This window comes from Candoia aspera, chromosome 4 (genome assembly GCF_035149785.1).
Source record: "Candoia aspera isolate rCanAsp1 chromosome 4, rCanAsp1.hap2, whole genome shotgun sequence".
NCBI classification, from domain to species: Eukaryota; Metazoa; Chordata; class Lepidosauria; order Squamata; family Boidae; genus Candoia; species Candoia aspera.
In genome coordinates this window covers 89,361,534-89,423,905 of record NC_086156.1, presented here as the reverse complement: position 1 = coordinate 89,423,905, position 62,372 = coordinate 89,361,534, and the positions used below count along the sequence as shown (strand labels likewise).

The 62,372-nt window shown below is 40.8% G+C and overlaps 6 protein-coding genes and 1 pseudogene across 6 annotated transcripts in view; 3 read left to right on the top strand and 4 right to left on the bottom strand.

The window, feature by feature from the left end:
• The window catches only part of LOC134496434 (olfactory receptor 11A1-like), a 984-nt gene extending 155 nt beyond the window's left edge, over positions 1-829 (top strand). The window contains exon 1 of the mRNA XM_063302160.1: positions 1-829. This exon is cut by the window's left edge and continues 155 nt beyond it. Coding sequence (XP_063158230.1) covers positions 1-829 — 829 coding nt within the window.
• Positions 830-6,124: 5,295 nt separating this feature from the next.
• LOC134496433 (olfactory receptor 10AG1-like) lies at positions 6,125-7,108 on the bottom strand. The gene has a single exon (XM_063302159.1). It carries the CDS (start codon positions 7,106-7,108, stop codon positions 6,125-6,127), a length of 984 nt encoding a protein of 327 aa, XP_063158229.1.
• A 4,757-nt stretch (positions 7,109-11,865) lies between these two features.
• On the bottom strand, positions 11,866-12,834 carry LOC134496432 (olfactory receptor 5AR1-like). The gene has a single exon (XM_063302157.1). The coding sequence runs from the start codon at positions 12,832-12,834 to the stop codon at positions 11,866-11,868; it is 969 nt and encodes a 322-aa protein (XP_063158227.1).
• A 3,367-nt stretch (positions 12,835-16,201) lies between these two features.
• LOC134496431 (olfactory receptor 5AP2-like) lies at positions 16,202-17,158 on the bottom strand. Its single transcript, XM_063302156.1, has one exon. It carries the CDS (start codon positions 17,156-17,158, stop codon positions 16,202-16,204), a length of 957 nt encoding a protein of 318 aa, XP_063158226.1.
• A 5,993-nt stretch (positions 17,159-23,151) lies between these two features.
• Positions 23,152-24,074, bottom strand: LOC134496430 (olfactory receptor 10A7-like; annotated as a pseudogene).
• Positions 24,075-31,553: 7,479 nt separating this feature from the next.
• On the top strand, positions 31,554-32,507 carry LOC134496428 (olfactory receptor 10A7-like). The gene has a single exon (XM_063302155.1). The coding sequence runs from the start codon at positions 31,554-31,556 to the stop codon at positions 32,505-32,507; it is 954 nt and encodes a 317-aa protein (XP_063158225.1).
• Positions 32,508-52,130: 19,623 nt separating this feature from the next.
• LOC134496427 (olfactory receptor 10A7-like) lies at positions 52,131-53,099 on the top strand. The gene has a single exon (XM_063302154.1). The coding sequence runs from the start codon at positions 52,131-52,133 to the stop codon at positions 53,097-53,099; it is 969 nt and encodes a 322-aa protein (XP_063158224.1).
• Positions 53,100-62,372: the final 9,273 nt, after the last annotated feature.

Here is a 62,372-nt window from a genome sequence, read left to right as displayed (position 1 = left end):
TGTGACTGACCAGCATCTTCACACACCCATGTACTTCTTCCTTTGTAACTTGTCATGCTTGGAGATCTGCTACAGCTCAACTCTCAGTCCCGTACTGTTGACTACACTCCTGATGGATGGAAAGGCCATTTCTTTCAGAAACTGTTTCCTGCAATTATTTTTTTTCGGCTATTGTTTGGGGACAGAATGTTATTTGCTATCTGTGATGTCTTATGACAGGTACTTAGCCATATGTCAACCACTGCATTATGCAACAGTTATGAATACCAGGAAATGTATCCAGCTAGCAGCTGTATCCTGGACAAATGGCTTCATAGGCATTTCTGTAATAATGGCTACAATGCTGCAATTAAGATACTGTGGCCCTAATGAAATTGATCATTACTTTTGTGATTCTGTGCCACTTAAAGAACTTTCTTGCAGTGAAACAGGTTTGGTGGAACATGTTAATTTAATCTTGCTATTTATTTATACTATGCCTCCATTTCTAATAACCTTGGCATCCTATATATATATTATAAAGGCCATCCTAAGAATCCCATCCACTGCTGGAAGGCAAAAGGCCTTCTCAACATGTTCTTCTCACCTCATTGTTGTTTCCATTTATTATGGCTCTTTAATGACTGTGTATCTTTTGCCACCATCCTCTTCAATGAACAAAATTTGTTCTCTTTTGTACACAATTCTTCCACCATTGGTTAACCCTCTCATATATAGCCTGAGAAACAAAGATGTGAAGAGGTCTTTGAGAAGGATAAAACATAAGGTAGAAATTTTCAGTATATTCCACAATATGGTGATAGACCTGGTTAATGTTAAAAACAAATGAAAGGAAGGAAGGTTATAGAACTGGGGAGAGGGAAAGAGAGAGACACACAGAGATGCAGAGGGGGGGAGAGAGAGAGAGAGAGGGAGGGAGGAAGAATCCTCTTTTTAGGTGAATAATAATGTGTTTTAGAAAAAAAAATCCACTTTTTTGGGGGATAGGAAATTTTAAGATCTACTCATGCAGGTACACACAACCATGAAAAACTTATCTTAGGACTTACAGTACACTCTTTGAGCATTTTCCACCTCAAAATGTGAGACAAGGCCAACCGTTTTCAGAAACTATAGTCAGAATTGGCTTTGAGGTCTGATGATGGGATTAGAATGTCAGGTTGCTCACCTTGCTCTGGTCTTGCCCTTCATGGAAGAACTGGAAACTTTTAATGAAATTGCATTGCTTATTCTTATTATACCCTGTTAATAACCCTATTTTTTTCAGTATTAGTAACTCTGTTTGTAGAAGAGTGAACTGACAACCCAGACTGAGCAGGCATTTCCCTCTCCTTCCTGGGATCCAGAGCTTTGAGCTGCCTGGGAACAAGGTTCACAACAACCCTACTTTCACTTTATGTGAACAGCGTGTCCCATAGAGCCAGTGTGATCTAGTGGTTAAGGTGCTGGGCTAGAAACCAGGAGCCTGGGAGTTCTAGTCCCATCATGGGCATGAAAGCTGGCTGGGTAACCTTGGGCCAGTCCCTCTCTCAGCCCAACTCACCTAACAGCGTTGCTGTTGTGGGGAAAATAGGAGGAGGAAGGAGTATCAGATATGTTCACCACCTTGAGTTATTTATAAAAATAATAAAGTCGGGATAGAAAATAAATAAATAAATAATTGGATCAGAAATCAGACATGTAGGTAGGTGTGGCAAAAAAAAATGACTTGAGCCAGGAAAATAGTAAAGAAGTGGGGAGAAAACCTTCAATACAAAAGCATGCAGCTCAGTGGCAGGCCCGGATGATGGAAGAAACCACAAACCTTGAAGTTGCAAGACCCACTGAGAGACAGAGATGAAAGATGGGATGGGAAATAAGCCTGACCAGCATCTGCAAAAAAAGCAACTAAAACAAGCCAGATGCAGTACTCCCAAAACCAGCTCCAGGAAGGGGGGACAGTGAGTGTTGAGGAGAGAGAAAAGCCCCATTCAAAAATCTACAGAGGAGTGAAAAAGATTTTCTGATGCAAAACAGGTGAGTATCACCACCAGAGCTGAAGACCTGGGGAAATACAAAAAAGTCAAAGAGCTAAAAAAGATATAGATGAGAAAATACAGGGCTACAAACATAGTGATATGAACATAAACATCGAGATAGACATGTCTAGATTAAATAATAAAGAAATAGCTGAAAATCGATACTAATAGGAAGACTCTAGGGTAAGATGGGCAGGAAGATCTTAAGCATGACAATAGAAACAATCATAGAATTAGCATTAAGATGAGAAGAAATAGGACCTTAATGTTGCATAATAAAACAGCCTTTGTGGGAGAAAAACAAACAAACAAAGTCTTTGTATCAGTGATCTGTACCAAATTAAAAATGTATCACTATTACTAACTGATTGCATTATTATTATTGTTATCATTATTATTGCATATTTATATAACATCTAATTTTAACCATTTTTGAGAATCAGTATTTTTTTTGTATAATTTTATTAAGATTTCTTTAACAAGTAGATAAAATTAATACAAACCAATACAAACTAATATAAACTAATATAAAGTGAGAAAAAGAAGAAAAAAGAGAAAAAAGAAATCAAGGAGAAAGCTAAAATTGCAAGAAAGTGGAAAAAAGAAAAAGAAAAATAGAAAAGAAGAAAAGAGATACAACGGAGTATCTTCTGATCTTTACAGCAGTTATAAGTACAATTATAAATTTACCTCCTGCTGTATGGTTACAACATAACTCTCTTGAGAATCAGTTTCTGATTATGTGTGCAAACACATTCCTGGTCAGAAACAATTGTATCTTTAATGTGTGCTTGAGAAGGGAGATTAGAGTTACTCTGAGACCTGCAATTCCAGATAAATGTCCTCTGAATTTCTAAACAGCTGAGACTAAACTATTAATAAGACATAGGATGGGGCAAATCTTGATAACTGTTATGTGATATTATGTGATATTATGGAATATTGCATTATTGGAAAAATGATTATTTAATATTCAGTAGTAAGAATCAGGCAAAACTGGACCCATGTAGAAATGAATAATGTAAGTTTATTCAGTTTGTAAATCAAAGACTTGCCTAGTTGTTCACTTTGTAAAAGATTCCCCTTTGAGCTTTGTTTAAAACCTTTGTGTTGTGCTATTAAACAAGATTATAATATCTATAGATTTTTGTATACTCCATTAGAATACCAATTGGTATTATAAAGCTGATGTTAATTTATAGTTTCTCTCTGTACCTCACATTTTGATTCTAGTTTTGATGCATTCGATTACTGGCTTTGAACAAATTGTGGGATGTTTGCTAACTGACCTAAGTCAGAATTGATCTCAAGGTAAAAACTTGTTTTTAATTGATTTTCTCATACTGCTGAATTTTCAGTTTTTTAGGTACCTTTATTTCAAATAATATTTCTCAAATAATTACACTGATTGGTAAAGTAAATAAATTTTATGTTGCAACATAACAAATGTTGTATAGCATAAAATACAACAAATATAAAGTAAATAAAGCAATAAAACTGTGTTTGATGCAAATAGGTCAAAACAAAATAAACAAGGAACTGGAGATGCCTATTTTGACTAAACAATGGGAAAATATTTTAACCTTAATACCAAAAACCTTAATAAAAAAAACCAATCCAGGTGTTAGATTGCAGTGTATACAACAACAGCAACAACAACAAAAAGATTTCGAACTTTTTGCATATTGAATATTGCATTTGTACAGAAAAAGTCATTGTGTTGTTGGAAAAGCAATCAGAAGAACACTTTATTAAAACAAGTATTTTTGCAATGTTCTAAAGTTATTGTTAAGTAACTGCATATATTAATCTGACTTTGAGACAAACTTTAATATTCTTGGATGCACACATTATTTTAAACAACATACCAACTACATGAAAACTGACATTTGGACAACAGAAATGGATTCACTGTGCCCTGATTATTGCAAGAGATTAGTTTTTCAACATTGGACAGACAAAGTGATGGTCACAGTTACCCAGTGAATTGAAGACCTAATATTTCTTACAATTTATGAATGAGTTGCCTATAGAAAAAGAAGCCCTTGGGTTATGACAGCAACTGGGACCAGAATGGCTGTCGCCAAGCAACATGTAAAGTGCAATGTCACATGATCACGTGATGTCAGTTTCAGCAGTTCCAGTTGCCGTCATTAAGTAAGAATTGCATGAGTCATTAAATGAGGACCTCACATGACCACAGCTTACAACTTCCTGTCAGCTTCCCCATTGACTTTGCTTGTGGAGCTGGCATGGAACATTGGAAAATGCAGTTACATGACCACAGCTCACTGCAACATTATAATTGCAATCCAGGTTTCTTCAGACATTGATTTGATATTCTTGCTGTCTAGAGATAAAATGAGGATAGCTCCTCTGTATAGGATCAAAATTTAAACCTTTCAAAAAAAAGTATTTGCATAGGATTGTGCAACTATGTTTTATCCATGTGGTAGAGGTTTTGTGCAAGTGGAAAAGAAGTGCGGACAGGATTCACTTAGCAAACAACAGAAAACACTCATAGCCACATACAGTAACAATGATAACATGATTGTAAACAAAGCAGAATCTAAGAGGAACATTTCTTTGCAGTTTTGCATAATGAAATAAGAATTGTTCCTCAATCCATTAGCTTAATGGTTAATTAAACACGGTCTAATCAATCTGATCTAAATTGATTTGCATGGGTTTATTCATAGATCTGTTCTCTCTAATTTCATATTAACCTGCAGGCATTTTCTGGGGTTTGTGTGGAAACATGGCTGCTATTAAACAATTAATAATAATAGAACAAGTCAACATTTATAGCTATTGTAATGGAAAGCTAATTTCTCAAATCAGTAACTTATAAAAGCTATTTAATTTTGATTTGGTCCAATGATGAAGTCCAAAATGTTGCAATGAAAGTGATTTATTTTTATCATTGTTTGGATATATTTCTAGATCCATGAGATCTTGCAAGACAACTTGCAAAAGGAATGATTCACACCCCCCCCCCCTGAAGATTAATCACATTAGTACTGTGCGGTTTCAAGTATAGGGAAGTAAACACCATGCTGTTAATTCATACCCCCTTGGTTAATTGAATGCATAGCTTACAATTCATAAGAAGCGTAAGCTTGCAGTGGCTTCCATATTGCCTAAAAAGCAATCATAAGACAAGGTAGAGAGGGTGTAACATTCCAATCTCACCAGCAAAAAGATGAAATATACAATGCATCATTTTAGAGAAATGGTTTATCTCTTCAGAAAACTAGCCAGCACCCTGGGCAGCATAGTTGAACTATATCAGATCTCTAAACAAAACAGGTGTTTCAAGAAGAAGTACTTGAGGGTGTACAGCTGTTCAGCAGTCAGTATGTCAAGAATGGTGAGCAATTTGGTAGCCATAGTAGAAAGAGAGATGATTAGAAACATCAGGAATAGGAAAAGCTACAGCTCATTAATTTTCCCAAATCCCAGAAAATCCATCTCCCTTATTTCCATCTGACTTCTCCTTATCATATCACAAGTTATATAATTTTAATAACATCAGTAATATTAGTCATATTTAAACTCTACTCATATTTAGAGAAAAGTATATATGTTTGAACATTTTGCTAGCTATGCATTTGGATACATTTGCTTTCCTATTCTTCACCTCTGTCTTCCTTCTCCTTTTCATCTTTGTTTTCAACTCAATAACTGGCTTCCAATTTCATGAAATAAATGGATCTTCAGTGTTCAGTTCATCACTGAACATGGTGACCATAAGTTCTTCTCAGACTCATAGAGTTAGTTTTACAGTTTTATTTATTTCCATCTTTAGCAGGGAGCTAATAAAAATGTACTCAATTGTTTCTGAAAGTAGGTAACTTTGGCTTAACAGTGTGCAGCATTATTATGTTGCCTTAGCCATATAGGGGAATGTTTTCACAAATTTGTTACATTTACTTCACATATTTCTTACAGGTGGTACAATATAGCTTAGGGTTATACTCTCCTTCGTTTCTGCTAATAAAGAAATCACAAAACTCCTAGTAGTTTTAGGTGAGATAGTGTGATGGCCCAAAGTTATCCGTTATGCTTCATAACTTACTGGAGATTTAAATTTAGGACTCTATAGTCTACCACTCTGATCTGTACATAGCACAGCCTGGTGATTTAGAATTGGTCTTCCACAACTTTCCCAGCAGTTTTTTCAAAACTTCCTTGACATCTTTGTTTCTCAAGCTATATATGAGAGGGTTGGCTATGGGGGGCAGAATGGTATATAACAGAGAAAAGATTTTATTTAGAACTTTCATTGTTTCCATTTTTGGTACTAAGTAAACTATAATGATGGCCCCATAGAAAATACAGACCACAATCAGGTGAGAAGAGCAGGTGGAAAAAGCCTTTTGCCGGCCAATGGTGGATGGAATTTTCAGAACAGCAGAAATTATATATACATATGAAATCACTGTTAACAGAAAAGGGGGAAAGCTGAATATAAATGCTAGAGCCAGTGTGACAAAACTTAAAATTGTACTGTGACTACAGGAGAGATTTATTAATGGAAATGCCTCACAATAAAAATGATCAATTTCATTGAGACCACAATAGTGTATTTCTAGCACTAGCATCAAATAGAGAGAGACGAATACAACACCATTGACCCAACAGCTAACAGCTAACTGGACACAACACTTACTGTTCATAAGAGTAGCATAATGAAGAGGCTTGCAAATAGCTAAGAAACGATCATAGGACATTACGGAGAGGAGATAGCATTCTGAGCAAATCAAGAGAGAAAAGAAATACAACTGTGCTATACATCCTTTCACAGAGATGGTCATGTCTCCTGTCCACAAAATAGCTAGCATTTTGGGTAGGATGGCTGAGCTGTATAGGATCTCAAGACAAGACAAATTCCCCAAGAAATAGTACATGGGTGTGTGAAGATGCTGATGAGTCATTACCAGAAGAATGTTGACAGAGTTGGCAGTCAGAGTCAAAATATAGATGGCTAGAAATATCAGAAATAGGAAGGTTTGCAGATGAAGGATTTCTCCAAAAGCCAGAAAGATAAACTCAGTTACATCAGTCTCATTCTTCTTCATTAAGCTCATGGTGCCATTTGTATGTAAAAATGCCATATGTGCTGGGGGGAAAAGATACAGAGAAGCTGATATAAAAATATAGATTTTTAGAAAATATTTATTCTAGAATTAAGAAAGTAGAAGGAGACGTAAACCATCACCCTGTAATAGGGATAAATCCAGAGGTGTTGCTAACTTCTTCAGGTCAAACAGCCCATTATATGCCTTCCCACGGTTTTATTTTTTATTTTTTCCCTTTTCAACAAACTCATCATCCCATTGAATTGAGAAAATCCTGAACAAAGATTGTTGGGGTGGCACATTTTCCTCCATTAAATTTTATTTTCATTAAAGTAGATGACTGTAAACCTGCTTGCCAACTGCAGATTGATGTCATTTTACTTAGAAATCATGATAAAATCTGTTAAAATTGCCATGGATATTTTTTTCTCCTTGCCATAGAAGGAGAGTGCTAGAGTGCTGAAATAAGAAAGCATTACAATGATATAAATGAAGTAAAAGCTTTACTTATATTTGATTCCATTAATTCTAATGGTAATTGACACAGAGATAATAGCTAAAACATGTCTGCATTGTCACTTGTAATTGATAAACTTATTTTTAATCAAATCAATATTGCCTTTAAAATTCAAACACCAATTTAAAAAATGCAGACACATGTCATTTTTATGGTCACAACAACTCCATGCATAGAGGAATCACCAAATAGCTCAGTGCTGGTCCCCATTTTCCTGTCTTCAGTTGATATTTACAGGGTTTTTTGTTTTGTTTTTTCACCCTAGAGTTATATATTATAAAATATACAGTTTAATAGGGTTTTTTGTTTGTTTATTCATTCAGTTGCTTCCAACTGTTTGTGACTTCATGGACCAGCCCATGCCAGAGCTTCCTGTTGGTCATCAGCACCCCCAGCTCCCCCAAGGACAAATCTGTCACCTCTAGAATATCATCTATCCATAGTGAATTATCATATTTTTATTATATTAAAGATTCATTGACAATACATCTTGTGTAAGAAATAGCCATGGATTTTTTTAAAAAAATCTTGATTAAGATAATATGATAATACCTCTATTTTGGTGAATATATTAATTGAAGTATTTCTCAGCCCAGTCAGTATAATCTGTGTTATCCAACCTTTATTCATCTTCATGGATCACATAGCATATTGCTATGCTTAACTGGCTTGGCTTGTATTTAATGCCTGTTGAAATCAAAGCATTATTTTTGTTGTGCTTATTTGATCTCAAGAAAACTTATAACATCTCAGGAGATACAGATAATTTTTAAAAAAGGGAAAAGTTGAGAAGAAGTAGAGTGATAACTAAATGCAGACTAACTGAAACAACTAAAATAGCCTGAACACATATTCAACAGAATATCTGGATGAGATAAGTATTCTCATTCTTTTGATTTTGCTAAGCTAAATGTAAGGGTTTCAGGTATATAATGGTAGAGAAATCAGCTTACAGATCCAGATCCATAAGGTCTCCCTGCCCTAAAAGACACACATATTGATTTATACTAATTATACCGGGTTTCCATTTTGCCAATTAGGAAGATCCTAGTGAATGTTGAAGCCACGTAAGACAAACATTTCACTGGAGAATTTAAATAATTTGGAGCAATTCCAATAGAATGTTAAGCTCTCACTGGAGTGATAACCTTTTTTTTTTTTAATGCTGGATGACTTGGAGAATAAAAAGTAGGAGAACTTTTGTTGAATGGCTAGAGGATCTCTTTGTCCCTTGTGTTTTTCTACATTTTACTTAAAGCTTTTCTGGAGGTTTAGCTATGCTTAAATCCCAGGGAGTCTATGAACAGACATTTAAAAGAAATTTGAGGAGGTCCAGGAGCAAACTGAACTTTCGCCCTGTAATGATTGCCTTGTCTAAAACATAATCAGACTCACAAGGATGATTTCAAGGAATCCTGATTTATTAAACAGTAGAATGCAGTTCACAAGCAAAGCTGAGAATAGCCGAAGCGTGGGCAAATTCAAACTATTATCCCCACCAAACCAACCCCTCCCTCTGAGGTCATCACACAGGTGCTCCTAACAGATCTTGCCGGTCTGCGGGAAATGTCCTTGAAACAGTCTGATAACCCAAACACACATTCCATCGTAATGAGTGCAAGAAGTACAGGCTGGTACAAAGGATCAAAGCAGCACCCTCCCAGACAATAACACATATCAACACCATGGCATGGGAAACAGTTACGATGTTTAGAATAACATTGGAACAGAGACCATGACACACCCAGAGAAGTTGGAAGTATTGTCAAGATTGATGGAGGTTTGTAACCAGCCATGAATGGTGTGCTCTCCCTGAAGGATGAAATTCAGATCCACTGCTGGGAGACTCTTTGAGGATTAGGTGCTCTCTGTGACAGTTCAGCTGTTGTCTTGATTAGGAGTGCCTTTATTATCATTAACCAGATAAAACAAACTTTGTTTTACTTATTTGGAACTACTAACTATGTCCAGATTATATTAGTATAACCCATTCTATATGGGGCTGCCTTTAAAGACAATTCAGAAACTTCAGCTGGTACAGAAGATAGGTGGGACATAGAATTTTAGAGTTGAAAGAGACGTCAGAAGTCATTTCTGTGGTCAATGTTATGACACAGGAGCTAGGCTTGAGTTCCAGCAGCTAATTTATCCAGGTATCTTCCAAGCCAAACCTTTCTCAGCTCCTATAGACTTAAAAAAAAAAAAAAAAAAAGCCTAACCAGGAGAGAGGGGGCCCTAAGGACCAATTCCCCTGCCTTCTGATGAATCCAATTAGAAAAGGAATAATAAATCACCAGATATGAGCAGATGAAAAGAACTTTATTTTTGTCATTAAGAAACAACAATACAGATATGCAGACAGTTTCACACAGATACAGAAATAACTTTATGAAACTCAGTGATCTCAGTAGGATGAGTCTGTTGTTGTCCTGCAAAGAGGTCTGTTCTGAGCTTGCATTTTGTATGTAGCACCCTGGACAGTCTCCTTAAAGATATAGTATATTTTAAAAACATAGTCCACAATTAAACAACCCAACTCTTCTCCCTCCCAAATTCATTTCTCCTATTCTCAACTTCTTTAAACCTTGATCCTTCCTCAGTCAATATAATAGGTGATTTCCTACCTGGTAAATCTGCCAGCCCTCTGCTGTCAGCCAGACAGATTACACTGTCAGCCTCTCTTCCAGATGCCTTTGCAACTCCAACCTGCCTCTCTCCCTTTTTAGCTGCGGGGAGTGGAATTTCAGCTGGGCAAAGGCTGCGAGGAGAAAAGTTCCTGCCTCTCCCTTCCTTCTTTTCTTTTTCCCCATCAAGAAGATAAAAAGGTCAGACAGTTTTTCTGTTGAGGCATGGGCATTCCTTAAAAAAACTCCTATTTCTTGTTGTCCTTTTGGACCTTTAGCATCTGTCCCTTGGTACTCCAAATGGGGATATTCTACTCTCACATGTATGCTCTGCCAAAAATGGACTCCACTGACTGCTCTGGAAAATATATTAACCAAGGCTAATTCAACATATATTACTAAATTTTGTTGGCATTACTACTCAGAAATACGACTCTTTATATTTATCAATACAAGAGTACTCTTACTAGCAAATTACTATTATCTAACAAAAGTATTGTCTAGATTGAAATCTTTGTAGTATCTACACTCTACATGAGCCTTCCCTTGAAGACCAACCAGAAATTACAACTGGTGCAGAATATGGCACACACAGTTCTGGATACCCCAGGTTTTGCCCATGTTATGCCCCTGTTGTGTGAGCAGCATTGACTTCCAGTATCTTTCCAGGTATGATTCCAGATCCTGGTTATCACATTTAAAGCCCTCAGTGGCACAGGGACAGGATATAAGACAGTTCCCCTTTTTGGGGGGAGATGGGCAGTGATAGAAATTTGAATGAATGAATGAATGAACAAATGAACAAATGAATGAACAAACAAACAAACAAACAAATTTGCAGGACTGCCTCAGTCTGTGGTTAGCTCCCCATTCCACTAGGATTACAGAGTGGGCACACTTCAGGGCCCTTCCCTCAAATGTTGCCATTTAATGGGACCTGGGCAGCATGCCTCCTTGGTAGCTGTCCCTGCCCTTTAGAACACCCTTCCCTCTGGATCCAGAAGGCTCTTACCCTCTAGCCTTCCAAAAAGCTTTGAAAACCTGGCTTTTCCCACTAGCATTGGGGCAGCGTGAGGCTCGAGGCAGAAAGGTTTTTTATGGGTGTGGGGGGATGTGCTATGGTTTGGAGTGCTAGGAGTTTCTGTGTTGGCTTCTATGTTTGTTTGTTTTACTGTTTTTATTGTTTTTATTGTTATTTGTGACCCCCCCCCCAGTTATATTGCATAAGATGGGTGGCAATATAAATCAAATAAATAAATAAAACCAAATTACATAGACAGGTTGTATGTTCTCCTCTGCTGAGATCTTCAAGAAGATCTTTGTTGGGATGCTCTAGCTACAAATCCTCTGCATTGATCAGAGTTTGAACTCTGCAATCTACTATCTATAACAAACATCTGCAACCTTTTTCAGGCTAGGGATACACTTGGATTTGGGTGACATATCATGGACTAAACTCTAAAATGAAGGGAAAAAGAAAAAAAAAGTGAACTTGAAATAATTTAAATTAATTCTCCTCAATAAATGCACTCCATAGATTTGATCAACTACCGTATAAGTCAAATCAACAATCACACTTTGATAGCAAGGTCATGTTCAATTATTTTGGAAGCTATAAGGGACTATCAGGTTTTGGATGTCTGATTTACACATTGTCCTTCCCACATCTTTCCTGCAATCTTTCTCAGAGCATCTTTGACATCCCTATTTCTCAGGCTGTATATGAGGGGATTGAGTAAAGGGGGCAGGACTGTATACAAGAGAGAAAAGATCTTATTGAAATCTCTCACTGCCTCAGTCTTTGGTATGAGATATACAATGACAATGGCACCATAAAAAATAGAGACCACTATCAAGTGAGAAGAGCAAGTAGAAAAAGCTTTTTGTCTCCCTGTGGTAGATGGGATTTTCAGGATGGCAGCAATAATGTAGCTATAGGAGACCAAAGTTGAAACAAAAGGAGGGAAAGTGATAATAAATGCCACAGTGAAAGTCACAAGTTTTACCAGAAATGTGCCACTGCAGGAGAGTTTTAGCAATGGGAGAATGTCGCAAAAGAAATGATCAATTTCATTTTGTCTGCAGAACTGCAGTTGTAACATCAAGCCCAAATGCAGAGAGATGACTGCAGTACTACTGAGCCATGAGCCCGCTGCTAACTGTATGCAGACCTTGCTATTCATAACAGTTGCATAATGTAAAGGCTTGCAAACTGCTAAGAAACGATCATAAGACATTACTGAGAGGAGATAACATTCTGTACAAACCAGGAATGATCCAAAATAAAACTGTGTGAAGCATCCTTTTACAGAGATGGTTTTATCTCCAGTCATGAGAGCAGCTAACATCCTGGGAAGAATGGTTGAACTGTACATCATCTCCAAGCAGGCTAAATTTCCCAAGAAGAAGTACATTGGGGTGTGCAGGCATTGATCAATAATAATTAGAAGAATAGTGAGGAAATTGGCCACCATAGTTGAAATGAAGACCACTAAAAACACAAGGAACAGGATGATCTGCAGATGATGGTGCTCCCCAAATCCCAGGAGTATAAACTCAGTAATTTCAGTTTGATTCCTCTGCAGTGCATTCATTGTACCATTTATAAAAGGTACAGAGAGAATATTTGAAAGAGCTGCTATAATACTGCACACATTTCCCAGAAAATACATTAATGATACATATGCGTGCTGATCAGTCACTGTCATGAAAGAGACAAGGTTGCTGGCATTTAGAATTATGGTATAGATCTCTAGAAATATTTGGAACGTAAATATTTGCAGAAGATGAAACTTCCAAAATCCCAAACTGAAGAACTCTGTACTTGTATTTTGCCTCCTGTGCATTACCTTTCTTATAATGTATATTTGAAGTTATGACTCCTGAAAAAAATTTGAACATGAAGTATATAAATTCTGCCATGCATATACAATTTCATATAGAATCTACAGTTTTAGATTAAATGAATCTTTTCAGTGCAATTTTCTCAAAACTGGGAGTGTTCAGGTGTAAATATTTAGTCCGATAATCCTTGGCTTGCATGGAGAACAGCTTGATAGGCATCTAAGTGTGTTCAAGTCTCTTGGGAAAAGCTCATTTAACTTTATATATATATATATATATATATATATATATATATATATATATATAAACTGTAATTATTATTTTAAAATCTCTGAGAAAGAATTGCATATTTAATAAAATACTTTTTTCAGTCTCATATATTTTCACAATTAACTTGTTGCAAATACATTTGAATAAAGTACACATATAAAAACCTACTTTGTTTTAATGCAGGGTATTGATATAGCTATGCATCACAAAGCATGACCAATTTAAATTAAAACACTCAGCTAATATTCACATCATGAGTTGAATCCGGATGTGAATCCCATATCTAGTAATCCAGAAACTGGAACTGGATTCATAAATGTAGACTTTTCCAGTCTCTCTTTCATCCCCTGTCCCCACCTCCACCCCCAATGTATAGAAATATAAAAGGCTTTAGATTTAGATGTAAGGATAACTTTCTCTTCCCCTTCAGCTATCAGAATTTTAGTCTGTTCTAGATTTCCCTTTGTTTTTGTTTTTTTCAACCCCATTCCTTCATTACATAGGAACACTAAAATTCAGTAAAATATGATATTTTCCAGTGTCAGCTCTGTTGATAAGCTAAAGTTTTGTTGAAGAAAGTAAAAACTAGCAAATTACTATTTAGACTTACCAAGCATCAGACTTGCATACTTGTTTCATTCATGTATTCTAAAGATTTAACACATTCAAAATAGAGCAAGGCAGAAGTGGTATGCACATACACATAAATTAATGATTTATCTCTTTTATCCTGCTGGCTTGAATACTTTCACAGCTATACTTTAAAAAAAAAAAAGTATTTCAGATCCCTTTAATGAAAGTTGACCACTAAGAGGATAGAAAGAATAGTTACTACTTAGATTGAAAACATAAATTGTTTTGGGGGAAAGATTAAGATGATAATTACTCAATAGAAAGAAGGGCAGAAGATACAATTGTATGTTTTCTTTCTTTTTTTTTCTTTACTTCCTTTTTTCTCTTTACCTCTCTTTATCTTACTTTCTACCTTTTTTGTTTCTTTTTGTATGCTTTTACTATGTTGAAAATACTAATATATATACACACACACACACACACACCTACATACACACACACACACATACATACCTACATACACACACACACACACACACACACACACTGCATATGTATATAAACATAAATTTTGTGCCAAGAATAAGCAATGAAAATACAGTAGCCATAATCATCCACAAAAAATGTTGTAAAAATTAGCTGTAATTATATGACATTAATGGGTAAGATATAAGGAATATAAAACATCTATACATCAAACAGCAAAATGTGCAACAAAGATATATTTGAGCAGTTTCCCCTGAGTCAAGAATGGATAAATCTGAATTATGTTTGGTGGTGAAATAAACTGTATTACTTTGAGTAATTAAAATTTATCTTGTGCTACATGCATGCCAATAAATATTTTAAGCAGTACAATAAATGATACATTTTTATTTTTACAATCATGAGTAATCTTTGTTTATGCTAGAGATGAAGTAAGCAGAATTAGCCTCAACAAGATCCCTGGGTCCTGACTACATTTCACTCCTTCATGAGGAACAAATCTAGGGACAAATCTAGAAATAAATAATAAATCTGACTAATTTACTTAGATGTATAAATCAAGTCAGAACAAACATTATGACATGGGCTGTAGCTTTCTGCTGTTTTACAGCTAAATCAAAACCATAATCATAACCAGCAAGCTTAATGAAAGGCTAGATTCACTTACTACAACTTATACACCCAACAGTAATTCAACTTCTGTTCTCCTTAGCTTGTATGAGATCAGAGGTTTTATTTAAAAAAAAAATCTCCCTTTGGATGTTATCAGAAAAAACAATGTCTCAGGAGATTTTGAGTGGTGACTGAAGTGGGAATATTCAGCTCTGTTGATAGTTGCAACAGCATCAAAATTACAACTGAAGTAATAGGAAATATTGTGGTACTTGCAGAAATCCTTGGTCAAGATATTTTGTTACTAGCCTATTCTATTTTTAGATTATTGAAAACAACTGGGGAGAAATTGCCTTCCTACTCTTCATATGGGGGTTCTGGAGAGTTCTCATTACAAAAATAGATGCAGAGTAGATGCATAACTTTGATTTATGCAGTCTTTTCTCATGTTCATGTTACTAAGATAGATCTAATACCACTGTTTAGAAAGGCAAAAATATAAATGGAGTTCATAATGGTCTGCTTCAAATGAAATTGCCACTGCTAGGTGTATGGAACAATCCAGATGGTCTCTTTATACCAGAGCCTCCTCTGGACAGACAACTGGAGAACTGACTAGCAAATAATGGAAAGTAACCCTGAACTCTCCAAAGGCATATAGAACCTGCTAAAGAGTATTCTCCCCAGTCCCTTGAGCTTTCAAGGACAGGGTTTGAAAATAATAAAAAAGTAATATTCAGAATATCTATCTATCTATCTATCTATCTATCTATCTATCTATCTATCTATCTATCTATCTATCTATCTAATAAATTTCCATACTGCCAATTTAATTTGACTCATAGATGCTTAGATCTGTTAAATCATTCATAGTACATATAGCAGGGTAAAACAATAAAGTTTCCACAGTATGAATTATATATATTTAAATACATGGCAAACAAACATTAAAATGTTCATGGTAAATGTCAAACATTAAAAATCCATACTACAAAATAACAACCATAATAATATCCAGTGAATAAGCCCACATGCAGCTCTCAGCTGAGAAAGGTTGTACATTTTTTTTTCCTTCCTACCAAGAAAAATAATGTTGAGAGGGGAATTATTTTGTGTAGTTTCATTTCCATAATCATTCATTTATTTTTTGTTCATGTATCTATAAAATGAAAGAAACTACCAAGACTTCAATCTCCAATTCACAAATTGATTTTGCATATTTGCCATCACCTTTTTTATGGCTTCTTTGACATCTTTGTTTCTCAGGCTGTATATGAGGGGGTTAGCTATAGGTGGAAGAACTGTGTAAAGGACAGAAACTAGTTTATTGAGGTTTATGGTTTCAGTTTTGGGTATCAGATATACAATTATTAATGCCCCATAGAAAATAGAGACAACAATCAGATGAGAAGAACATGTAGCAAAAGTCCTTTGTCTCCCAGTAGTGGTTGGAATTTTCAGGATAGTAATAATAATATATGCATAAGATGTCAGTGTCAAAAGAAAAGGGGGGAAAGTAAAGATAAATGAAACTATTATTGTGACATTTTTCACAAGGCTGATCTGATTGCAGGAAAGTTTTACAAGTGGGAGAGAATCACAATAGAAATGATCAATTTCATGTGGACCACAGAATTGTATTTTTAAGACCATACCTAGAAATATAGATGTAAACACCATGCTATTCAACCAAGAGGCAAGAACTAATTGAATACAAAGTCTCATATTCATAAACATTGTATAATGGAGAGGTTTGCAGACAGCTACATATCTATCATATGACATCACAGAGAGGAGATAGCATTCTGTACTAATCAGGAATGCAAAGAAATATAGCTGTGTAATGCATCCTGAAACAGAGATGGTCTTGTCTCCTGTCAGAAGGCTAACTAGAATCCTGGGCAAGATGGTCGAGCTGTAGAAAGTCTCCAAGCAGGACAGATTTCCCAAGAAGAAGTACATTGGGGTATGCAGACTTTGATCATTCACTATCAGAAGAATAGTGATAATGTTGGCAGCCATGGTCATAATATATATTACCAGAAAAATTAGAAACAGAAAGATCTGCAGATGATGGAGTTCTCCAAATCCAAGAAGAATAAATTCTGTGATTTCAGTCTGATTTTTCCACATTATATTCCTTATAAGTCAATGCTGGCTCCTGAAATAATTTTGAAACATGAAATTCCTAAGTGATTTTATATAGTGCTTATATTTCTAGAAGTATCTGTCAAAGTTTTGTTCTAATTTAAAAAAAAAGAACTGGTGCATAAAACTTTATTTGCGACTTTCCTTTCAGAATGGGACATGAGACACTTAGCTGACAATTTCCTACTGTTTCCCAGATAACACATGAGAGATGAAACTTTGGAAACAGCCTGGAAAAAGCATGCTATCAATAAGCATAAATCTATTTCAGAGAAAAGAAATTGAGTTAGAAATTAAAATATATTTTAAATGATTTCAAAGACAGAATCCAATTATTTTTATGCTGCTTTGAAATAATTTCAAATAAATATATAAATAATTTTCATAAGAACTGATAGGAACACATGATATAAATAAAATAAATACAATTCAGGATATAGGATACAAACAGAACAAAAGAAGACTGTTTTTTCTCATAGTGTAGCTTCTTTCTCAAAATGCAATTAGCAGACTCATTAAATTATGAACATACTTAATTTTGGCATAGGATGATCATACAATGATACAGTGCTGCTGGTTTTTTTCCCTTCCTCTTCACAATCTTCACTATTTTTCACACCTGAACATTATTACATTGATTTATATTCAGTTCATCTGAGCATAACCACTTTAAATCTTCACTCACATGAAAGATTTTAAAATACTTTTCAATAATTAAACATTCTTGGTAAATCATTTTTTAAAAAATAGATGTATAGCTGATAATAAAAACATTTTATTTGTGAAGAATATGAGCAAAACAATATGGTACATACCTTTATCATGGCAAAATTATTCGCTGAAATAATGTCAGGAAACAAATTGTCCCAGGAAACAAATTGTGCAGTGTTTTCCTTTTATCCATTTTTCATGAATGTAAAATTACTTGATATGAATCTATCCCTGATTCTTTTGTTTATATCTCATACCATATCAAACAAAAGTTCCCCTTTGGGAAACATTTAACTTCAGTAAAAATAATTGGCATCACAAGAGTCTATTTGTCAAAGAAGTCTATACAATTAGCTGTAGTCAGTGAAAAAAATTGGTAGATGTGGAACTGAATGTTGACATTCCAGAAAATGTCTGAATACAACAGCACCAACTTTCTTTTCCCTCAAAACAGTAATATCAAATACATCATCTCTATTTTTGAATACATAAATCAGTTTCTAAATAATGATCGAAGGGTACTGTCTTCTCACTATTCAATAAAATGGATTGATATTTAATTATACTTAGAATATTATGGGATTCATAATAACCTATGTCTAACAAAAGCTAAGCTGAGTCTGTTGGCCTGGATCCAAAGTTTTCCCTCCACTGTCAGAAGACACTTGTTTGTTTGTTTGTCTGTTTGTTTGTTAAAATAGTATTTCCATTCACTGTAGGAGGAGCAGAATTTAATCCTTTGAAGAGTGGAAGCCCTTTATATTCAGGATTAAAAACTTTGGATCGAGCTGGTACCAAATCTATTAATTGAACTGGATTGTGGACTGGCATTTGCAGTTGCATTTTGAGCATGATTTATCCTCCTTATTTCTTTGGAGCGGTCATTTACAGAAGCTCAGCTGCATCAAAGAAGAGAGAGAGAGAGAGCCTAACAAGATAGACCAGATTAAGAAACCAATGCCATACCCAGTAGACCAGGCCAGGACTACTTTTATTGTAACTGAATTTTGCAATTCTGAATGTGCTTCCCCTTCCCTCACTTTATCTTCATGCAAACTAGGGAGAGGCTTGTCTGAGAAGTTTTAACACATTATTTTCTTGATCCAGGCTCAAGCCCCTTTTCTCTGGCCATTGCCTTGGTAGAGGCTCTTTCTCCTGTCCTTCATGGCCATTCCCTCCGCCTTCTACAGACAAACTTCTACAATTATCCATATATGCAGGCATGCATGTTTGGGTTCTTTTGAAAGGCAGTTACACAGCCTTCAGACAACCAGAAAGAAGTCTTTATCTGTGGTTTCTCTTAAATCTGCCTCTGCTAACGTAGGGAAAAGAGAGGGACTTCTCCTGCAGATCTTAAAAACCATGCAGTGTCATACTGAAGAAAGTGGCCTTTCAAATAAGCTGTTGTCTCAAGTTGTTTACAGTTTTATAGTTCATAACTGGCATTTTAAATTATATTAAAAATGGATCATTAGTCAGTGAAACTTATAACAAGACACGTCATGTTCTTTATGACGATGCCAATTACTAGAATTATTATTATATGGGCCAGGTGAAAGCTCATAATTATTTATTTAACTAGCTAGCTAGCACACAAGAATGGCCATCAGATTGGAAAAAATCAACTTATATCCCCATACCAAAAAAGGGAAACACTAAAGACTGTTCAAACTATCGAACAGTGGCACTCATTTCACATGCCAGTAAGGTAATGCTCAAGATCCTTCAAGGTAGACTTCAGCAGTTCATGGAGTGAGAATTGCCAGATGTACAAGCTGGGTTTACAAAAGGCAGAAGAACTAGGGACCAAATTGCCAATATCCGCTGGGTAATGGAAAAAGCCAGGGAGTTTCAGAAAAACATCTATTTCTGTTTTATTGACTATTCTAAAGCCTTTGACTGTGTGGACCATAACAAATTGTGGCAAGTTCTTAGTGGTATGGGGATACCAAGTCATCTTGTCTGCCTCCTGAAGAATCTGTATAACGACCAAGTAGCAACAGTAAGAACAGACCACGGAACAACAGACTGGTTTAAGATTGGGAAAGGAGTACAGCAGGGCTGTATACTCTCACCCTACCTATTCAACTTGTATGCAGAACACATCATGCGACAAGCTGGCCTTGAGGAATCCAAGGCTGGAGTTAAAATTGCTGGAAGAAACATTAACAATCTCAGATATGCAGATGATACCACTTTGATGGCTGAAAGCAAAGAGGAACTGAGGAGCCTTATGATGAAGGTGAAAGAAGAAAGTGCAAAAGCTGGCTTACAGCTAAACCTAAAAAAAACCAAGATTATGGCAACCAGCTTGATTGATAACTGGCAAATAGAGGGAGAAAATGTAGAAGCAGTGAAAGACTTTGTATTCCTAGGTGCAAAGATTACTGCAGATGCTGACTGCAGTCAGGAAATCAGAAGACGCTTAATCCTTGGGAGAAGAGCAATGACAAATCTCAATAAAATAGTTAAGAGCAGAGACATCACACTGACAACAAAGGCCCACATAGTTAAAGCAATGGTGTTCCCTGTAGTAACATATGGCTGTGAGAGCTGGACCATAAGGAAGGCTGAGCGAAGGAAGATCGATGCTTTTGAACTGTGGTGTTGGAGGAAAATTCTGAGAGTGCCTTGGACTGCCAGAAGATCAAACCAGTCCATCCTCCAGGAAATAAAGCCAGACTGCTCACTTGAGGGAATGATATTCAAGGCAAAACTGAAATACTTTGGCCACATAATGAGAAGACAGGACACCCTGGAGAAGATGCTGATGCTAGGGAGAGTGGAAGGCAAAAGGAAGAGGGGCCGACCAAGGGCAAGATGGATGGATGATATTCTAGAGGTGATGGACTCGTCCCTGGGGGAGCTGGGGATGTTGACGACCAACAGGAAGCTCTGGCGTGGGCTGGTCCATGAAGTCACGAAGAGTCGGAAGCGACTAAACGAATAAACAACAACAACAAGCTAGCTAGCTATTGGGAAAATAAATTGTATAGAATTACTGTCATTATCCATACAGAATATACATAATCGGGCTGTATGTAACATTCAGGGGATCCTTGCAAAGGACCCCTGCATAAAAACATTGAGGCATCTGCATCATCTGAAGTCTTGCTATGCCTGTTTCAAGGGATTCAAGGATCTTCTCTGCCTATATTGTTCTGCTTCAGTATCAGGGCCCATGAAACTATTATCTGTTTATTCTTGTACAGACAATCTGGGAAGGCTCCAAGAGCAAACATACTGAGCCATCCTCAGTATGTGGCTACCTCATACTACCCAAACTGATTTTTTCCCCTTTTGCTATGGATGTTTTAATGCTGTTAGAATATTTGGGAAGATTTTAAGCATTGTTAAACATGATGATTATGGCTGTACACAGAGCAAAGAAATATTCTCTGCAGTGGCCCCTGCCCTTTGGAACATCTTGTCACTGGAGGTGAGGCAGGCCCCATCGCTCCTGACCTTTAGGAAGGCCCTGAAGACTTCGTTCTGCCGTCTCACTTGGGGCGGGAAGGTGGGTAGCGTGTTGCAATATTGCAATGCATTTTATTTGACATTGGAATGCAATTGAAAAGGCTCAGTTTTCACAGCGATGTCATGTCACCCATTTTGCCATGCTGACATCATCATTCTTTCTTTCAAATATAAATATACATACTGTCATGAGCACCGTTGAGCTGAATGCATCAGCACAATGGCACACATGACAATACCACGGAAACAAGAGCAAGGGATTAAAAGATAAGCAAAGCGACGCGCAACAACAGACACAGACCCCGAGGAGAAGGGAACGACCCCGGCCGGAAAATCCAGCCAAAAGAACGCAAAGGGGGAAGAAAGAGCGACAAAGACAGGGCGGATCACGAGGCACGCCTGGAACTGTCAGCAGGAACGCAACGGATATCGCCCAGCTGAAAGTAATCACTGGCCGGAGGAAGAAGACGATTACGAGAGAAGCCCAGGGCACCAGCAGGGCCCCGCGACCCCTCACCTACCGGCAACGAAGCATACAGGACTTGGGGGGATGACACAACCCAAGGTGGGGGGGGCGCTGACCGGCATGGGCTATTTAAACCCCGCACCGGCGTGCTCCCTTCACTCTCAGCTTTTTCCTGCTATGCACTATGCTGAAATAAACCAGAACCTGATCTTCCCTGAATTAGTGTCTGTGTTTTACTCAGTAGTAGGCAGCGCATGACAGCTACACTATGTATGCTAATGTGAGTGAAGCACCTTCAAATCTTTTGTGCAATCCTACAAAATACAGCCCATGTTATTACAACCAAATTTCAGCTAAGCAAACATATTCTTGGCCACCAGCAACCTTGGACATTCAAGTTTAAAAGAGACATAACATTGTGCATTGGAGGTTATGTCCTTAATGATTTATCCACTTTTCAGTTTATCAGAAGCATCTGTATACTTCATGGATTAAGCTTCAATTGAGTTTGTTTTACTCCAGCCCATTATTGATATCAGATACTGATTTTGAATTCTGACATGGTATCAGTATTTATTTATTTATTTGTCTATGGTCAGTGATAACAAAACAGGCACCACCCTGAAATCTACACCATAATATAATGGAATTAAAATTCTTACAATCATGTTTCCTACTGATGGCATCAAAGCTTAGAGTACAGAGTTATTTTTCTGGGGGATCCATGAATATTTTAATAAGCGAAGGACAATGGGAACATCAGAAGCAATTACCGCACAGGCCCATCACTGCTAGGTATTCAGAAGGACCCCATAGTTGATAGCATATTGACAGAATATTGACACATTGCTCCATATAATTCCTCCATCCAATTCCTCCATCTGTAATTGACAGAGATAGTAGGATCTCTGTCTTAGAACAAGCCCTGAATCTTAATGTAATTGGATCTAGATAATCTGCCTTAGGCAAATATTTCTAATTTCAGTGAATTAATGATAATTCCAGGGAACTCCTCCCCCACCCCAACTCTTTGTTATTGCCACAGTTTATCAACCTTTTCTGAATGAGTGGTGGGAAGAGTCAGAGAAAAGATATGTGACTTCCACTATTCCCTGAAGTGTGGAATCAGTTTGGTCTAGTGGGAAGTGTATGAAGTGACAATAGTTGACAGAGGTAGTGGGAATACACAGGTCAGTACTGACTGGGAATAATTGTTAAAAATTATTATATGGTTGAATTATCCACTTGTTTTAGTTTGTTTTCCCATGTATTTTTGCATGCTTAAAGAAGCTACAAGTTTTGAATGTCTAATTTAGAAAGTCTTCTAAAATCTTCCCAGTAATTTCCTCAAGGCTTTCTTGACATCCTTGTTTCTCAGACTATAAACAAAGGGGTTGATTATGGGTGACAAGACAATATACATCAGGGAAAAATATTTGTTAAGATCTGGGATTACTTTAGTCTTTGGCGTAAGGTATACAATGATTAATGACCCATAGAAAACAAAAACAACTATGACATGAGACGAACAGGTAGAAAACGCCTTTTGTCTGCCTATGGCTGATGGGATATTTAAAATAGCAACAGTAATGCACATGTAAGAGATCAGGATCAGAAGAAAAGGGGGAAAAGTGAATCCAAAACTCAGGACTATATTAGCATATTTTACAAAGCTGATATCACTGCATGAGGTTTTAAGCAATGAAACAGTCTCACAGAAGAAATGATCTATTTCATTGTCACCACAAAAACGCAGTTGTAATATCAAAGTCAAATATATAGAAGTAAATAATATGCCATTGATCCAAGAGCAACCAGCTAACTGGATACAGAATTTACATTCATAAGAGTGGCATAATGGAGAGGCTTGCAGATAGCTAAGAAACGATTGTAGGACATTACAGAGAGGAGATAACATTCTGTACTAATAAAAAAAGGTAAGAAGTAAACTTGGGTAAAACATCCTTGAACAGAGATAGTCTTGTTCCCTGTCAAGAGACAAGTCAGCATTTTGGGTACAGTAGTTGAGCTGCAGAATGTTTCTAAGCAGGACAAGTTGACCAGGAAAAAATACATTGGTGTATGAAGATGTTGATCAGACACTATCAGAAGGACAATGAGGACATTGGCAGCCATGGTCAATATGTAGATCACCAGAAATATCAGAAATAGGAAAATCTGCAAATGATGGAGATTTCCAAATCCCAGCAAGATGAACTCAGTGATTTCACTCTGATTCCACTCCATTGAGATGTACATGATATCTTGAAACACAGTTGAAAGAGAAGACTCATAAATACTCTTTGTAACCCATTTTACATTAATGCATTACCTTTGGGAGATAGAATGAAAGGAGGAACATAATGATTTGGATACTAAAAGGATGTTAAAATGCAATTAAATCTTGGCACTCTAAGCACCTTCTCTTGATTTCAAAAAGTTAAGCTAAATTTAAAGTGTGGGTGAGATCATTGGTAAGGTTAGGGTTAGTAGCCCTGTTCAGGAACTCTCCTTAATGTGGGAAGATTGATCATTCATGCTTATACTCATCCATCTTAATCTAAAATCTTCCTAAATTATGTAGGGAGATCTGAAGAAAAGTTATTTGAAGATTTATAGAAATGTACTATAAATAAAATTCTCTACAGGTCTGATTAATCAGCATAAGCAATGGAAATGTAGACAGAGCCTATTACTGCTGGCTGCTCTTAATTTAATATCAATAGCTAGAACTATCAGCAACATGAAGGGTCCAGATAATTTATCAGGAAGGTAAATTAGGTATGTGAGGAAAGTAATTTATACTTTTCAAAATAATGCAAGCAGCAGAACACAATTACCCTTCAGGTTTTTTGCTTCACTGAATGTGTATGAAACAAATTGCACATTGGAGAAGTCTAGGAACAAAAGGATACATAGTACAAGAAATAGATCCAAAAATCGCATATCTTAGAAACAAAAATCATAAAATATGTATGAAATTTTGTGCAAAAATATTTAAAAGGTTTCATAGAAAGTAAGCAAAAAGAAGATATATTTCAAGAAGTTAAAAAAAAATAAAAACTGGAGCAGACTGTCATGTTCCATTGATATCACTTTAATTTAATCTAAATGCAGCCTTAGCCTTCAATTCACTTCCAGTCAAAGGAAATGAAAACAGTCATATCATCAGAGATGTCTTTAGCATTCAGTCAGATGGGAAGTACTTAACTATATATGTCTCACATATATAGTTAAGTATATGTTAAGAAATTATACACATGTGTTCTTCTAACAGTGTTGGAAGTTTTCAAATAACAGTGTAATTGTAGCTTATAATAACCATGAATATTTATAGATTTTCTAAGCAACAGAATATACTGAAAGTCATATAATGAAAGAAAGAAATTCAAGTTCAGTAATCAGATAATACAATGAACAGAAGTTCATAAAAGTAAAAAGAGATACCACATGGCCAAATTCAAATCCCAGTGGCAGTGACTACTGAACATAATTTAGCAGTTTGTTCAATATCTGTATACCTATTGGCATTGGAAACAAGTTAAGAAACAGTCTTCTATGTCCTCCTGGAAGTAATCCATAACCATTCTTCCTCCTGCTTTCTCAATGGACTTCCTAATTTATTGCACATCTCATGTTTTATTTATACAAAGAAGAAGGTTCTCGTTGGTTATTTGTCACCAAGAACAGATGTGACATCTCCAGAAGAACTAATTGTTAGAAATGGAATGTTAAGTGGGACTGAATTCAGAAGAGAATCTGGGAATCATGCAGGTCTATGATAATGAAGCAGAGACACTGCAGGAACTAGCGTATTGGGAATAGTCCAGTCCCTGTCGTGAATCTTCAGGGTTTTTGTTTTGTTTTTTTAATATATTACTGGCTCTTTTATTTATAGACATCCATATATATCAGGTATTCTTCTGGCTATTCCCTTTTGAGGAAGGCAACATTATGGAAAGTGCAGAAAGCTAGTAGGAAGTGGTAAGCAGAGATTGAAGATAGAAGAAAGATAATACAGCTACACATACTTTACACTATCCACATTCTCTGTATCTTTCCATACTTGTCTATACTTGTAAACCATCCTTACCATGACTATACAGCAATTTGTATTAAAGAACTCATCACCTTTTTACCAGCATTTGCATGTCTTCAAAGTACTTGATCTATGTTTCCAATTTTATAAAAAATCTACTGAGGTACACAAACTCATCTCCTTTATTTGTTTTCTTTTTACATATGATTACGCTGTGTCTGAGGATAGAGAAGGGAATGCCAATGTCATGAGTACTGATGGTGAGCAGGACGGGGCCCCTATCCAGGGGGAAAAATGCATGCGTAGGTTAGAGATGTTGAACCTTCCTTCAAAGAAACACAGAGCAGACCTGCCTTGAAATTTGGGGGTTATCTTTGAGGGTTTCCCATGGTCTTTCAGTTTGGCAGGATTTTCTGTCTAGTATAGTAGAACAATAAACACTAGAGACTAAGCTTTAGTCTCAGCATGGTTCTTTGCTCTAAGATAGGACAGTCAAGCCCTTAAGCCTAATGGAAAAGCTTACTGAGTTCTGAGAAAAACACAAAAAACTCAGAATAACTCCACCTTAATTTTGGTAAGTATAACTTGAAGTAGAGAAGTGCTCTGACAGGCTTTTGAGTTTCTGTCATCATACCTTAACAGCAATACAAATCTTCCCTGAAATCCCAGTAGTTAACATTTCTTGACCTGCCTTACCTCAAAGGGCTGACAATAATTTCCAACTGTTCATTCCATTTTCCCTATCAAACACATAACGATTACATAACTTGATCTGCATTTCTTGTTGCATCATACAGTATATCTACCATTCATTACAAATCATTCAGACTCAACCAACAACATGGCATTATCTACATACAAAATTGAATATGCATTGATGTCCAACATCCCTCATACATAACCACAAGCATTCCTTATAACTTTAGCCATAAATAAATTTAAAAAGTAAAAGGACATCATGTTTCCTTGTCTTACTCCCTCTTCACTGTTCAGTGTTCTCTAAGCCTTCCATTCATTTTTGTGCAAGCTTTACTTTCATAATTTATTGTTCTTACCACTGACCAGAAACTGATCTTCAACAAAATATTTCAGAATTCAAATCTATTCACTTTAGCATACAATTTTCCTTCATCAACAAATGAATACTAAACTTTATGACATATGTAATTTTCTTAATAACTGCTCAAGAGCAAAAATGTAGTCTGCAGTTCCTCTGTCCTGCATAAAACCATACTCATTTTCACATTGCTATTGTCACTTCTATCCCTTTCATCCAGAATTCTGTGAAACCCCTTCCCTGGTTCACTTAATAAACTAATCCCCCAGTATTGATGAAATGACTTCCAGATAATATTATATAAAACAATGAATATATAATCCCCCTTTAATTATTGCATTCACTCTTGTCACTTTTCTTTTTATATTAACAGCATCCTTTCAATTGTCAGACACAAATGAAATTTTCACACAGATGTTACATCAGCTCCACAGCCATGAAAAACACACAATAAATATTCTAAATATTTATTTACTAAATGAAATACTATTCAACAATGGACTATCATGGTTTATATTCTCACTCTTCTGCAATGTCTTTCTGCCTTGTAAGTCCCCTCACCACATATTTTTGGGGCAAGATTGAATTTCAGGCCCATTCTTACATGTTTCTACACTTCTTAATTTCTCAACATTTAATTATTCAGCATCATGTATGCAACTGAATTTTTCTGTTGACTCATCCAGCAAATGTGGAGTTAAGTGAGAACCAGGATGTCCAAACCTGGAGTTAAGTGAGAACGTTTATGCATTTTACAGTAAGGAATTTCATGCATCCATACAGCAACAGCCTTTGTCTCTTGTACCCTTTCTCTCCCTCTCTCTCTTGCCCACACACACAGACACACACACACACAGACACACACACACACAGACATAAACACAAAAACCTACTCAAAGTTATGTATGAAAAAGCAGTGATATACACTAGATGCTTTTTAATATTATTATAACAATATTACTTAATGCGTATAATTCAGGTAGCAGCACAAATCTGTCCTTAAATACATACATACATACATACATACATACATACATACATACATACATACATACTGGATCTGATTAGTATTTGAATGGAAGACTAACAAGAACCCACAAGGCTACATACTAGATTGGGAAACAACAACAGCAAAATAATAATTAAATAACTTGGAACAATGCAATGGCAAACCGGTTCCATATTGTTGCCAAGTAAACTGCATATTTGTGCTTAAGCAGTCATCAGGAGTTGAGCTTGACATGAGTGAGTCTTAGCTTTTATACTTCATGAAATACTTCCCCAGTGTTTGCTCATTCTGGGCTTAGAAATCTTGTGTCTTCAGGAAATCATATACCTGTACATTCCAAAAGGCTTTTTTAGCTGTTTCTTTTATGATAATTCAAGAATGCCCTTTAATGGCAGGGCAAACTTGTATCTTCTATTTTTTAACAGTACGTCCCCTAAATATATCGTCATTCCTATAGACAGCTCATCTTCTCCCAGGACTGAGGAATGGGGTGAACATTGTCAGTGTCTTTTACCAGTGACTGCTGATTACTATTAAGTTTTTTTTTTTTGGGGGGGGTATATTTCCCTCCTCCCATATGCTCAATCCTAACACTTCAATCGGGTCATAAAATCTTCTTCACAAGGAGAGACAGAGAGAAAGAGAGAGAGAGAGAGAGAGAGAGGAGAGAGAAATGGATTATGTCTGCATGACCCTAACCCCTCAGTAAATGTAAAATAGTAAATTTCTTGGTAGCCATTCTTTGAGCTGGGACTGAATAAACACTTCAGATTTATCAGTTAAGAGTGAAAGCTAAGGCAAAAAAGGTTGAAATCATTTAAATGTTGCCTGACTCACCTCAGACTCAGAAACAGAAAGGGAAGCAGGAAACCATGTAAAATGCATGTTTCTCCTGAGAAGGTGGGTATCAGAAACATGCATGAAAATGAACACAGGTTTTTGTTCATTTTTAACAACCACATATACAGAGATTTGACTTTTGTCCTATGAATCCTTGGCAGTGTCTTCTATATTAAATGGCTGTATCTTCAGCTGTTTATCTAGGATGCTAAGGACTAGGAAAGATTACAGTATTTCAAAGATTTTGTGGTGTTATTCAAAAAAGCTGCCAGAAGATGAAACATAAAAAGTCCCAATATAGGACAGGGATCAACACCTGAGGTTTAATGTTATCTAACTTAGCTTTTGGTTACTATTAATTCTACAGACTCATCTGGGATAATTCAAAACTAATTTAAATGAATTTATTTTTATTCCACAATTAGTCAGGGTCTCCTGTGATATAAACTGTAGAGATTAGATATTCACCAAAGGCAATCTTTAATAAGGGCATAAAATGAGAGTCAAATCAAGTATGACAGGTATTTTTTCCTCCTAAATAAACCCAAAGATCAATAAAAGATGGATATAGTAAATTATATAGCAAATATATATTGTTTTTTTTAGATTTACAAAGATGCAGCAATTGAATCTCTAGAAAGCTTCTCTTCCTCAATCACCTGCAATGGAGGTATTTCTTTTAATTATCAGTCATACATATCTTACATATACAGTAGATAACCTTAGAACTGTTTACAAATATTGTGGTGGGAATGGAAAGAAAAGAGTCCTAATTCTTCATTTAATCTGCTTTTGCATTCTGCTCAATGATTAAATTTAACCTTGTTATAATTATAATATATAACGACATGTCATTCGTTTTTTCCCCAGTAGTAGATCAGTTCTTCCCAAATACATGGATTAATGAATGATACTGAATGATACTGTTAGTACAATTATGAAATATTATGAATACTTACTCTTACATAACCCAGGATCTCATTAAAATTGACAGCCATTTTAAGCATCACTGATGACTCATCCAATATCTATCTATCTATCTATCTATCTATCTATCTATCTATCTATCTACCTACCTACCTACCTACCTACCTAATATCCCACCCCTAGGTAAAGGTAAAGGTTTCCCTTGACGTAAAGTCCAGTCGAATCCGACTCTAGGGGGCGGTGCTCATCTCCGTTTCTAAGCCTTGGAGCCGGCGTTGTCATAGACACTTCCGGGTCATGTGGCCAGCATGATGACTTTGTATGCTTTGGTGGGATGAAATGCCAGGATAGAAATTGAGGGAGATGAGTTGATTCAAGTGATATGTCTTCTTTGAAACAGAGGAAACATTCACCCAGCTGCATAATGAAGATGATGGCAGCCTGTGTAGAGATCCATCAGTGACATCATTATACTGTACATCTCATGGTGCATAATCTCCATTTTGCTGCATCACTTGGGTAAATTCCCATCTTCTCTTCCAATCCCTGCTATCCATCCAACCTTACACTGTTTTCTTTATGTAATGAAATAGAGTGTACTTCAAAGAATTATTTTCATATTTCTAATGATAAAGTTATGTGGGCTACATGAAGGGGAATATATATGTATGTATGTATGTATGTATGTATGTAAATATATAAAGCTATTTTTTTGAAGTCAACTAAAATTTTTAGATAACTTCAGACTTTCAAGATTCCATTTGTCTAGCTGAAATATCGTAGGACTTACCTCCTTTGTAAAACATTGCAAATTTCATCATTTCCCCCCAACTTAAATGAATTTATCTAAAACCAGAACAGAATTTAAAGGAGCTTAACTCCTATTTCTCTAAAACTGGGCCACCTGCATTCCTTCATGTTTAATTTTCCTGAAAAAATATCCTACAGGTTGTGTATTTTTCTGAAACAAAACAAACAAACAAACAAAAAGAACAACCCCATCCCAACACCCAAAATACCTACCCATAGCTAATCACATATGTCCCATGCTATTCAGAGCACTGAATTGAAGCAGACAAATTCTCATTTAGCCCAAGCTGGAATACAGAATTTGCTAAATTGATAAAATTGGATTCAACCCAAAATTTGTGAATATTTCACTCCCCTGCAATAAAAAAGTAATCTTAGACACTCACTTTTATTGTATGTACATATATATATATATATATATATATATATACACACACAATACACACATACATACATACATACATACATGCATACCCCAAGAAGAAAACAAGGAGAGATTGAGGGAGGATAGAACTGGCGTTGTTTTCCTGGGATGTTTTAAATGAGTATGCATGTATGATTGTTCCATTCTCTTTATATTTATATACTATGTTCCTTAAGCTATGCATAACTCTATGAATTAAGAGCAAACCTTGAATTTCACAGTATCAAATTCCTTAATAAAATAAACATATTTTTTTATAAAAAAAAACATTAGGTCCTAAATATATGGCACCAAACCTAGTTAGCTTGTAATCAGCAGATCATATAACAAAAGCTAATAAGAAATGCAGTTGAATACAAGCTGGCACAAAGATAGGAGTTCCAAGATTCTTCCAAGTATTGGCCACAGTAATGCAAAATCATTCTATAAAACTATCTTAGATATATATCATAAAGGAAAAAAAAAAGACTTATTTTTAAATGTAATACTAACAGATCTTTGGTTGTCAGTACAATGAACCAGTGGTAGCCTTTTATGTTATAATGTCTTTTGATTATAAATATGTGTCTTATGTTTAATCTGTTTTTCAGGACTAGTGATCCCATCGCTATTGATGTATTATGAGAAAGGCAGTACAGGGAAACAGGACTGTCACCATCAGTTATTTCCTCCTCCTGGGATTTGGGGAATTACACGGACTTCAGATCATCGTATTCCTTGTACTCTTAGCTGTCTATATTTTGACTATGATGGCAAATTTTCTCACTGTTCTTCTGATATTGACTGATCTGCATCTCCACACAGCCATGTATTTCTTCCTCGGTAATTTGTCCTGTTTGGAAATGATATACAGTTCTGCTATCCTGCCCAAAATGTTGGCCAGTCTCTTAACAGGGGACAAATCCATCTCTCTCAAAGGATGCATGACACAACTATACTTCTTTGGCTTCTTAGCTAGTACAGAATGTTATCTCCTCTCTGTGATGTCTTATGATCGCTTCCTAGCCATATGCAGGCCCTTGCATTATACAGCTTCAATGAATAGCAGGCTTTGCATCCAGTTAGCAGCTGGCTCTTGGATCAGTAGCATGGCATTAACTTCTATATATTCAGTCTTGATGTTGAGACTTTCGTTTTGTGGTCCTAATGAAATTGATCATTTCTTTTGTGAGTCACTGCCATTAATAAGACTCTCATGCAGTGACACAACCCTTGTGAAGTATGTCAGTGTATTTATGGCTTTTATATTAACTTTCCCCCCTTTTATTTTGACCGTAATATCTTACATATATATCAGTAATACCGTTTTGAGAATTCCATCCAGTACTGGGAGGCAAAAGGCCTTTTCCACCTGCTCTTCTCACTTGATTGTCGTCTCTCTTTTTTATGGGACACTAATCATCACATATTTGATGCCAGAAAGCAAAGGCAAGAAAAACCCCAGTAAAATATTTTCAGTTTTATATACTGTCCTTCCACCCTTTTTTAACCCTCTGATATATAGCCTAAGAAATACAGATGTCAAAAAAGCCCTGAAAAAGCTGTTACACAGACTTTGGAAAGATTTATTTTGAATTGAGGGCAAAAGACACTAAAGTTGCTATCTTCTACATAGTCAGGTATAAAAGCCCCATTCAGTTGAACAATTTATGCAATAATATAATATATACTTAATTGGTAGTAAATTCCAGTGAGTTCAGTGAGGCTTATTGTCATATAAGTAGTACAGAATTACAGAGTAAAAGATACTTCACAAAAATTAAAAGCAAAGAAAATAATTATTCATCTTCGTAAACCTTGAAATGCACATACAAAACAGTACAGTATATGATCAAACAGGAAACACTGATCTTTCCAATCTGGTTAGATGTGACGTACCTGACTCCATTACTGCACAGCTAGATTGCATGTCTCTCACGTAGCCTCAGGGCATGACTTGTATTTCCCTATTCTCTTTGTACTCACTCCCCCGCCCTGATAGAACTGCTGAATAAAAGGAGGTGGGGGCGTGGCCCAGGAGGCAGTACCAGCAACCTCCTGAGATGTAGCGTCACTCGCCACAAAAGAATCCTGTGCCTACCGTTGTTTTTTCGACCTCACCCTTGCGAGGGAATCGTTGGCTCATTCCCCCCCAGGGAATCCCATAGACCGAAGGGCGAAGGACTGGTCGCGTGACGCGACAACTGGGGGCTCGTCCGGGATCCCTTCGGTCTCACGGTGTGATCTCTGTCTAGAGGTGCACTGCCTTCACTCTCGTTACTACGCACCTGGAAAAGGCTCTGCAATCGTAAGTAATGGGCTCCCCACTCTCCAAAGTTTCGTCAGTTCATAGGGACGAACTTTATGATTTAGTGAAGAAGGCTAACTCTTGTCAAAAGGCTAACGGTACGACCATCTTTCCCATTTCAAAAAAATCGGTGACTCAACTCCTACTGTACATGGACAGACACTGCCCTGTCTATCCTTCAGAGGGGTCGCTCAAAGCATCCACTTGGGAAAGGATAGGAAAATATTTTCATGATACCCCACGAGCACCCGTGCCTATTCTGACTGCCTGGAAGGCTGTTATGGCGGCCATCAACACTCTTTCCCCTCCCCCGTCTTCCCCGGAAACTTCCCCTTCTCCTCCCGGCCCAAAAACCCCACCCCCTCTTGCCGCCCATCTCGATGCTGCCTCACCACCACCCCCTCCATACCCAGCCGTTCCTCCTCCCCCTTCAGCTCCAACCCCCGGATCCCCTCAACACCACCCCCTAGGAGGCGCCATCACTGAACTCCTCTCCTCCCCCCTCTCATTGGAAATGGAGAGTCCCTCTGCCTTTCCCATGACCATCGGCCTAGGGGCGGCGGGAGGAAATTTGTATAACAATATTGAACTTAAGGTTTTGAAACAAATCAAAGATGCTGTAACCACCTACGGCTTGCACTCTCCTTTTACTAGGGGAGTTTTAGACTCTTTAGTTACTGCTAACACTGTTATGTTATTGTATGATTGGAAAATGCTTTTTTCTATGCTTATGACCCCGGCGCAATACGTTGTGTGGCAATCTGAATACGACAAAGGGGTGGAAGTAGAAATTAGAAGAGGTCTTCCCGCAGGGGTGACCGCAAATCAATTATTAGGAAAGGGACAATTCGCAACCTTAGTCCAGCAACAGAACTCCCCCCATCGTTGTTTTGCTATTATTCACATGTGCGCCATGAATGCTCTCAAAAGAGTGGATGATTCCGACTCTCAATCCACCCAAACGTTTTTGAAAATAATGCAAGAACCAAATGAACCATATGCTTCCTTCATAAGTCGCCTTCAGATTGCTTTAGACCGACAAATTGATAATGCCACGGCTAAACATGAGCTGCTAATGAAACTTGCTTTCTCTAACGCTAATCGTGACTGCCAGACCATTCTGCAACCCACAGTCAATCAACCGGGTGTAAAGCTTGCAGACTTCCTGCAACTCTGCAGAATCGTTGGTACCACCTCTCACAAAGTGAGCGCTCTCGCTGCCGCCATTACCACCTCGCTGCCTTCTACTAACCCCTCCCCTCAGCTCCATTCCCCGGAAGCCCTCGCAATCACTTGTCATGGAAATTGCTTCAATTGTGGGAAGCCGGGCCACTTTAAGAATCAATGCCGTGCACCCGGGGGAGGTGGGGCGCCCCCTTCCACTCAAAGGGGGCCGCCCCCCCCCTCCAAACCTAAAACTCCTTGTCCCAGGTGCCGCAAAGGCTATCATTGGGCCTCGCAATGTCGCAATAACTCCTCCCCTCACCAGCCTTCGGAAAACTAGATCGGGGGTTGTCAGCTAACCCCGCCCCAAAGGCTGAATTACCCATCACCAGCTTCCCTGTGGAGTTGGCAGAGGATCTTTTGTATGACGATCCGGGGGCTGTCCTTTCCCTTCCTCTTGTTGTCACGCTGCATAAACCCCTCCCTCCTCTTACCCCTGCTTTGCTTATTCCCAACTCCTCGCTTACGCTTGAGGGAATGGTTGCTGCTCCCTATTTGTATGATTCATCAGATTTGACACAAATTGCTCTGGCAGGAGTGGGAGATAGGTGCTTTTCCTTAAATAAAGGAACAATTGTCGCCACGCTCATACTTCTCCCTTCTCCTGATATGCCATCATTGTTTGCCTTGCAGCAACCAGTCCAAACCTCTAAACCCACCCTCCTTGTCACACTAAATGGTCGCTCTTTCGAAGGCTTGATTGACACCGGCGCCGACGTCTCTGTCATTCGTTCCGCTGAATGGCCCTCCTCCTGGCCTATCGCTGAAGCCTCCTCGGTGCAAGGAGTAGGCGGAGCACAGGCCGCTAAGGTCAGCTCTCATTGGCTTTCTGCTGTGACTGCTCATTCTCATATTACAGCGTATCTAAAGCCTTATATCTTGCCTTTGCACTGTAACCTATGGGGCCGTGACTTGCTTTCACAGTTCCACGCTTTTATTCAACTTCCCTAATGGCTTTACAGGACCCTTCAGGGTCTCTCTCTCTCTCTCTCAAAACCTCTGTGCCGGTATGGGTTGATCAATGGCCACTCACCAAAGAGAAACTGGACGCCTTACATATCTTGGTCCAACAGCAGTTAATTGAAGGCCATATCGAAACCTCCACCAGCCCATACAATACTCCGGTATTTGTCATCAAAAAGAAGTCTGGCAAATGGCGCCTCCTACAGGATCTTAGGGCTATCAACACCATCCTTCAGCCCATGGGACCTTTGCAGTGTGGACTTCCCAACCCCAACTTGATTCCGGAAGGACACGACCTTATTGTAATAGACCTCAAGGATTGTTTTTTTTCCATACCTTTGGCACAAAAGGACAGAATTATTTTCGCATTTACGGTACCGGAACTTAACAATTCAAAGCCTACTGCTCGGTACCAGTGGAAGGTCCTCCCACAAGGCATGTTGAACTCACCCACAATGTGCCAATTTTTTGTCGATAAAGCATTGCAACCCTATAGATCCCAATTTCCGCATTTTCTTGTGTATCATTATATGGATGACATTTTAGTCGCTGCTGAGGGCCCGAAAGGGACAGTTCAAAAAACTTTTCCTATTCTTTTAGCCACCCTAGCAACGGCAGGGTTGCACGTTGCACCAGAAAAGGTCCAGTCTCGTTATCCAATGCAATATCTAGGCCACAAAGTTTTAGCCTCCACTGCTGCCCCACTTCTACCTATGCTCACGCTTCCCCAGCCGACCACCTTGGTCCAATTACAACAATGTCTGGGGGTCATTAACTGGGCCCGCGCATACCTTGCTTTAACTACACCCATGTTATCACCTTTATTCCAAGCGTTAGTGGGTTTGACAAACCCAGCTGACAAGGTATACCTTACAGAACAACAATTGCACGCCCTACAACAGGTCAATGCCGTCCTTACGACCCAATGGGTGGACCGTGCGCTCACTGACAAACTACCCTCTCTTGCCATTCTTTCGACACATCAATTATTAACTGCCATCATTGTCCAAACGTCTGATAACAAACATCTACATATTTTAGAATGGCTACACTTGCCACACACACCTAAGACATCCATCATCACCAGAGCAGCACAAATGGCCTCTCTTGTTGAGAAAGGCCGGAAGAGGATTAGAGCCCTAATGGGACTGGATGTTTCCACCCTGTACATTCCCCTTAAGGTTACTCAATGGGAACCCCTCCTACAAAACTCCACTGCACTGCAGGATGCCTTGGAGGACTGGTGTGGCCAGGTGTCATGCCATCTTCCCCCTGATCCTCGATTGCAACTGTTGCGAACAGTACCCTTCACACTAACCTCGCCGTTCGTTCAGCAGCCACTCAAGGAAGCCCTCACTGTTTTTACAGACGGCTCCAAAACCATAGGGGCTTGTACATGGCAAAATAATTGCAAATGGCATAAACGCCTAACAGGCCCACAAGCATCTGCCCAACAGGCTGAGTTAGCCGCCTTTTTGCTAGCCTTGTCTCTTTTCCCAGAACAGCCTTTGAATGTTATATTAGATAGTATGTATGTCACTCAAATGGCTGTGGCCATGTTTGATGCATATATTTCCCCTGTTACCCCCCCCTCTCTCATGACGCTTTTTTTGCAGCTTCAAACTCTCCTGAAGGACAGAACATCCCCTTTGTTTGTAGCGCATATTAGAAGCCACCAACAGCTACCCGGTTTCCTGTCCGAAGGCAACCACATGGCAGATGAGGCTTGCAAAATTATGGCCTCTTCCCCTCTTCCTCCGCCGCTTTCAGCAGGGGACAGCCATGCTTATTTCCATCAAAATAAAAAAGCCTTGGTGCGCCAATTTGGCATTACATATCAAGAAGCTACCGCCATTCTTCAACAATGTCCAACCTGCAGTTTGCAGGCAAAGTGCATCCCTGAGGGAGTTAATCCCAGGGGTGTCCATGCTTGTGACACATGGCAGATGGATGTCACTCATTATCCCTCTTTTGCACCTTGGAAGTATATCCATGTATCTGTGGATACCTATTCGGGATTCATCCTGGCAACTTTGCAAAGAGGAGAAGCCACGAAAAACGTAATCAATCATTGTATTCGCACTTTCGTCACATCGGGATGTCCCAAAACTTTGAAAACTGACAATGGCCCCGCTTACGTCAGCACTCCCTTTGCTGAGTTTTGCCGTAAGTGGTCCATTACTCACAGATTCGGTATACCATTCAACAGCCAAGGTCAGGCTATTGTGGAAAGGGCTAACCAGACCCTAAAGAATGCCCTTGATCGGCAAACGGGGAAAAAGGCCTTAGGCCCCCCAAGCCTCCCGATGTTACAAAATATCCTTAATCTCACCTTGTTTACCTTGAATTTCCTTAATCTTACCGGTACCCCCCCTGCTACGGCTGCATCTCGACACTTTTCCAAGCCAGTAGTTCCCTCTTCCCGTCCCCTTGTTTATTTTAGGCAACTGCCCAGCCCTGAGTGGAAAGGCCCTGCGCAACTCGTCACCTGGGGAAAAGGCTACGCTGCTGTGCAACTACCTGATCGAGTGCTCTGGGTTCCTGCTCGCTGCATCCGGCCATATCATGGGCAGCCTCCTGACAAGCACCTTCTTGACCCTCCTTCTCTGTTATCTCTCTTCCATCTCTGCTCCCCTCACAACGAACCCTAAAACAACCTCTCTCATTCGAACCCATCGTTTACGCTACCCTGCCACCATTGGCCGCAGCTCAGCATCCAACGCCATGGAATGTCTTCAACGCTCTCCCATCAAAAGAAAAGGCACCTTCTGGCGCTGGTTCCGCAACAACACCCTTCTCCAAGATGGCGATTCCTACTCCATCACTTATCACTTTCGCCAAACTACCCTTGCTATCACCAACGTACAGTTGACCGATCTAGGACAATATCACTGTGAAATAACAAAATTAATTAAGGGGTTCGCCACCTCATCTCGCCTTACGCTCACCTTATTTTTACTCTCCCTTCCTGAGCCCGCCCGTTGGCAGGGACGACGCCTACTGGCATTTGACGCCCAGGGATCGCATCGCCCTTACAATATCACCTGGACAATCCGCGATGCCTTGGGACAGATCCTGAATACCTCCTTTTGTTATAGCCCAATTATATCTTGTTTCCCTAACCTGTATTTTGACTTTTCAGAAATGCTTTTAGGAGTGACAGCCTACAGGAGGCTGGACGGCTTCCCAGAGCCCAGCCACTCCACCGTTAAAAGGTATCCCCTGTATGTGTGCCCAGGACATGACACCAGCCCTGATCACGTGCACGACTGCGGAGGCTTAGCAGATTACTTTTGCAAATCTTGGTCCTGCGTTTCCACTGGCTACATCTACTGGACCCCTCCATATAAGACTGATTACATCACCCTCACTCGGTTGAGAAAGGACATTAGGTGCACCGCAACCAAAAAGAATGCGGCAGGACAGGGGGGTTGGAATAGATGTAATCCGGTTATTGTACAATTCACTGCTGCAGGAAAAGCTCAGGGGAATGCCTGGGACTCAGGTGTAAAATGGGGAGGTCGTATATATGCCGGATGGCCCGGGTATCATTACGGCAACATATTCTACATTCAACGACAGGTCACTCTCCCTCAGTCCCCACCTGTTGGGCCCAATGCCGACGACATTCACTCCACCTTTCTTAAACCCCTCACCAAACAAAAAAACCCCCTTGTCTCTCTTCTTAACTCCTCCTTTTCCCTTGTTCACACCGCTTCTAACACATCTCGATGTTGGCTTTGTTTGTCTTCCTCTCCACCATTCTATGAAGCAGTCGGTTCTCCTGACCCTATCCGAAACTCTACCTCAGCCTCCTCCTGCCGCTGGCAAAACACCACGTTGACTATCACCTCTATAATAGGGCAGGGCTGCTGCCTTGGCCGTGTTCCTGCTAACTATATTCAATATTGCCTTAATTCTTCTCATGATCACTGTGCCCTCTATCTTCCAAAAAATCGCTTGAACATCAACGGTCACACCGGCCATGGTGGCTACGGTGTACTCTACACTACCTCTGGTAATATCTCTGCCCGATTGACAGGGCAATACTTTATCCCTGGGAACAACTCTGTTTGGGCATGTTCTTCTGGCCTCACCGCATGTGTATATGGTGATACCTTGTTACAAACTAACGCCTTTTGTATTCAGGTGCTCCTACTCCCCAAGGTTTCTATCTATTCCCCTGACGAACTTCTCTCCATTTTAGAGCCCCCTCATTATCCCCTCAAGGCTAAGCGCGAAGTAGTGACTGCTGTAACTTTATCAGTCCTACTGGGCTTAGGTGCGGCTGGAGCCGCCACTGGTGTGTCAGCCCTTGTTGTCAATGATCAGAACCTGCGTCACCTTAGTGCTATCATTGACACTGACCTTCGCGCCATCGAACAATCTATTGTGGCGCTACAAGATTCCCTTACCTCTCTATCCGAAGTGGTTTTGCAAAATCGTAGGGGTCTCGACCTTCTGTTCCTCAAACAAGGGGGACTGTGTGTTGCTCTAAAGGAAGACTGCTGTTTTTATGCCGACAACTCAGGAGTAGTATTGGACTCTATGAAAGAGCTCAATTCCCGTTTAAAAACAAGGGAATTGGAGCGCCAACAATCCATGTCATGGTATCAAAATATGTTTAGCATTTCTCCATGGCTAACCACACTGTTGTCCGCTCTGTTGGGGCCCCTCCTGTTATTGATTCTCGTATGCACCATAGGCCCCTGTGTGCTGGGTCGCGTTCTCCGCTTCTTAAAGCAGAGACTTCATACATTGGACTCAGAGGTATCCGAGACAAAGCTTGCTGTTCAACACCTGGTCACTGCTGTAGGTATGGAGAAAACACCACTCTTGGGATGGTCCTCCGATAGTGAATCAGAAGTGGAAAAGGACCCCCGGTCACACTACCCCCCGAGAGAGGACGCTGGGATGGGTCTCCTTGGACTGAAGAGTCCCTGGCTCCCCGACTCAGACCCTCTGGGGGAGGAACAAAATTAAATAAAAAAGGTGGAATTGTGACGTACCTGACTCCATTACTGCACAGCTAGATTGCATGTCTCTCACGTAGCCTCAGGGCATGACTTGTATTTCCCTATTCTCTTTGTACTCACTCCCCCGCCCTGATAGAACTGCTGAATAAAAGGAGGTGGGGGCGTGGCCCAGGAGGCAGTACCAGCAACCTCCTGAGATGTAGCGTCACTCGCCACAAAAGAATCCTGTGCCTACCGTTGTTTTTTCGACCTCACCCTTGCGAGGGAATCGTTGGCTCATTCCCCCCCAGGGAATCCCATAGACCGAAGGGCGAAGGACTGGTCGCGTGACGCGACAGTTAGAAAGACAACAAAAGTTTTAGCTCTGAGGTTAATCCACTGTGGATTCTCCTGCATCTAGCTTTGTTATGTTGCCGTTTCTGTTACATAAAGATGCAACACACATTTCTGTCCCCAAAACTTTTACTAACAGTAAAGAAAGACAATGATGTCAATAATAGCTCTTTGTGCAGAAAACAAATGAGAGGTATGTAGGGAAATGTGACAACTGTTACTAAGTTAATAATGTTCATACAAGGAATCACACAGACCAAAAACTACCCACATCAGGTTACTTGGATTCTCAAACCATCCTTTGCTTTTACGTCTGTTCCTCACTATGAAGGCCACTCTATTTGGATTAAGTCCCATCAGTGGTTTTAGAGAGGAAATACAAGGGCATTTAATTTGGATCTAGACTATTCCCATGCAGAGAAGGAGCCACTGAAATGGTTAGACATGTTCTCTGTTACTATTTGCTTTATGCTGACAGCCCCTTGACCTGATAACCCCACACCTAACCAAATTTGTTGGTCATTTTGATCAGTTTTACTTACAATGATGACTTTTAGACTCAACTCTATTTCATTAAAATTTGTCATGTAATATGTAAGATGCACAACAGTTGGACTGACGTGCTTATATAATAACTATTTTTAATTTCATGTATTTTTTTTAATAGACAGATTATTGACCATGATAAAGAATCTGTCTCTGTCTCTGCCTCTGTCTCTGCCTCTATCTGGATTAGAAATGCTTCAGAAATTTGATCACTATGAATTCCATTTGGATCATTTATCAGTTTTGCTTCATGGGTTAATCTATAGATGGATAATTAACTATCAAATTTATTTCCGCTTCCTGAATAAGTATATAAATTGCTGTCTGTAAAGAAGCACAATAATGGAGGCTTATTAAGAACAAATTATCAAGTTTCATCAAGAAATTCAACCAAAGCATAAATGTTTACATTTGGTTGCTGTCTGTGATTGTGATAGATGCTTTTTATTTGAAATAAATGAATAACAAGGAAGGGAAAGCAAACAGAACATGGCTTTTAGATTTCTTTCCAAGACAGATGGAGCTGTCAGCAACATTCTGAAGAACTTCCCAACTTCATCTCCCACAGGAATGTGTTAGGGAATTTTCTTGGGATTCTTTTTTTTTTTTTTTCCTGTCTGATCCAGCCCAGTTTTGAACACTATCATTTTTTGGTTGGTTTCCCTCCCACACCAAATTTGGCCTGTTCTGTTCAGTTTTCAGAGAGTTCTTTTGCTGATGGACAGATCCCAAAACCCTTTTTCACCATGCCATTGGCTTGAAAACAATAAACAATGCGATTAAGATTTAGGAAAGGAAATTTCATAAATAAATATGAATACCTTAAATGTATAATTTGATGTCTGATTTGCAGTATTTCAGTTCTCCACAATGTATAGAGTTGTTTGTCTTTTTAAATAATATTAAATAATACATTATCTGTATATATTTTGATCTGCAATGTTAGTCCCAGTGTCTGAGAATTGCAAATCTCAACATTCATGTGCATTTGGTATACTTATTTAGAAAACTTAAATGGGTGCCAATCTTACATGTGATAATCATAGGCAATGATTACAATGACATTCAATAAAACAATGACATTCAATAAAAACAGAACAAATAGAACCAATAGAACCCAACAACAACATCATATATCCCAACCACAGCACCAGAACATCCCACTGATTCTAACCAATCAGGAGGATAATGGAAGTTTTTTGGATATAGTTTGCTGAAACAATCCTCCTTCAAAGATTCTGCAGCAGCGAGCTGGGGAAGGAAATCAGATGTGATACAGATGGCATAATATCTGTGTCTGCAGACAGTTGCATAGATAATGCTGATACAGGGATAAACAGTGGGGGAGTGGACAAATCTGGAATGTTGAGAATCTGTAAACAGTGCTTTCACAACATGACTGTCATGGGATATCTGCCTTTTTCCAGAATGAATGAACATGGCCATTCATAAGATACCCATTTACTGGGAAACAAGCTAAAACCCTATTGCTGTAAATAAACATAATGCTCAAGAATGTTGCATTGCTTTTGTAGCATGACAACTTCATATATAGTATAGTAGGTAAAGGTAAAGGTTTCCCTTGACGTAAAGTCGAGTCGAATCCGACTCTAGGGGGCGGTGCTCATCTCCGTTTCTAAGCCTTGGAGCCGGCGTTGTCATAGACACTTCCGGGTCATGTGGCCAGCATGACGACTCGGAACGCCGTTACCTTTCCGCCGAAGCGGTACCTATTGATCTACTCACATTTGCATGTTTTCGAACTGCTAGGTGAGCAGGAGCTGGGATTAACAACGGGAGCTCACCCCGCCGCGCGGTTTCGAACCACCGACCTTCCGATCGACAGCTCAGCGGTTTAACCCGCAGTGCCACCGCGTCCCTCCATATAGTATAGTACATGCACACATATATTACAAAGATTGACACAAAGGACAATGTGTGTGCCCACCTCAAATGTCATTAAAAATGTTTTCAGTTTGATTATATCTTTTGTTACCTATCATTTGGGGTGTTGGCAAGTGAGAAGGCCTATTTTAAAGGCTTACTTGCATAATTTTATTACTCTGCCAGAAGCAGAAACAAGTAAGGTATTAGATATTGAAGAGAAACCTGAACTTACTTTAGATCCAAATGACTGCTATTGTGAAATAATGTTAAATGGCATAGGCTAGGCTAGCTGTAGGTAGTAGAAAACTACTGAAACCACTCGCTATATCCTGAATCCTGTTTGGAAATATTCCAACAGTAGAATTCAGAGTATGTTGAACATAAATTGTCAAAAGATTATGTGACAACAGAGTGGGGTGACGTGGTGGCGCAGAGGCTTAATGATGCTGGAGTCTGCTGGCCAGAAATGGTCGACACTCCAACTGTTTGAGCCCAGCTCCGAGTGACAGACATGAGCTCTCGTCATTTCATCCCTAGCTCCTGCCCACCTAGCAGTTCGAAAGCATACCATCTGCAAGTAGATAAATAGGTACCCCCATTTTGGTGGGGGAAAACACCAGCAGCACTCTGTGAAGGGAGCAGGAAATGGCACTGGATCTGCCTGGATGTGATCAGCAGAGGGTCAGTGGAGAAAAAGCCCCAGATGAGCCAACTTCCCTGGGAAAGCTGCTGACCAGCTGGTGAGAACCTAGCTCACCCTCTTGTGGTGTACCGGTGCAACAAAGAACTAGCATCTGTGTCATGCGCTGCCTCCCCCTGAATAACATTCAGACACTGGTTTGCGAATCAGGCTCTGGTTTATTGCAGGGCAGGTACAGCGTTGGTAGAAAAAAGCTGAGAGTGACAGGAGCGCGCCGGTGCGGGGTTTAAATACCCCGCGCCGGTCAGCGCCCCCTCGCTCACGGTCACGTCACCCCCCTTTGTCCCATGCGTTGCCCTGCCGGTGGGTGAGGGTTTCCGGGATCGCCCATCATCAGGTTTCCATTCTTCTGCTGATTGCTTTCAGCTGGGCGATCCCCGTTGTATTGCCGCTGATGGTTTGGGTGGCTCCGTGATTCATTTGGCTATTGTTTGTTGGCCGTTAGTCGTTGTAGGTTGATGGCTACTTAACTTGTACCCCTTCACCTATTTCCTTGTCATTGTCATGTGTGCCATTGCGCTGATGACTTTAGCTCAACGGCACTCATGACATACTGCCCCCTTTTCGAAAAGTGTTCTCCCCCGGGTTTCTGGGTTTTCCCCGTGGAGCTGTCAAAACGCCACATTTTTTTTTTTTTTTTTTCAAAGTTCCCGCTGGAGTAGTTGTCGCCCCTCCCTTTGCTCCTCCCTCTACCACGTGCCTTCCCAGGGTGTGTCCATGGTGCGCATGCTCGGGTTCTGACCTGGCGTGCGCATGCTCCAACCACACCCTGTTTGTTTGGCTCAGTTCGGCGAGGCGAGAGGCGTGGCTGGTCGGGTGCTTCTCAGCTCCAGGTAGGGCCCTTCTTTTCTTATTTAGAGTGCGTCGCCTTTGTTGTGTCTCCTGGGCGTTGCCCCCAGGTTGCCCTGTTGACTTGCTTGCCACTCCCCCGCGGCCGGGGGGCGGGGGGAGGGTGCTGGCGATCGTTTGTCACCACCCCGTGGGCCCGGGGCGGGGGGAGTGAGTCCCGGGGGGGGGAAGGTCCACCCAAGTCGCGGGCTTGGGGGGGGCCCTTTCCCTTGGGGCACGGGAGGCGGGGGGGGGCCTGCGGGGGGGGGTTTGGTTTTGCTGACCTTGGTTGCGGTTTGTCGGGGTATGCCCGGTGAAATGCTCTGGTCAGGTCAGGCGCGTTAACGTTGTGCGCCGCCACCCATTCCGGGTGGGGGAAGTGTTTCCACCTGACCAGATAGTGTAGGGTTCCTCGTTGCTTGCGGGAGTCGAGGATGTCCCTTATCTCGAAGTGGTGTTGCCCGTCGATCATTAGCGGTGCGGGCTGTGGCGTGCTTGGATGCCATCGGGAGGTGGTTGCCGGTTTTAGGAGGCTGGTGTGGAACACCGGGTGGAGTCTCCGGAGGTTGTGTGGCAGGTCCAGGCGTATTGCTACCGGGTTCACTATTTGCGTGACTCGGAACGGCCCGATGTACTTAGGCCCCAGTTTTTTCGAGGGTTGGGTTGACTTTAGGAACTTGGTGGATAGATAGGCCATATCCCCCGCCTGGAATGTCGGTTGTTGGCGCCAGTGCTTGTCGGCCTGCTCTTTGTAAGCAGCCTGTGCCTCCTTCAGCGCCGCCGTGATTACTGGCCATGCTTCCGCGATCTTCCGTCCCCAGTCGCTGGCGTCCACCTGGGGTTCCGGGGGTTGAGGTAGCTCCGGTATGGGGACGAAGTCGCGCCCCGAGACTACTTCGAACGGAGTTTTCCCCGTGCTCGTGTGGACGGCGTTGTTGTATGCGACTTCGGCGAACGGGAGCAGTTCAGCCCAGTCGTCTTGGTGGTAGTTCGTATATGATCGTATAAATTGCTCTAAGGTGGCATTAAGAACCTCAGTGGCTCCGTCCATCTGAGGATGCCAAGCCGTAGATAGGGCCTGTTGGGTCCCCGTCAGCTTCAGGAAGGCCCGCCAGAATTTGGAGGTGAACTGTGTGCCCCTGTCGGTCACCACACGTGCGGGACATCCGTGTAGCCTGTACACGTGGATGAGGAAGAGTTTGGCTAGCTGTTGTGAGGATGGGACCGACGTGCAGGGGATGAAGTGGGCCTGCTTTGAGAAGTAGTCCTTCACCACCCAAATGGCCGTTTTCTTCTGGCTGGGTGGGAGGTCCACTATAAAATCCATAGAGATTTCCTCCCATGGGCGGGAGGGTTCTGCCACCCGTTGCAATAGCCCCGCGGGTTTGCCTGGTGCCCGTTTGGCCCTAGCGCACGTTGGGCAGGACGCCACGTAGGTTTTTACGTCTCGCCTGAGCGCGGGCCACCAGAATTGGCGCCGTGTTAGGTGTAGGGTCTTGAGGAACCCAAAGTGTCCCGCTTGCTTGGCGTCGTGTGACCTATGCAAGATCGCCTGGCGTTGCGAGTCCGGGACGTAGATTCTGCCTTCCCCCCATGCCAGGTCTTGCGCCATCGTTACCTTGTCGGGGTTCGCCAGGAACCAGGGGTCGGTTTTGAGGGCGGCGGCGAGGTCCGTGCGCATTCCCCCTGGTAGCTGCGGTTGGCTTCTTTCCGTCGCCGGTTGTCCCGCCGTCGGCTGCGCCGTAGCGTCGAGCTGCCTCCGTGCGCCGCTTCGGGTGGTCACGGCCATCCCCAGTTGCGAGGCGGATAGGACCGTCCCAATGGTGTCTGGGGCGGGCTCTTCGTCTTGGGGCAGTCGGGAGAGGGCGTCGGCCAGGAAGTTCTTCTTGCCCGGCATGAACTTCAGCTGGAAATCAAAGCGGCTGAAGAATTGGGCCCATCGGACCTGTTTTGGGCTAAGGCGTCTAGGCGTTCGTAGGGCCTCGAGGTTCCAGTGGTCCGTCCAGACCTCGAATGGTTGGGTGGCTCCCTCGAGTAGGTGTTGCCATGTCTCTAGTGCCGATTTCACCGCGAAGGCTTCTTTCTCCCAGACGTGCCATCGCCTCTCTGTCTCGGAGAACTTCCTTGACAGGTAGGCGCATGGTTTCAGGAGCCCCGTGGAGTCTTTCTGTAGCAGGATGGCTCCCAGGGAGAAGTCTGAGGCGTCGGCTTGGACCACGAACGGCCGTTCTGGGTCCGGGTGCGCGAGGATTGGCTCCGTAGTGAACAGCGCTTTCAGCTTGTCGAATGCGGTCTGGCACGCGGGAGTCCAATTCAGCACTGTGCCTGGGTTCTTGGCGCGTCGGGTGTCCCCCACCCCTTTGGTTTTGAGGAGGTCCGTTAAGGGGAGGGCTATCTCAGCGAACCCCCGGGCGAATGACCTGTAGAAATTCGCGAATCCCAGGAAGCTCTGTAGTTGCCGTCTGTTGCGGGGCCGCTCCCAGTTTAGCACCGCTTCGACTTTTGCGGGGTCCATTTCGATGCCGTCCCCGGAGATTCGATACCCCAAATAGTCTAGGCGCTCTTTGTGAAACTCGCACTTTGTAGGCTTCGCATAGAGCTGCGCCCTTCTGAGCTTGTCGAGGACTTGCCTGACTAAGGTTACGTGTTCCTCGTGTGTTTTTGTGTAAATAAGGACGTCGTCGATGTAGACCAGGACCCCTTTAAACAGATGTTCATGCAGTACCTCATTGATGAGCTGCATGAACACCCCAGGGGCCCCCGCGAGTCCGAAGGGCAGTACCTTGTACTGGAAAGCGCCTAGGGGGCAGTTAAACGCCGTCTTCCATTCGTCCCCCTCCCTGATTCGGATGCGATAGTACGCCTCGCGAAGGTCCAATTTGGAAAAGACTTTGCCCGTGGACAGGTGGGCGAGCATGTCCTTCACCAGGGGTAAGGGGTATTTGTTGGACAGGGAAGCCGCGTTTAGGCCCCGGTAGTCGGTGCAGAGCCGTAGGGTCCCGTCTTTCTTCTCCCGGAATAAGACGGGGGCTCCGACCGGTGAGCATGCTGGCTCTATGAATCCCCTGTCTAGGTTTTTATCGATGAACTCCCGGAGGGTTGCCATCTCCTTCGGGGTCATCGAATAGATCTTTGGTCTAGGTAAGGGGACGTCGGGCAGTAGGTCGATCCGGCAATCCGTCTTGCGGTGGGGGGGTAGTTGGTCCGCCTCTGCCTCTCCGAAGACCTCGGAGAAGTCGGCGTATTGTTCTGGTAGGTCTGCTGTGGTAGCGGCGTTGTCTTGTGTGGTCGCCTCCGCTCGTCCTACCGTGGGGTTGCTTTTGCCAGCTGGTACTGGTGCTCGATACTCGCCGTCGCCGAATGTGAAGGTGTGGGTCGCCCAGTTGATCCGCGGGTTGTTTTTCGCGAGCCATGGCATCCCCAGGACTGCAATGGGCCGTCCGATGTGCGTGACTACGAACGATGTGCGCTCGGTGTGAGTGCCCATTTGCAGGGTGACCGGCTCGGTTTGTAGCGTGGCTGGTTTCCCTCCCGCTGTAGAGCCGTCCAGCTGGTGGAATGCCAGCGGCGTGGGGAGGGGGAAGCAGCGGAGGTCGAGTTTGGCGACTAGGTCGGGGTGGATGAGGTTTTTTGAGCACCCCGAGTCCACTAGTGCCGCGGCCGTGGTGGCTCCGTTGCCGGTAGAGAGTTGAATTGCTGCCACTATTACGGAGCTTTTGTCGTTTCGTTGAGGTGGTCCGCGTTGCTGTCCCACCGCCTGCCTCGCCACGCGTCTCAGAGCAGGCGGGGAGCATTTCCCGCCGGCTGGTCGGGGTCGGTATTGTCCTCTTCCCCCCAGTAAGCGTCCCAGCCCTCTTTCGGTGTCGCTGTGGCCACGGTCATTCGGCGGTGAGGCGGCGGCCCCGGGTTGGGTGGTTTGGGGCTAATTTTCGGGGTGGGCTTGGGCGCGCTGGTCGGCGGTCGGTTGGCGAAGCAATCCGCCGTCTTGTGCCCTAATTTGCCACACCTCCCGCAGGGCTCCCGGTTGAACTTCTTTTTTGGGTATATGGGGCCGGCCATCCCCCCGTGTGGTGCGGGTACCTTTTTCCCGGCATCGTTTGTGTCTTCCGTGGTTGTCATGAGGAAGGTGCGGTGCGCGTGTTCGGCTTTCCCCGCGAGGTGGATCCACCCGTGTAACGTTTCTGGGTCGTCGCGGTAGAGGGCCCATTGGAGAACGTCGCGGTTGAGCCCCCTTTTGAAGATTTCCAGCAGGGTGGTCTCGGACCAGTCGCTGACCTTCCCCGCGAGGGCTTTGAACTCCAGGGCGTAGTCAGGGACCGTGCGGGTGCCCTGTTTAAGTCTTTGGAGTGCGCTTTTCGCCCGTACTTTGGCTAGGGGGTCTTCGAAGTAGTTTTTCATCTCTTTGATGAAAGCAGGGAAGGTGGCGAGGGCGGGGGAGCTGGACTCGTACAGTTGGACGTACCAGTCCGCCGCCCTGTCTTGGAGTTTGATCGCCACGGCGGCGATCTTGTCGGCCTCGGAGTCATAGGAGTGTCCGTGCCTCCCCATGAACTCCCTAGCGTTGGTCACAAAAAACGAGAGTTTTGTGGGGGTCCCATCGAAGAAGATGGGGAAGTCCTTTGGGGCCCGGGCGTTTTGTGCGGCCCCGCCTCTCGCTTCTCGGGGTGTGGTGTCGGCCGCCTGTGCCGTCTGCTGGCCCTCCGCTGGCCCGTGTGGGTTCGATGCTTCGCTCGGGGTGTGGGCTTGTGCGGGGACGTCGTTGGGTGGCGCGGGGGGCATAAGCGCCTGGAGCATGGTCCGGAGTTCCGTCAGCTGAGCCCGCATGGCCGCGAGTTCAGCTCGTGCCTCCTCGTCCACAGCCCGCGCCGCCGCTGGGGCCGGTTCCGTTGGCGCGTCCTCGGGGGTGGGTTGCCGGCGGGGTTCATCGTCCCTCTGCCGCGGGTCCGCTTCCTCCGCCGTCTGATGGGTGTCTCCGTCGTCCTCCTCCGTGTTGAGCGCCGTGGGGCTGTCGCTCCACGCCCGTTGCTGGGGTGCGATGTGGGGCACGGGGTCCTCCGCTGGTTTCGGAAGTCGTGCTGCTCCCTCCCGCGGTCGGGTTGCCTCCGTCGCCATCTCCCCTTGGGGTTGGAGCTGAGGCTCGGGTCGGGTGGGGTGGGCGTCCATGGCTCCGGAGTCCGCGGTGCCTCTGGCCTTGGTCGGTCCTCCTCTGTCTCTTGCCGCGCGGCTCGCCCTCCTTGCCCGCGCCGTTCCGGCCTCATCTTGCTGGTCTTCTCGCCGTCTACTCCTCCCGCGGCTCGTTGTCGTCCGGTGGGGCTCGGCGAGGCTGAGTTTATGACTCTCAGCTTTATGTCATGCGCTGCCTCCCCCTGAATAACATTCAGACACTGGTTTGCGAATCAGGCTCTGGTTTATTGCAGGGCAGGTACAGCGTTGGTAGAAAAAAGCTGAGAGTGACAGGAGCGCGCCGGTGCGGGGTTTAAATACCCCGCGCCGGTCAGCGCCCCCTCGCTCACGGTCACGTCACCCCCCTTTGTCCCATGCGTTGCCCTGCCGGTGGGTGAGGGTTTCCGGGATCGCCCATCATCAGGTTTCCATTCTTCTGCTGATTGCTTTCAGCTGGGCGATCCCCGTTGTATTGCCGCTGATGGTTTGGGTGGCTCCGTGATTCATTTGGCTATTGTTTGTTGGCCGTTAGTCGTTGTAGGTTGATGGCTACTTAACTTGTACCCCTTCACCTATTTCCTTGTCATTGTCATGTGTGCCATTGCGCTGATGACTTTAGCTCAACGTCACTCATGACAATCTGTCAGTGCCAGAACATCTACCATGTGTAAAAACATAGTAGACTCCTTGGCATTGTATACCATATGCTAAATAAATAAATAAATAAATAGACAATAGAGTGAATCTTGAAATTATTGTTCTTTACAGAGTTATACCTGTGTCAGTAAAGCTGTTGTCCCTATATATAAATTACAATTATTTGGAATGTTTGGGGTCTTCCATCCATATAGCTAGTGATTTTCAGAGATACCACTTTTTATTGAAAGTATTCTGGATTATAATAAAGCTCAATGATTTCCTTTCCTATAGTCTCTTGGCTCAGTTGATTACCACTAGGTGATGATCCTTATATTTTAAGTGGTAAAAAAAAAGGCACTATTCTTTCAATAAAAGGAATTGGAATTCCCAGATAATCCAAGTAAAATGGCCCAACCCTTTTATTTTTATCTAGCATATTTTCCAAGACATCAAATTTCAAGTAATATACATTAGACAAACAAATGGATTTGTCCCAAATGTTGTCTTCTTCAGATATTCCACTGAATAATGATACATTCTCTAGAGGTGACGGACTTGTCCCTGTGGGAGCTGGGGGTGTTGACGACCGACAGGAAGCTCTGGCGTGGGCTGGTCCATGAAGTCACGAAGAGTCGGAAGCGACTAAACGAATAAACAACAACAATGATACATTCACATATATTTCAGTTTAAATTTAGCTCCTTCATATTGCTTCATGCAACAACACAGAACTAATTGCAAACATGTATTTCACAATTTGTCAAAGGCCTTTGAGGTTATATTTATTTTCCTGAAGTATAAATAACCACAAAGGGAGACTTAAATAAGATAGGAGCTGTGAAAGAAACTGAATTGGAGAGAAATAGATTTGCTAAATATTTTCAAGATTGGTAAAGGAAGATACATATGTATATAGAGAGATATTACAGCGGAAGCATTTGGAGCCATTTCAAACTTGTATTTTTCATCTATTTGTGACTGCATCTCTCCATGTTTCTGCACAGTTTAAATTGTACATGCTATTATCAATCAACTCTTTAAGGTTTTGAGAGGGCTGAAAAAGGAAGCTCCTTTCCTTCCTTCCTTCCTTCCTTCCTTCCTTCCTTCCTTCCTTCCTTCCTTCCTTCCTTCCTTCCTTCCTTCCTTCCTTCCTTCCTTCCTTCCTTCCTTCCTTCCTTCCTTCCTTCCTTCCTTCCTTCCTTCCTTCCTTCCTTCCTTCCTTCCTTCCTTCCTTCCTTCCTTGAAGGTGAATGATCTTTCAACTGTCTGTAAGTTAGTCAACCAGTGATTTGCCACAGTAAGAACAAGGAGGTGAAATTGTTATTTCAGTGGCATTTGATTAAACATTTTATACAGATCCAAAGATTATCTGGTCTCATCTTAGTTTTCACCTACAATTTTCTTATAATCAAGTGTATTATAGCATACAATATTAAGAACATTTGTGCAGTTTGTGAAACAGGGCTTTTTAATTTTTTTTACCTGTAGCTTTCAACAGAAATTGACATTGTTTGGTGACACCATGAATTTAGCTTCTTGACTGCCTGTAGAGTGAAATTATGATGGATATTTCTGAATTTCAAACTCCACAGATGTCTTCCTACAAGTGTACAAATTGATTTTCTGGGTGAGTGTACATGTAATGGGAAATATGATGCAGGGAAACCAGACTATCATCACCCATTTCATCCTTCTGGGATTTGGGGAACTTCATGGTATGCAGATGTTCCTGTTCCATTTATTTTTAATTATCTACATTTCTACCTTACTGGCTAATTTCCTCACTGTTCTTCTGATTTTGGCTGATCAGCATTTGCATACTCCCATGTACTTCTTCCTAGGGAATTTGTCCTGTCTGGAAATGATGTACAGCTCTACAATCTTGCCTAAGATGCTGGACAGTCTCTTAACAGGGGAAAAATCCATCTCTTTCAAAGGATGTATTACACAGTTCTATTTCTTTGCTTTCCTGTGTAGTACAGAATGCTACCTCCTCTCTGTGATGTCTTATGATCGATTTTTAGCCATATGTAAACCTCTGCATTATGCAACTGCAATGAGAATTGCATGCTGCATCCAGCTCGCTGCTGTCTCTTGGATCAATGGTACTGTGTTTACATCTGTATACTTGGTCTTAATGTTACAGCTTTCATTTTGTGGCCCCAGTGAAATTGATCATTTCTTTTGTGAATCCTTGCCATTAATAAAACTGTCTTGCAGTGATACCACTGTTATGAAATATGCTGTTGCAGTCTTGGCTTATACATTCACTTTTCCTCCTTTTACGTTGACCTTTATGTCTTACATGTTTATACTGAAGACCATTTTGAGAATTCCTTCTAGAACTGGGAGACAAAAGGCCTTTTCTACCTGTTCTTCTCACCTGATTGTTGTCTCCTTTTTTTATGGGGCATTAGCCATTGTATACCTGATGCCAGAAACTGAAGGAAAGAAAAACCCTAGTAAATTATTTTCTCTGTTATACACAGTCCTTCCCTCATTATTCAACCCCTTAATATACACCCTGAGAAATAAGGATGTCAAAGAAGCACTGAAGAATCTGTTAGATAGATTTTGGAAGACAAGATTTTTTTCCAGTCATTTAAAAGAGATTCAGTAATATATAATTTGTATGTGATGGGGCTTTCCTCTAAGAATGTGGGCTAGGAATGCAGCCTAATAAATAGCAATAAACTGGGGATTTTCCTTGGATAATTCCTCTGATAAATTCCTTCATTGTGAAAGTGGATAGTTCCACATTGCAGGCAACTCCTCTTAGTGGCAATTCTCCTTCTTGAGCCCATCAAGAATAATCATATATCATAATTTTGGTTCAGCAGTTCAAAATATAGTAAATTACTTCCACTTGCTGTTATATTGACTCAAAACACTGGTTCTTTTTCCTCATGGTAATTAGATGCTATGGAATAATCCAGATGTCAAAATTAATTTAAAAAGCTTGATTGTATGACATATTTAAATGGAAGATGAGGTTTATAGTTTGGATTAATTAATATGTTGAAATGATGAAATTTTAACATTTTCATTTTAAAGTATAAATATATAAAGTATATAAATGTGAAGTCACTCTCTCTCAGCCCATCCCACCTCACAGGGTTGCTGTTGTGGGGAAAATAGGAGGAGGAAGGAGTGTTAGCTAGGTTCGTCACCTTGAGTTTTTTTATAAACATAAAGGCAGGATAGAAAATAAATAAAATAAAATAAATATTAACTGCCAGCATGGCTCAGTGGTAGCACTTACAATATCTACTGACATCTCAATTTGGATTGTAGCATTTTCAGCTTCAGAAGCTACTAATTAGAAACACTAATTAATTATTAAATCTTATGATTTTTAAAAAGAATCTATAGTTCCTGTTTTTAAGTTTTTGTATGTCACAAATTAATTTAACATCCAAACTTTAATTCTTCAATAGAAGAAAAAAAAAACATTCCTATTTTGCCTAGATAACGAGAAGTGTTACCATCAATATCAAAATTTTCAGTTGAGCTTAGATTATGTTTTGGTCAAGAAAAAAAAGTTTGTTTGTTTGTTTGTTTATTGTACTATATTCCTATCATATGGAAATTAACATTTGGACACAGAAGGTGGATTGTCTGTGCCATCCTTAGAAGTAAAATACTCTTCTGAATTGGAAAGATAAATATATGCACTCAACAACTCATCTGTGTACAAAATTGTTGCTATTTCCTGCCAATATGAATGATGATTATATTGAAATATGTCTACTATTAATTGAAATGTAAAATGGAACTTCTGTGAATGCATATGTAACCACAAATATATGCCCTGTCTGTTTTTCATGATTTTTTTTCATTATTTTTCTTTCTTTTCCCTTTTCTTTGTAACTCTGTATTATATTTCTTTTCTTTCCATTTGTTTTTGAATTCAGTGAATATATGCAATTTGTTTTTTTAAGCAATCATTGAGGTGTTTTATTATTTATTTGTTCAACTTATATCTCCTTATTTTCTCCAAGAACTCAACATAGTTTCCATGAGTCCTCTCTTCATTTTATCTTCACGGCCACCACCCTGTGAAGTAAATGGGCCTGATAAACAGTGATTGTCTTTCATTCTTTTTTTTTCCTTTCTTTTTTTTTTTCGTTTCCTTTCTTTTCCCCTTTCTTTGTAACTCTACATATTTTTTTTTATTCTTCAAGAATGGATGAATAGCACTTCAACTCAACACTGGGGTCTCTTAGGGTAAAATATTTTTTTCATGCTCCTATAAGAAAATAATTCCCTGGAGAAATTCTCCTTTCTGGAGAAGTTCTTTGGGAATAACTTTTCTTGTTAGGAGGAGCTCTCTCTCTCCCCCCCTCTCTCTCTCAGACACACACACACACAACTTATTTGTACATGAAGGAGGAAAGCATGTTTTAAAATGTCTTCTTTCTAGATTTGTCAAATAGAAAAAAAATATTTATTTCAAGATTTATACTATTTATACTTTTTATTTTAAAATGTTTCAGAAAATGAAACAATGATTACCTAATTAATCATTCAGGAATTTGGATATCTCCTAGCTCCTTAGTCCTAATTTCTAGTGATGGTCCTAATGATCTACAATTAAGATTTGAATAAAAATAGTAAGTAGTTAAAATGGAGATTTGATGTTTCAACCCCATAACAATCAGTGGTTGATTTTCTTGCTGGTAGATGATGCTGGGTGGTATGAGTAACAACCACTTGGAATCCTTCAACCTAGTTCCTGAAACTACTTCACATTAAATTGTGTAACAGCAACCACCCTGTCCAGTTTCATTGCTGAGGTACCAGAGTAGACATCAACAAAACAATGCAGCCACTTTGCTTTGCTATTAAAAATTGGCAGGGGTGTCTCCATGAAGCAGCTTTCAAAGGGAGCTTCTCAGAATCAGCTTTGATGTGAATCCCCACCCAACATACACTGGGGTAATCTGTCCACGTAATCTATCCCTGCAGTCAGGCATCCTGAAGAAACCCATTTCTCAAGCATGTGGAGTGTATTCTATGCTGATACAGATGTGCACTCTGCAGATCATCAAATTAATTTGAAGAGCCAGTTTGGTCTAGTGGTTAAGGTGCTGGGCTAGAAACCAGGAGACTGAGAGTTCTAGTCCCGCCTTAGGCATGAAAGCCGGCTGGGTGACCTTGGGCCAGTCCCTCTCTCTCAGCCAAACCCACCTCACAGGGTTGTTGTGGGGAAAATAGGAGGAGGAAGGAGTATTTGGTATGTCTGCCACCTTAAGTTATTTATAAAAAATAATAAAGGTGGGATATAAAAAAAATAAAATATAAAATAAAATAATAAATTCACATGATCAAATACATTGTAGGAGAGCCATGAATAAGCAAGAAGAAATAAACACTGTAAATCATGTGTTTGAACGGGACAAGAAGCAATATACACAAGTTCAGCTGAGATGTCCAGAAGTAGTTTTGAAAAGCCCTCCACCTCCACTCCAAATGGTTAGGAATTAAAAAAAAATCAAACTGGAAAATAGTACCTTGAGTGTGTGTCAGTGTTTTTTGTTTACCTGCTGATTGTTGGGATGTGGGCAGCTCTATTTTGGCTTGTGAGTAGTCTCTAAATTAGTGTCTATTCTAGCTTGCATAGAATAGCATAAACAGGATGGGACAAAACTATGTTTGTTTATTACTATGGCATACTGGCCAAAATGTGATGGAATAGACTGTCCTTACCATTAGTAAGGAATGCTGAATGTGGCACAGGTATGAACAAAGTTGGTACCCTAATCCATACCTTTCTTCTCTTATTAAAAGCATAATTTGATCAAAGGCAAGATGTCTGATAAAGGTCAAAGCCCTACATGGCATCGGTCCAGGTTACCTGAGGAACCACCTCACCCTCATTACACCAACCACCCCCCCTCCAGTCAGGCAGAGCAGGCATGCTACAGACCCTGTCCATGAGAGACTATTGATTAGCAAGGTCCAGGAGGAGGGCCTTCTCTGCCGTGGCTTCCGCCCTTTGGAATAAGTTATCCCCATAGGTTAGACAGGCCCCCACTCCCCTGGGCTTCTGAAAGGGGGTCAAGACTTGGCTGTGCCATCTTGCTTGGGGTAGGAGGGGGGATAGTCAATCATGGGAGTAGTTGGCACAATTATGGGGCCAATAATGACACCGTCATCCACCATCCTTAACTGTATATCTTGCATTTTATATTTATGTATTTATATTGTATTATTCTAATGATATTTTAATCTTTGATTTTTAACTGTTTGTAAACCACCCAGAGTCATTGGAATACAACATGGGCAGAGAAGAAATATGATAAATAAACAAATAAAATAAATAAAGTGTAAAACACAACAAAGAATCATGAACAAATTAAGAGAAAAGGAAAGGATTTGAATTGAAGTGGTATGTTCTATAGAGTGGAGTTGAGGAATACCTGCAGGGAAGTGAAGTGTAATTATGAATTAAAGAGATCAAATGTCAGAAAGTATGAATTGTTGTCTTCTAGACTGTTGTGGGCGTGCATGAAAGTAGAACTTCAAAAGTTGATAAAAGTTTCAGGTTATGCTCCAGGGAATGGTGATAATGAAGAAACAAGACAAGACCTTTGCAACAAATGGTGCGATATTGTGGAGAAATGTGATCCTGGGGAAAAATATTTTGTTAGATGACATCAGTGAATGGGTCTGAAAGAGATGGGAGCATATGGAAAGTGTGGTTGGGCCATAACTCTAGTCCATGCATAAACAAGACAGAGGAATAAATCTAAACTTGAAAATGAAATTAGTTTAACTGTTTAAAAGATTGAGAGAATTAGTGAAGAATGCAAGGGTGATGACAGATTCTGAATTTGGACTAGACCAAAGAAGGGCAATGCCAAAGAATGTTCAAACTACCACACAATTGTGCTCATTTCACATGCTAGCAAGGTTATGCTCAAAATCATACAAGCTAGTCTTCAGCAATATATGAACTAAGAACTACCAGAAGTACAAGCTGGGTTTTAAAGAGGCAAAGGAACTAGGGATCAAATTGCCAACATCTGCTGGATCACAGAGAAAGTAAGAGAGTTCCAGAAAAACATCTACTTCTGTTTCATTGGCTATGCTAAAGCCTTTGATTGTGTGGATCAGACTATGGCAAATTCTTAGAGATATGGGAGTACCAGGCCACCTTATCTGTCTCCTGAGAAACCTGTATGTGGGTCAGGAAGCAGCAGTTAGAACTGGACATGGACCAACCAATTGGTTCAAAATTGGGAAAGGAGTATGACAAGGCTGTATTTTGACTCCCTGCTTATTTAAATTATATGCAGAGTACATCATGATAAATGCTGGGTGTGATGGTTGCCTTATCCCCAGTGAGACACGGACTCACTTAGTTAGGTCTAAGGATTTCTGATTTATTAGGGATAGGATGCATACACTGAGAAAGACGGGAATGAGCACATGGTGTGCGAGGTACCTCGTAAATACCCCCAGAACCTGGTCCATCTCCACCCCCCATTGTCCCAAAGTTCAGTTCCGGAGCTCTTGATGGGCGATCAGGGTGCGATCCCGGAGCCTTGATGGGCAATCAGTGGGATTAGCGCTGATTGCCTCTGTCCTCTTCCTGTGTCTGGCACAGGTGTGTCCCCTGGGGTAATGCAGAGATGTTGGGAAATAGGATGATGGCTTCTCAAGTCAGGGCAAAGGTATGGCTTCTTTGTCCTTATTGATATTTGTCCGTTAGCGATTAAAGGATTATCATTAATCCCTTCCTCTTTCCTTCCCTTTTCCGGAAAGGCATGTTCCCCGTTGCGATGCATATATGCATCGCAATGGGGGACATGACATACTGCCCCCCCAGAAAAACTTCAAGGCACTGGTTTGTCAGGATATGCTTCATGGAAGCGTTTGACAAACCGTTGCACTGAGACATGCCGAGTCTGCACCCACTCCGGGTGGGAGAAATGTCTCCAGCGTACCAGGTACTGGAGGGTGCCCCGTAGCCTTCGGGAATCCAGAACCTCCTTAATTTCAATATGCTGTTGTCCATCGATCATGATGGGAGGAGGCATGGGGGGGTCTCGTTGTGCCACTTTGAGGAGGTAACCGGTTTCAGTAGGGCACAATGGAACACCGGGTGTATACGTTTTAAGTTGTGTGGCAATTCTAACTTGAAAGTTACTGGGTTGATTATTTCTACTATTGGAAACGGGCCAATGAACTTGAGGGCTAATTTCTTTGAGGGCTGCGGAGACGTAAGGATTTAGTGGAGAGGTAGATCTTATCTCCCACTTTGAAGTCTGGCTGCGCAGCCCTGTGGTTGTCCGCATACCGTTTGCAGGTTGCTTGAGCTTTGGAGAGAGCCAGCTGGATGATGGGCCAAACCATGGCCAGTTGCGCTGCCCAGTCATCTGGGGAACAAGGTGGGATCTCTGGCTGTGGCAACTCCGGGATCAGGATGAAGTCTCGACCATAGACCACCCGGAATGGGGTGTGACCCATGCTCTGGTGCACTGCATTGTTATATGCCACCTCAGCAAAGGGGAGTAAGTCTACCCAGTCATCTTGCTGGTAACTTATAAAGGAGCGCAATAGGATCAATGGACATTATTAAAGTAGAAAAACAAGAATAGTGTGGAAGAGATTGAAAGCAGGAAAGAAATACTGTGGAGTCTGGCTGCTATTTTACCACCATTTAGCTGGGAATAAGGTGACTGACCTCAATGGGATTTAATGGTGAGTGGATGTGCATAAGATTCAACATCAGTCAAGAAGAAGAAAAAGGAACATTCTGGAATGAAGGGCAACTTAGGAAACTTACCCAGTTTTGTTATACGTATATTTCTGGCATTATTATGCCCTCTGACTCCTTCAGTATCTTCATGTAAATGTACCACTTCGAAAGTAATTGCCTATTACCTATATCTTAGATGATTTATTCTGTCCCACTGACCAGATTCACAATGGCACAAGGGGGCTCAGTGCAAGAGGTTTTATTCATATCCTTTAGTTTGGGGTGTTGGGAGTTTCTTCCCTGGAGAACTGCACCATGCTGATGTTCATCATACACATCCACATATACACATTCAATAAAGTAGAACAGAGTCAGCACAGGTGTGAGTATAAGTTTTGATCTCCAAAGGAGAGTAAGAGAATGTATGTATGTATGTATGTTTAAAGTTTTGTCTTGTTCCAGCAAGCCTGCCAGATACATACATCTAGATAAACTGCAGGCAAGCATGGAAATAAAGGTTGGGTGTTGGATACCTGGTGACACAGAACTTGACCATGTAAGGACGATTGATGAAAAATCACAGGGAAGGTTTTCAGAGCACATCAGCTATGGCAGCAATGCTTTCTTAAGATAACAAAATCTGCTATCCATTCTGTAGGGAACTCCATGAAAGATGTACAATGCAGTGCAGAAGCAGAAATCTTTTGCCACCTATATGTTTTGCAGGTAACGAAGGTAGTTATTTAAAGAGTTGCAGGTTAGAGTTTATGTCATTTCTGTCTCCATATCCCTGAAGGGCATTTTAGTACTTATCCCTGGGGTAGTTCAGCACCTCTAAAGGGCTTTAAGTGGAATGTTGAATGATGAACTTCATTTCAATTCCCTACTCATGTGCTATGCTCATTGGCAATATGGACTTATGAATTTCAGTATAATTTACTTGGCAAGTTTGTGGTGATAGTAAAATAGGGAGTAGAAGAATAATATATAGTATGCACTGATCTGAAGCCCTTGGAAGAAAGATAAATGTCTTAAATATTATAATAAAATTAATAGTAAGACCCAATCCAATTCTGATCAATGATTAGCATATTAAAATAATAAAATAAAATAAAATAAAATAAAATAAAGAAACAATATATATATATATATATATATATATATATATATATATATATATATATATATATATAGTCTTAGTGGTTCAGCTGACAGGTTTGTCACATTTGTATCAGTTGTTGCTGCCTTTTCACTATAGCCAAACAACATTTGGCTTTTGTTTTGGTCCTGATAAGGCCAGTTGTGCATATCCTGCTGTAATAGTAGCAGCCTTTCAGGTGAACTCACTGAGGATTCATAGATGATAATTACACCAGTGGAGGAGAATCCATTTCTGCTTTTTTGCCTAGTGGTTTTTGGTCACTTTCACCCTTTGAGATGCCAGGCTTACCTTTCTCAACCAGCTGCTCTCAAATTATGTTAGGAATATAATGTTTATCATTCTATGCCTGATGGTGGCAATTGACAAAGATGGTGGGAATTATAATGAAAAACATCTGGTTGATACTAAGCTGAGCAGGAAAACTCCTTCTGCATTGCAGTTCACAATCAAGGGAAAGATTAGTTCTCTTCATCATTATACACGCTGGTCCTGAATACAGGCAGAAAAGTAAAATATCTTCTAATTTCTATAAATCAATTGTTTTAAATTAGGTTTAAAGATGGGGTTAAAAAATGCATTGCTGATACAGCAGTTCAGTTGCCCTCCAAGCCTTCTTTTTTATTGTTAAAGGGTCAAGTGCATGCTTACTCATTGCATAGATGGTATTACTTGTTGTTTGCCCCCAGTGCTATCTAGATTTCAACTTGCTAATGGCAAGGAACATCCTCTCTTGAGTTCATTAGAGTTTAATCAACCTTCTTGATTTGGATTTATACTTTAAAAGATGGACTCAAATATCTAAACTGAAACCATATTTCTTTATTTATGTGAAAGCTTCCAAAGTGCTGTTGCAATCTCTTTGTTTCTCATGCTGTAAATGATGATAGGGTTCATGAAAGGAGGGACCATTGAATACAACACTGCAAGCAGCAGATTCAAACCTGATGAGGTTCTGAATGTTGTCCCCAAACAAGCATAGACTCCAGTGAAATAAAACAAGCAGAGCACAGCCAAGTGGGGCAGGCAAGTGGAAAAAGCCTTTTTCCTTCCTTCTATAGTAGGGATGACAAACACAGCTCTAAAGATGTACACATACGAGATAACTGTGAAACTAAAGCAGCTTACACATATTAGCACAGTACATACCAGGGCTCCAAGTTCAAGAAGATAGGAGGAACTGGAACATGAAAGCTTCAGGAGCTGTGGGATTTCACAGAAGAACTGGTTGATTTTGTTGGAACAGAGCGTGATAGTAAATGTGCAAGCTGTGTTTAGTGATGCATCAAAAAACCCAAAGATCCATGCACTGGCAGCCATTTTCAAACAAGACTCCCGGTTCATTTCTCTAATGTAATTCAATGGATTACATATAGCAACATAGCGATCATAGGCCATCAAGGTCAGGAATAAGAACTCTGATGCTCCTGCCCAAAAAAAGAAGAAGACTTGTGCCATGCATCCATAATATGATATCCTCCTGCTATTCATCACAGCATTAGCCATAGCTTTTGGAATAGTGACTGAAATGAAACTAAGATCAACAATATTTAGATTAACTAGGAAAAAATACATTGGATTTTGAAGGTGTGGGTTGAGGCTTACAACAGTTATCATGAGAAGGTTTCCAATCAATGCAGCCAGATAGATGAGCAAAAATCCTCCAAAGGTTAAAATGCGCAGTACCAGAACATCAGAGAATCCTAAGAGTTGGAAATCAGTAACAAAACTTTGATTATCCATTCCTTTCTAGGAAAATTTTAAGCAGCCTGTAGTTAGTAGAGAGAAAAGCTCATGTTGATATTCTGAATTAATGAGTGGATAAGTGACAACCAAAATTGTATCTTTACTCTCAAATACTGTGCAACTATAATTTTATTATTGCATTGATAATACATAATGAATAACCCACCAGAAGTTTCAAAATCTCCCTGCCTCTTGCTGTGTGCTCAAAATTAGAAGCATCTATGACAAATATGCAGATATCTGATTAATAAATTAGGCAGCATCTATGATACTGGGGAGGT

What these genes read in the sequence shown, in the direction of transcription:
- LOC134496428 (XM_063302155.1), top strand. Translation starts at nt 31,554, where the DNA reads ATGAGAAAGGCAGTACAGGGAAACAGGACTGTCACCATCAGTTATTTC.
- LOC134496431 (XM_063302156.1), bottom strand. Translation starts at nt 17,158, where the DNA reads ATGTGGAAAAATCAGACTGAAATCACAGAATTTATTCTTCTTGGATTT.
- LOC134496433 (XM_063302159.1), bottom strand. Translation starts at nt 7,108, where the DNA reads ATGAGCTTAATGAAGAAGAATGAGACTGATGTAACTGAGTTTATCTTT.
- LOC134496427 (XM_063302154.1), top strand. Translation starts at nt 52,131, where the DNA reads ATGATGCAGGGAAACCAGACTATCATCACCCATTTCATCCTTCTGGGA.
- LOC134496432 (XM_063302157.1), bottom strand. Translation starts at nt 12,834, where the DNA reads ATGAATGCACTGCAGAGGAATCAAACTGAAATTACTGAGTTTATACTC.